The 69,517-nt window shown below is 44.0% G+C and overlaps 3 protein-coding genes and 3 long non-coding RNA genes across 6 annotated transcripts; 3 read left to right on the top strand and 3 right to left on the bottom strand.

Annotated features, from left to right (window-relative positions):
- Positions 1 to 4,322: 4,322 nt before the first annotated feature.
- LOC308473309 lies at positions 4,323 to 8,046 on the bottom strand. Its single transcript, XR_013984027.1, has 2 exons — positions 7,881 to 8,046; positions 4,323 to 4,586 (listed from the first exon to the last, which is right to left on the bottom strand). It is a non-coding gene; the product is annotated as an uncharacterized lncRNA (long non-coding RNA).
- An 8,624-nt stretch (positions 8,047 to 16,670) lies between these two features.
- Positions 16,671 to 18,397, top strand: LOC308474684. Its single transcript, XR_013984827.1, has 2 exons — positions 16,671 to 16,831; positions 18,135 to 18,397. It is a non-coding gene; the product is annotated as an uncharacterized lncRNA (long non-coding RNA).
- Positions 18,398 to 27,437: 9,040 nt separating this feature from the next.
- On the top strand, positions 27,438 to 31,216 carry LOC308473388 (uncharacterized protein). Its single transcript, XM_080998844.1, has 3 exons — positions 27,438 to 27,674; positions 29,508 to 29,633; positions 30,965 to 31,216. The coding sequence occupies exons 1-3, from the start codon at positions 27,518 to 27,520 to the stop codon at positions 31,093 to 31,095; spliced, it is 414 nt and encodes a 137-aa protein (XP_080854970.1). The 5' UTR covers positions 27,438 to 27,517; the 3' UTR covers positions 31,096 to 31,216.
- A 4,814-nt stretch (positions 31,217 to 36,030) lies between these two features.
- LOC308472583 (uncharacterized protein) lies at positions 36,031 to 38,529 on the bottom strand. Its single transcript, XM_080997554.1, has 3 exons — positions 38,245 to 38,529; positions 36,750 to 36,875; positions 36,031 to 36,221 (listed from the first exon to the last, which is right to left on the bottom strand). The coding sequence occupies exons 1-3, from the start codon at positions 38,489 to 38,491 to the stop codon at positions 36,214 to 36,216; spliced, it is 381 nt and encodes a 126-aa protein (XP_080853680.1). The 5' UTR covers positions 38,492 to 38,529; the 3' UTR covers positions 36,031 to 36,213.
- Positions 38,530 to 42,734: 4,205 nt separating this feature from the next.
- Positions 42,735 to 46,451, top strand: LOC308472572 (uncharacterized protein). The gene is made up of 3 exons (XM_080997551.1): positions 42,735 to 42,996; positions 44,986 to 45,111; positions 46,256 to 46,451. The coding sequence occupies exons 1-3, from the start codon at positions 42,750 to 42,752 to the stop codon at positions 46,261 to 46,263; spliced, it is 381 nt and encodes a 126-aa protein (XP_080853677.1). The 5' UTR covers positions 42,735 to 42,749; the 3' UTR covers positions 46,264 to 46,451.
- A 14,822-nt stretch (positions 46,452 to 61,273) lies between these two features.
- On the bottom strand, positions 61,274 to 68,561 carry LOC308474764. The gene is made up of 4 exons (XR_013984939.1): positions 68,287 to 68,561; positions 64,033 to 64,150; positions 63,825 to 63,934; positions 61,274 to 61,412 (listed from the first exon to the last, which is right to left on the bottom strand). It is a non-coding gene; the product is annotated as an uncharacterized lncRNA (long non-coding RNA).
- Between the last annotated feature and the right edge of the window lie 956 nt (positions 68,562 to 69,517).

Here is a 69,517-nt window from a genome sequence, read left to right as displayed (position 1 = left end):
GGTTAATTTGTCCCCCATCTTTCAATAAACAACCTCTTAACGGAGCACACAGCCTCCTCAAACTGTTTTTCTTTATGTTTCCAGTCCAGATCCCTGTATATGCAGCTACTGTGTTCCTTTCCCCCCAGTTTGTTGGTGTGCATGATAAAATTGCAGCACGCTGCGGTGAAAATGTGCTTCTTTCCTTGCATTAATCTGAACTTATGAGAAAGCCTCCTTGCCAATGCAGCTTGCCATCATTTGGCACCTTATAAGACTAATGTAGCCGCCCGAAGCTTTGCACAGATTTCCTGTTTCCCACTGAATGCCAAGGGTTTCCGAGAGAGTAACAGGCATGCATATTTGTGCATGTGCCTGCTTAATCCCTTCGTTTCCCTTTTCCCACATCACAATGAAACCAGACAAAATGCTCTCCTTGGAGGACTGGAGGCTGCAGAAAGCAAAGAAACTGATTCCTGTACTGCAGGGGGCTGGATTAGGTGACCCTGGGGTTCCTTCCAGCTCTAGGACTCTATGATTCTAGGAACAGAACCCTTGATTGATTCCTAGCAGGGAGGGAGGGTCCTTACCTCTCTCACCCTGACCTTTTGTCACCCCCCCCCCAGGCAAGACACTTGGGGCGGACCACACCCCCACACCCCTCTAGCGACGCTCCTGAGGGTATGGAGTTATCTGACTCTCAAGCTGTCTGAAGGGTTTTTTCAAATGTTTAATGTTTTATTACGCTTTTATATATGTTGGAAGCTGCCCAGAGTGGATGCACACTTCTTCAGATACCCTTCTTAAGATTCTGTTTCAGTGTATCTGAAGAAGTGTGTATGCACACGAAAGCTTATACCCAGAACAAACATAGCTGGTCTCTAAGGTGCTACTGGACAATTTTTTAATTTATTTCGACTGTGTCAGACCAACACGACTACCTACCTGATTCCTTATTGATGATTTTATTGTTTTATCTTTTTCATAAGCCACTTTGAATTCTTTAAGAAAAACAAAACAAAAAAAAAACAACAGCAATAGAGCAGTGAATAAATTTCATGAAATAAATTAATAAATGTTCTGGGTTATGTTCAGAATTTTATTTGTGTTCAAAGTTCTTTGTATGTTTCTACGGAGAAAAAGATTTATATGTATATTGCACACATGCATACACACAAACTGGGGCGGAAACTCCGGAATGTAAATATGAGTAGCCTTTATCGGGCCAAGTGTTAACAGGTGTTAAATTAGCACGGTGATAATAAAACAATATTCTCTGCAATAAAGCAGGTCTTATCTTGTGTGCTTTGGCTCAGCAGAGAAATGCTACACGTGTGTGTGTGTGTGTGTGTGTGTGTGTGTGCAATTTGTGATAGTTTAGCCCCACTGTTTGCATTTTATTCTATTTTTTAAAAGGACACAGAGTTTGTAATACACAGGTTCTATCTTAGATTAGGCAATTGTTTTAGAAAGGTGAGTGTGACATCGGAGGATAGAGGGAGGAATTCAGCACGACATCAAGGCAATCCTAAGCATTTGAGCTTGCCAGGTGGAATGGTTCCCCCCTCTCCTACCCCTGTGTGCCATTCTGGGAGTTCGCCCTTACCCACAAGCCATTGGGGGGGGCGTGGGGGTGTTTGAGGGAAGGAGGGGGTGTGAAGCCCCGTTGCACAAGCGGAAGTGCAAAGCTTATTTGCCAGGAATGGAAACTTGGCTGTGGGGCACAGAGGCAGAAGGGCTTGAATGCCCAGCATCTTTTGAGCAAAGCACCATTTGCAGAAGTAGCAAAAAGCACAGATCGGGCAGGAACAAGATGACTTCAGCAACCCCTCCCCAAAGGGGAATTGGAGAGCCCTGGTAAAATTCCTTCATGAGATTAGAAGCCGGATCTTTCAGTCACAAAAAAAGCTCCACCTTCCTTCACTTCTGTTAGAATTCCTGCTCCATGATTGCAGTCATGGGATTGTTGTCTATCACATGACGGTATATGTTTTGACTCCACAGAGTGGGAAGTGATGGAGACAGGATGTTTGTGTTACTGTGTTCCGTGAAGTGAGACTATTGTCCTTTGTTCTTTTTCTCTTTGCTGTCTGATGCTAGAGAGAGAGGGAGCCATGTTGCAGTGCTCCGTGTGTGTTTATATGTTAATAAAGTAGATTAGCCAAAATGCTGAGTTGCTGAGGTCTGTTAAGCAAACAGTGCAAACTCTGCGGATCCCTAAGTGTGCTGGTGTCTGTTGGCATCAGTCACTATGATGTTTGGGCTGAAGAAAGCTTTAGAAGCTCCCAAACGATTGACCAGGAGGGAGAGAACGTACCAGCCGGGCATGTGTCTCTGCCAGGGTTCTACTCGAGTGTAGGCCGAGCTCCTGACAACTTTCACCCCCACTACCTGGGTTTTATCCTTATAGAATCATAGAATCTAAAATCTAAAAAATATGTAGTATAAACACCAACAACTGGGAAACACTGGCCTGCGAGCGCTCCAGTTGGAGAACACCCGTTCCAAAAGGTGTCATGGGCTTTGAAGAAGCTCAAACTCAGGATGAAAGGGAGAAACGTGCTAAGAGGAAGCAAAACTTGGCAAACCTTCACCATGATCAGTTCCCACCTGGAAATCAATGTTCCCACTGTGGAAGGATGTGTGGTTCCAGAATTGGCCTCCACAGTCACTTATGGACTCATTGTTAAAACCGTGTTTATGGAAGACAATCTTACTTGGCTATGAGTGATCGCCAAATAAGTGCTGGCCCCCGCAGTGTGGCACCCAGTGCCAGCCGCAATTTGTTACGTTTGTTGACTGAACTAAAAGGTTTTGTGAGCCTGATTTTTTTTTTAAAAAAATTGTCATTTTGTCACCCCCCCCCACCTCGTGATTACGCTTGGGGCAGCCCGCACCCCCCCTTCCTCCACCAGTAGAGTGTCTGTTGTGCTGGTGTCTGTTGGCATTGTTCGCTGTGATGTTTGGGCTGAAGAAAGCTTTAGAAGCTCCCATACGATTGACCAGGAGGGAGAGAACTTACCAGTCAGGCATGTTTCTCTGCCAGGGTTCTACTCGAGTGTAGGCCGAGCTCCTGACAACTTTCACCCCCACAACCTGGGTTTTATCCTTATAGAATCATAGAATTGTAGAGTCAGAAGGGACCCCGAGGGTCAGCTAGTCCAACCCCCTGCAGTGCAGGAATCTCAGCTAAAGCAGCCATGACAGGTGGCCATCCAACCTCTGCTTGAAAACCTTAAAGGAAGGAGGGTCCACTGCCTCCCAAGGGAGACCGTTCCACTGTTGAACTGCTCTTGCTCTCAGAAATAATGCTTAGTCGAGTTCTCTTGTCTTGTGACTTGAAGGCATTGGGTTGAGTCCTACCATGTTTTATTTTATGATATAGTGGTATAGAAACACCTAAACAAACATTTTTAAAGATGTGTATTTTAATGAGCGGAATATTATGAGTCATGAGAGTTGAGAAGAGTGTATGAATTCAACAGTGCTTAGTTTATTTTTTCGTTGCTATTTTTTCCTCGTTGTTAAGATTGCTTTATTGGTTATGAATGCTGTAATACTTTGCGAATCTCATAATATAACTTCTGTTGCAATTGTGCTGCTTTGCTTTTTTTTTTTTTTTAGTTGCTTTGCTAATAGTGCTTTATAGCCTGCAGTTGTTTTACTGATGATTTGTTGAATGTTCTGTATGATTTAAGTGATATTTGTCACATTCCATTATCAGCTTGCAATATATTATTTCCCTGCACAGGGAAGTTTTTTAATGTTTGATGTATCACCATGTTTCAGTTTGTTGGAAGCTGCTCAGAGTGGCTGGGACAACCCAGTCAGACTGACAGTATATAAATAATAAATGTTATTGTTGTTGCTTATTTATTATCTTTTTATGATTCCTCTGAGTGAAAAGTGGCATAGAAATACAGTCATACCTCGCGTTGAATGTGCTTCGGGATGAGCGCGTTCGAGTTGCACTCTGTGGCAACCCAGAAGTAATGGAGCGCATTACTTCTGGGTTTCGCCGCTTGCGCATGCGCAGACGCTCAAAATGATGCCATGCGCAGAAGCGGCTAAAAGCGACGTGCACATGCGCAGACATGTCGTCGCTAGTTACATTTGCTTCTAGATGCAAACGGGGCTCCGGCACGTATCCCGTTCGCATCCAGAGGTACCACTGTATGATAAATCAAATCAAGAAATCAAGAAAATTGTGACTGTTTCAGATAATTGGGGGAACGGGGGGAGTTTGTAGTAGTAGTTACAACAACAATGGTAGTTTAGTGCTAGTGATAACTATAAGTGATCAAATGCTTTGAGGAAGAATAAAATACTAGATAGCCACTGAATTGGAAGCAAACTCAGTTTTAATCAAAAAAGAGAGGTTTAGCATTAATCCATCTTGATTGGGAGGTGGATTCTTCCTCTGTTCCGATCGTCCGCTGTTGGTGTTCCTTGCATCTCTCTTGAGCAGGCTCTCTACTGGAATCCCACACAGCAATACATACTTGCAAAGCATTTTCCAACAGGCTTCTCATTGGCATAGCATCCGGGGCGGCAATTTCCCCCCATAGCATTGCATACCATGGCATTTCTTGGGCGGGGAACATCTTCTGCAGGAAAGAAAAGAAAAGGCAAGGGACCTTAACATGCTTATCAGGTAGCTCTCCTCTCTTTGGCTTAGCTTAGTCCTATCTCACTTTAACACAGCGGACACTGCTTTTCTGTAAAGTTTTCCAAATTAGAGCATAATATATGTTCCCACCTTTTTTTTGTTAGCTTTGGTTCTCATTTTTATTGTTGTTTTTTTTTGAGGGGGGGGGGTTGGTTTTACTGTAAACCGCTCTTTGAGTTATGCGGTAAGAATAGTGTCTAACCAAAATAAAATTAATGATAACGATGATATAACAATGGACTTTCTCTCCTCTACACGGGTGCTGCTGGTTTTACTGTTGCAAACATCTGCACAGGTTTTGGTAAGGCTACTCTGAAGAATGGTCAGCGATCTTGTTTCTTTCTGAACAAGATATCAGCCTCGTTGCCAGCAAAGAACATTGGGTGAGTTGGTCAAATTCAGTTTCTCTGAAGTCCCCATTTTCCTCCACCACCCCCACAAAAAAACAAAGTTCCATTCACCATCTTTCCATACTAGTTTGCAGATTTTATTTTTAAAAAGTCCTCATGAAAATTCACCAGCTAATAAACCCATATTTTGCAAGCAAAGACAGACATTTTCCCAAAGCACTTTTACATAATATGGTACTTGTTGCATGCCATTTTCATTAATATGTGCGTGCCTATTTAGACATGCTTTACCCCAGTATTTTCTGTTATTCTCTTTTTCTTTGCCCCCTCTAGATTAATGTTTTCATTTTGACCAAAAAAAGAGAAGATATTTGACGATAATCTTTGCATTTTTCTTTATAAACCCTAATAAAAAATATTTAAAAACAAAATTGAGTAATGTGTCAATTTTGAAGGATGGCTGTGTTTCCATTTGTGTATTTTCCAGGAAAGTGTGAATTAGGGAGTTAAACCTTTAACTGCTAACCGAATGAAATTTCTCCATCATTCTTAGTCACTACCTGGAATCAGATCTGTTCTCTCACTGGCAGCCAATGCAGGATGTGTTCCTGTCCAATGGTGCCCCATTGCATCTGGGCTGCAGTATTCTGTGCCAGCCTCAACTTCTGGACCACTTTCAAGGTCAGATCCACACAGAGCTCATTAAAGTCTACATGGGAGACTGTCAGTGATTACTGGGCATAGGCACTCGTTGCCCATCTAAAATGAAGGAGCACCTCCAAGCAGCACACTTGCTCCTTCAGGAAGTCTGGTGCCCTATCCAGAATACGGTAACTGTCCTCCAAATTCTCATATCCAAGAAATAACTGTAAGGATGCAGCTTCTGTTTATTAACCCCCATCTTCCTCCAGACACTGGCCCAGCACCTGCACAGCTTCTCCTGATTCAGATAGAATGGAGGGAGAGAGCTGGGTATCCCGATCTCTGGATAACATCTCCCAGTGGTGTCACATAAATCTTAAACAGCAAGGGAGGCAATATGGAACATTGAGGGACCACACAGTGTCAATGCTATAGGTCTAAATGGTAGCATCCCGATTCTATTCCCTCTTGGTGGCCCTTAAGAGAGGAGTGGAGACACTGCAAAGTTGTGCCCCTAACCCTCTGTTCTCATGGTACTGAAAGCCACTGAGAAGTTAAGGAAAGTCAAGAAAGTAGACCAGGGTGTCCCAACCTTGGGTCTCCAGCTGTTTTGGGGCTACAACTCCCATCATCCCTAGCTAACAGAAACAGTGGCTTGGGAAGATGGGAATTGTAGTCCAAAAACAGCTGGAGACCCATGTTTGTGAAATTCTGGTTTCCGATAAAAGTCATCCGTCAGGGTAACCAAAGTCATGCCCAAACCTGAAGCCATATTGGAATGGGTCTATATGAAAGAAACTTGATCCAGCAGCCAGTGGCTGAGATGCAGAACTGGACTACTTTTGCTAATCTTCTCTGTATCGTTCCAATTTAGTATATGTGCTGCCGAAGGGAGAACTGGACCACTTTTGACAGATAGGTGATGCTGGCCAACTGTCCATCACCAAGCATTGGTGATTCAAATCAAAGGGAAGGATTGAAAGTACACTCAGAAGTGCTCTGGAGTCTTTGCTTCCTCTGCTTGAATTCAAGCCATGGTTACAGGTAAAGGTAAAGGACCCCTGGGCGGTTAAGTCCAGTCAAAGGCGACTATGGGGTGTGACCTTCATGTCACATTTCAGGCTGAGAGAGCTGGCATTTCTCTGCAGACAGCTTTCTAGATCATGTGGCCAGCATGATTAAAATGCTTCTGGCACAACGTGCCACAGCATACGGAAACACAGTTAACCTTCCTGCTGCAGTGGTACCTGTTTATCTACTTGTGCTGATATGCTTTTGAACTGCTAACTGGGACAGAGCAACAGGAGCTCACCCTGTCATGTGGATTCAAACCACCGACCTTCCGATTGGCAAGCCCAAGAGGCTCAGTGGTTTAAACCACAGCATCACCCGCGTCTCTTGCTCATGGCTACAAAGATTCCTGTTGAAAGCAGGCCAGAAAGCAAGCCCCTCCTTTCAGGCGTTCTCTTTACTTGGTGGCTCTCACCAGGAGCTCTCAAGTGAAACTAATCCTTATGGGGTTTGCATTTGGTGCAAAAACTAAAGGGTGCTGAAGTCCTCACTTGTAGAGATAAAATCAGGACCAGATTCCTAGTTGTTCCTTTGCCACTGCAGCTTTACATGCCCCACACCTAATGTTATATGAAGTCAGGTGTGGGGCAGGTGGCCGTGACTGGATGAAAACAGACTTTGGGGCCAAATTAGAATCCCTGATGGGTCTAATTTGACCCATGGGCCAGAGGCTCCCAAGACCCATTTTAGATAACACATGTCATCCTGTAACCTCTGCAGCTCTCTCAAAGGCTTTAGGGCTCATATCTGACATTCAGAATGTGGTTGCAAGGCACATCCTGGGTGTTTGGTGAGCGACTGAGAAGTTAGAAAGTGGCAGCATCTTTCCTTCAGAACCAATAGTGATGCTGATACTTCTAAACAAAAGTGGTGGCCAAATTGCTCTTGTGTATATACTGTGTCTTCTTGTGTGCAAATCAACTGACTTTTGGCTGGGTGAAGAGACAGGATTCTGGAAACAGCTAATGTAAGAATCTGTGGGACCTTGCATGATGCCCTTCAACTCTAGACCTAGTGGTAGAAGCCAGCAGATGCAGGAGATTGAGGGCATGAGAAAAGAAACAAATTGGAAAGGTGAAGGAACCACAATGATATGGACACACTATTGCAAGAAGAGGGGAAAGAAAGAGAAAGGGGGGAGGGATAAGTTTTTGCTTAATTCTACTCACCCACTGGCATTTGGGCATCATCTTCTGCTAAAACATCAGGATTTGGCTTAGCCGTTGCCTGGAAAACCAAGAAGGCCAAAGCGAAGAGCACGAAAGCAGTCTTCATGGTGCACAATTGGCTGGGATCTCAGAACTGCAGGAGAGAAGAGCAAGGCTGAAGAATGGTTGAAGGACGAGATTGCAGAAACCCTTTATTTATACAGAATTTTGTGGCAGTGGGCCAGAGAATTTATGATCAGTAAACTTCTCAGTTGTGGAATAAATAGCCGCAGGGCAAACATCCTGCAACATCTGTCAAAACCCCACCTGGAGAGTAAATCATGTGGGAGTATTTGCTGATTATTGGGCAATTATTGTCATGGTGATCCTTTGCAACACAGTGGAGGACCAAGAATAAATGCATCACCCCAAACATCTTAATCTGACGGCTTTATGCAGTTGTCAAATAGTATATGCAATAAGGTAGGAGTTGGGGGCATTTATTTAAATGGCTATGAACTGCACTGGGGTGGGGTAGGGAATTAAAAGCCCACAATCGTGCAACAATATCAGTGAAGCACCAAAGGGTAAAAGTGCCCTATCAGAAGATACCAGTGAGCGAAGTGGAACATTAGGAATCAGAAAGTCCAGAAGATAGTTTGGGCCCAAGAACCTTGAACATAGACTTCAAAGAATTGGAAGGGGCTCCCTCGGCCTGAAATGCAAAATGAGCGTTGCACCCCATAGTTGTCTTTGACTGGACAGCATAGACCTGAATAATGGCCTTGTCCAAGCAGGTGCATTCTGTGGCCCCTTGAGAGTGGTGAAAGCACTGAAACAGGACACGAGGTGTTGGGTCAAAACTGTCCAAAACTTCACAGACTATCAGACACAACAGGGTTAGCATGGCAGTAGGACAAGGATAAATTCCTCATTCCACTCAGCCTTCACTGATTGAATGGGACTCCGTTGTGGCTGGGAAATGCCCCAACTCCCTCATTGAGAACTACCCAGCATTGAACTCCGTCATGGGGCAAGTCAAGCTCTTCCTTGATGACTGGAGTGGGAGATTCCAGCCAGGCAGATGTTTCAACCTGATCTTTGGGGTGCCAAAGCTAATCCTTCCCATCAGGGTCACCTCATTACTATGCTGATTCTGCCCTGTGCCATTTTCGCCACAAGGAGTTACTGTAACACCGCAGCTCAACTACCACCATACTGTTAATACTGGGGTGTGGGACATGCCCAAGTGACTCACTTGGGTAGAAGTTGGGGGATCATCTTCCTCGGTTCCAGGGGGGTTAAGTTGGATTTTTATAAAGGTAACTCTATATAACCCTACCCTCAAGGGATGGGAACCTAAGTCCTGCACAGGACTTCTGCAATCATGGGCATATCTACCCCAGTCACATAGACATTTTCCTTGATTGTAGTTCCAACACACTACTGTGATGGGCTGACCCTCCAAGTGTCCCTATTTTCCAGGGATAGTCCCTGATTTAGAGAAGCCGTTTCAGTTTCTGATTTGATCGCGGAATGTCCCTCTTCTCCTTAAAGAAGGTAAAGGGACCCTGACCATTAGATCCAGTCATGGCCGACTCTGGGGTTGCGGTGCTCATCTCGCTTTACTGGCCAAGGGAGTCGGCGTACAGCTTCCAGGTCATGTGGTCAGCATGACTAAGCCGCTTCTGGTGAACCAGAGCAGAGCACGGAAATGCCGTTTACCTTCCCCCCTGAGCACTACCTATTTATCTACTTACACTTGGACGTGTTTTCGAACTGCTAGGTTGACAGGAGCAGGGACCGAGGAATGGGAGCTCACCCCGTTGTGAGGATTCGAACCGCTGACCTTCCGATCAGCAAGTCCTAGGCTCTGTGGTTTAACCCACAGCGCCAACCGCGTCCCCTCTTCTCCTTAGGACGTCCCTATTTTCATTAGAGAAATGTTGAAGGGTATGGAGTTATGTGACCCCCTGAGCCAAGGAGATAAGTAACTATACAAGCCAAGGAGATAAGTAACTATACAAATCTTTAGTTACAGGTAGGGAGCTGTGTTGGTCTGCCATAGTCGAAACAAAATAAAAAACATTCCTTCCAGTAGCACCTTAGAGACCAGCTAAGTTTGTTATTGGTATGAGCTTTCGTGTGCATGTGAAGTGTATCTGAAAAAGTGTGCATGCACATGAAAGCTCAAACCAATAACAAACTTCATTGGTCTCTAAGGTGCTACTGGAAGGAATTTTTTTATTTTGTTTCGTATACAAATCTTTAGAAGACATCTGAATGCAGCCCTGTATGGGGAAGTTTTTAAATGTTTAATGCTTTATTATGTTTTTATATGCATTGGAAGCTGCCAAGAGTGGCTGGGGCAGCCCAGTCAGATGGACATGGTATAAATAAGCATATTATTATTATTATTACTACTACTACTACTACTACTACTACTATTGAATAGGACATCCCTATTTTCATTTGTGAAAATATTGGAGGGGATGGGTGGGTCACAGTATGGGGGTCTAACATGGGCTGTCTTGCCTTTCTAAGACAGTCCAGGGGCCATATGGGGAAGAAGACTGCCACAGGCCAGAAACATTAAAGAGGGTGGGTGCCATCCACCTGCCTCCCCACTAGAGAAGGCCACGCCATGCCTTGCAGCTCTAGAAAGTGCTGCCAGGAGAAAGGTTTGTCCTGACTGCATCTTGCAAGATCCCTCAAGAGCCTAAGAAGGATACAGGATATGACCGCCGTACCACTTTCCAGACACTGTGTCCCTGGGGTGGGGGGAGCCATGATGCGCAGTCATGCACAGAACAACGCTTATGATATTGGCAGTTTTCTTTCCCACGGCTTCCCTGACAATCTCTAGCTCAGAATTAGTATTTTTCACAGACTGGGTCAACATCTTCCTTGAGCTATCTACCATGACCCCAAGGTCTCGTTCCTGGTCAGGCACCACCAATGGACCACCCTATGGCCATCTGTTTGAAAGTAATATCCACATGTGGGTGTCCTTGGAGCATCATATTGTGGAACTTTGGAGGCAGCTTTATCCAGAGTCAGACCGCTGATTCATCTAGCATAGGTTTGTCTGCGCTGAATGGCAGCATCTTTCCACTATTTCAGACAGGCATCCTTTTCCAGTAGATTAGCCAAAATGCTGAGTTGCTGAGATCTGTTAAGCAAACTGTGAAAATTCTGCGGATCCCTAAGTGTGCTGGTGTCTGTTGGCATCGGTCACTATGATGTTTGGGCTGAAGAAAGCTTTTGAAGCTCCCAAACGATCGACCAAGAGGGAGAGAACTTGCCAGTCGGGCATGTGTCCCTGCCAGGGTTCTACTCAAGCTCCTGACAACTTCCACCCCCACTACCTGGGTTTTATCCTTATAGAATCATAGAATTGTAGAGTCAGAAGGGACCCCTAGGGTCCACTAGTCCAACCCCCTGCAGTGCAGGAATCTCAGCTAAAGCATCCATGACAGGTGGCCATCCAACCTCTGCTTGAAAACCTCCAAGGTCGGAGAGTCCACCCAGCGATGGAGCTGGCCGCTCAGCTGCTGAGGGTGGTGTGCACATCCTGTAGTCAGGGGCAGGGCTTGCTGCGTGAAGCCTCTCTGCCACCCCCCCCCAGCTGTAGGATGACCAAGGGAGAGGTGGAGGGCAGGCACAAGTTCCATGCTGCTGTTTCAGGCAGTGTGGAGCCTGCAGGCGGCCAAGCCACCACGTCACTCCCAGGAGAGACGCGTGGCTCAGGCAAGCTGCAGGCTCTATGGTTATATGCTTGTGAAACATGGACCACTTATAAACGCCATCTCTAACTCCTTGAAAGATTCCATCAACAGTGTCTCCGAAAAATTTTGCACATCACTTGGGAAGACAGGCAAACTAAGACCAGTGTTCTGGAAGAAGCAAAGATCACCAGTGTGGAAGCTACGATTCTTCAACATCAACTTCATTGGACTGGTCATGTTGTGTGGATGGCTGATGATCGTCTTCCAAAGCAACTACTCTATTCCGAACTTAAAAATGGAAAGCGTAATGCTGGTGGTCAACAAAAGCCGTTTAAAGACTCTCTCAAGGCAAATCTAAAACAATGTAGTATAAACACTGACAACTGGGAAACATTGGCCTGCAAGTGCTCCAATTGGAGAACAGCCTTTCCCAAAGGTGTCATGGGCTTTGAAGGCGCTCAAACTCAGGATGAAAGGGAGAAACGTGCTAAGAAGAAGGCATGCTTGGCAAACCCTCACCGTGATCAATTCCAGCCCGGGAACCAATGTTCCCACTGTGGAAGGATGTGTGGGTCCAGAATTGGCCTCCACAGCAACTTACGGACTCATTGTTAAAACCGTGCCTATGGAAGACAATCTTACTCGGCTATGAGTGATCGCCAAAGAAGTTCCGGCCCCCACAGTGTGGCACCCAGTGCCAGCCGCAATTTGTTACATTTGTTGACTGAACTAAAAAGTTTCTTGAGTCCATTTTTAAAAAAATAAAACCCTCATATTTTTGTCATTTTGTCATTCCCCCTGTGATGACACTTGGGGTGGCCCGCACCCCCACTTCCTCCACCACTGAGTCCACCACCTCCTGAGGGACACCATACCACTGACAGACCTTACTGTCAGAGAGTTCTTCCTGAAGTTGGGTTGGTATCTCCTTTGTTGTAACGAAGCCATTGGTTTGAGTCCTGCCCTCTGGAGCAGGAGGAAACAAACTTGTCCTTGGGCTAGATCTCACTCCTATGTTGACCCAGAACAGCACACCCGCTCTCCAGCTGCAAAGACTATTTACCACTCATTTATAAATTGTTTGAATTGCCCCAATATTCGCTCCTTGAAATGGAAAGAACGAAGTTCAAATATCCTTTTTTATGACAGTTACAGGAAGAGTGGATGCAAAGGACATTATTTCCCGGATGACCTCCTGCACTGTGGCTGCCTGCTGCTGCAAGAAAAGCCTGCCAAGAGAAGGGCCTTTCCTCAAGGACAGAGCATATGCTTGGCATGCAGAAAGTTCATCTCTAGGTTTTACCGGAAAAGGATGCCTGTCTGAAATGGTGGAGAGATGCTGCCATTCAGTGCAGACAAACCTGAGCTAGATGAATCAGCAGTCTGACTCTGGATAAAGCCGTCTCCCATGTTCCACAATACGATGCTCCAAGGACACCCACACGTATAAATAAATAAATTATTATTATTATTATTATTATTATTATTATTATTATTATACTTACGGTGAAAGGCCTGGAAATGGATTGGGATATGGGGACGTTTGCACCAGCTGCCAGCAGTCAGGACAAAGGGGGATTGCGAAGAGCTCCAAAAGTACCTCTCCAAACTAAATGAATGGGTGACAAAATGGGAAAGTGAGCAAATGCAAAGTGGCAAAAGCATTTCAAACAGATGGCCATAGGGTGGTCCATTGGTGGTGCCTGACCAGGAACAAGACCTTGGGGTCATGGTAGATAGCTCAAGCAAGATGTTGACTCAGTCTGTGAAAAATGCAAATTCTGAGCTAGGGATTGTAGGGAAGCAGTGGGAAATAAAACTGCCAATATCATAAGCGTTGTTCTGTGCATAATAATAATAATAATAATAATAATAATAATAATAATAATATATTATTTATACCCCGCCCATCAGGCCACTCTGGGCGGCTTCCAACAGAACACCAAAATACAATAACCTATTAAACATTAAAAGCTTCCCTAAACAGGGCTGCCTTCAGATGTCTTCTAAAAGTCTGGTAGTTGTTTTTCTCTTTGACATCTGGTGGGAGGGCGTTCCACAGAGCTGGTGCCACTACCAAGAAGGCCCTCTGCCTGGTTCCCTGTAACTTGGCTTCTCGCAGCGAGGAAACCACCAGAAGGCCCTTGGCGCTGGACCTCGGTGTCCAGGCAGAACGATGGAGGTGGAGACGCTCCTTCAGGTGACTGCGTGTAATGCCTCCCCCCACCCTCGGGACACAGTGTCTGGAAAGTGGTGTGGCGGTCATATCCCATATCCTTCTTAGGCTCTTGAGGGATCTTGAAAGATGCAGTCGGGGCCAACCTTTCTCCTGGCAGCACTTTCTGGAGCTGTAAGGCATGGTATGGCCTTCTCTACTGGGGAGGCAGGTGGATGGCACCCACCCTCTTTAATGTTTCTGGCCTGTGGCAGTCTTCTTCCCCATATGGCCCACTGGACTGTCTGAGAAAGGCAAGACAGCCTATGTTAGACCCCCATACTGTGACCCACCCATACCCTCCAATATTTCACAAATGAAAACAGGGATGTCCGATTCAATAATAATAATAATAATAATAATAATAATAATAATAATGTCCATCTGACTGGGCTGCCCCAGCCACTCTGGGCAGCTTCCAACACATATAGAAACATAATAAAGCATTAAACAAGGGGACGCAGGTGGCACTGTGGGTTAAACCACAGAGCCTAGGACTTGCTGATCAGAAGGTCAGCGGTTCGAATCCCCGCGACGAGGTGAGCTCCTGTTGCTAGGTCCAAGCTCCTGTCAACCTAGCAGTTTGAAAGCATGTCAAAGTGCAAGTAGATAAATAGGTACCGCTCCGGCGGGAAGGTAAACAGCGTTTTCGTGTGCTGCTCTGGTTTGCCAGAAGTGGCTTAGTCATGCTGGCCACATGACCCGGAAGCTGTACGCCGGCTCCCTCGGCCTATAAAGTGAGATGAGCACCGCAACCCCCAAGTCGGTCACGACTGGACCTAATGGTCGGGGGTCCCTTTCCTTTTCCCTTTCCCTTTTAAAGCATTAAACATTTAAAAACGTCCCCATACAGGGCTGCCTTCAGATGTCTTCTAAAGATTTGTATATGAATATGCCTGAAGAAGTGTGCATGCACATGAAAGCTCATACCAATAACAAACTTAGTTGGTCTCTAAGGTGCTACTGGAAGGATTTTTAAAATTTTGTTTATTTTGTTTTATTTTGTTTATTTTGTTTCGACTACGGCAGACCAACACAGCTACCTACCTGTAACTAAAGATTTCTATAGTTACTTATCTCCTTGGCTGGTGGAGTCGCATAACTTCAAACCCTCCAACATTTCTCTAATGAAAATAGGGACGTCCTAAGGAGAAGAGGGGACACGGTTGGCGCTGTGGGTTAAACCACAGAGCCTAGGACTTGCTGATCGGAAGGTCGGCGATTCGAATCCCCGCAACGGGGTGAGCTCCCATTCCTCGGTCCCTGCTCCTGTCAACCTAGCAGTTCGAAAACACGTCCAAGTGTAAGTAGATAAATAGGTAGTGCTCAGGAGGGAAGGTAAACGGCATTTCCGTGCTCTGCTCTGGTTCGCCAGAAGCGGCTTAGTCATGCTGGCCACATGACCTGGAAGCTGTACGCCGGCTCCCTTGGCCAGTAAAGCGAGATGAGCACCGCAACCCCAGAGTCGGCCATGACTGGATCTAATGGTCAGGGTCCCTTTACCTTTTTTAAGGAGAAGAGGGACATTCCGGGATCAAATCAGAAACCAAAACAGCTTCTCTAAATCAGGGACTATCCCTGGAAAATAGGGACACTTGGAGGGTCAGCCCATCACAGTAGTGTGTTGGAACTACAATCAAGGAAAATGTCTATGTGACTGGTGTAGATATGCCCATGATTGCAGAAGTCCTGTGCGGGACTTAGGTTCCCATGCTTTCGGGGCAGGGTTATATAGAGTTCCCTCCATAAAAATCCAGCTTAACCCCCTGGAACCGAGGAAGATGATCCCCCAACTGCTACCCAAGTGAGTCACTTGGGCATGTCCCACACCTCAGTATTAACAGTATGGTGGTAGTTGAGCTGCGGTGTTACAGTAACTCCTTGTGGCGAAAATGGAACAGGGCAGAATCAGCATAGTAATGAGTGGACCCTGATGGGATGGATTAGCTTTGGCACACCCTAAGCTCAGGTTGAAACATCTGCCTGGCTGCAATCTCCCACTCCAGTCATCAAGCAATAGCCTGGATGCTTGGCTTGCCCCATGACAGAGTTCAATGCTGGGTGGTTCTCAACAAAGGAGTTGGGGCATTTCCCAGCCACAACGGAGTCCTATTCAATCAGTGAAGGCTGAGTGGAATGAGGAATTTATCCTTGTCCTACTGCCATGCTAACCCTGTTGTGTCTGATAGTCTGTGAAGTTTTGGACAGTTTTGACCCAACACCTCGTGTCCTGTTTCAGTGCTTTCACCACTCTCAAGGGGCCACAGAATTCACCTGCTTGGACAAGGCCATTATTCAGGTCTATGCTGTCCAGTCAAAGACAACTATGGGGTGCAACGCTCATTTTGCATTTCAGGCCGAGGGAGCCCCTTCCAATTCTTTGAAGTCTATGTTCAAGGTTCTTGGGCCCAAACTATCTTCTGGACTTTCTGATTCCTAATGTTCCACTTCGCTCACTGGTATCTTCTGATAGGGCACTTTTACCCTTTGGTGCTTCACTGATATTGTTGCACGATTGTGGGCTTTTAATTCCCTACCCCACCCCAGTGCAGTTCATAGCCATTTAAATAAATGCCCCCAACTCCTACCTTATTGCATATACTATTTGACAACTGCATAAAGCCGTCAGATTAAGATGTTTGGGGTGATGCATTTATTCTTGGTCCTCCACTGTGTTGCAAAGGATCACCATGACAATAATTGCCCAATAATCAGTAAATACTCCCACATGATTTACTCTCCAGGTGGGGTTTTGACAGATGTTGCAGGATGTTTGCCCTGAGAAGTTTACTGATCATAAATTCGCTGGCCCACTGCCATAAAATTCTGTATAAATAAAGGGTTTCTGCAATCTCGTCCTTCAACCATTCTTCAGCCTTGCTCTTCTCTCCTGCAATTCAGAGATCCCAGCCAATTGTGCACCATGAAGACTGCTTTCGTGCTCTTCACTTTGGCCTTCTTGGTTTTCCAGGCAACGGCTAAGCCAAATCCTGATGTTTTAGCAGAAGATGATGCCCAAATGCCAGCGGGTGAGTAGAATTAAGCAAAAACTTATCCCTCCCCCCTTTCTCTTTCTTTCCCCTCCTCTTGCAATAGTGTGTCCATATCATTGTGGTTCCTTCACCTTTCCAATTTGTTTCTTTTCTCATGCCCTCAATCTCCTGCATCTGCTGGCTTCTACCACTAGGTCTAGAGTTGAAGGGCATCATGCAAGGTCCCACAGATTCTTACATTAGCTGTTTCCAGAATCCTGTCTCTTCACCCAGCCAAAAGTCAGTTGATTTGCACACAAGAAGACACAGTATATACAGAAGACCAATTTGGCCACCACTTTTGTTTAGACGTATCAGCATCACTATTGGTTCTGAAGTAAAGATGCTGCCACTTTCTAACTTCTCAGTCGCTCACAAAAAAACCAGGATTTGCCTTGCAACCACATTCTGAATGTCAGATATGAGCCCTAAAGCCTTTGAGAGAGCTGCAGAGGTTACAGGATGACATGTGTTATCTAAAACGAGTCTTGGGAGCCTTTGTCCCATGGGTCAAATTAGACCCATCAGGGATTCTAATTTGGGCCCAAAGTCTGTTTTCATCAAGTCATGGCCACCTGCCCTACACCTGACTTCATATAACATTAGGTGTGGGGCAAGTCAAGCTGCAGTGGCAATTACCGCTCCCCGCTTAAAACGCTCCGTCTCGCTGTTCTGGCTTCGGGGACAGCCTTTGAAGCCTCCGCAGGGCAGCGGGGTGAAGGCACTGTGGAGGCTGTGCGCAGCTAACCCCGAAGCCTTTGGAGCACAGTGCGAGTTCCCGCTGCTCGCCAAAGGCTTCAGGGATAGCCACCCGAAGACTTTAGAGTGCAGCGGGAACTAGCACTATGCTCCAAAGGCTTCGGGTCCCTTTGCTGAAGCCAGTAGAGTCTTGCTGTGCTCCAAAGGCTTCAGGCGACTATCCCTGAAGCCTGGAGAGTGAGAGGGGTCAGTGCGCACCGACCCCTCTCGCTCTCCAGGCTTCATCGAAATTAACTCGTAGCCTCCGGAGCGCAGAGGGAGCGCTCCCTCTGAGCTTTGGAGGCTTCGCTTTGCTTTCGCTGAATCCAAGGAGCCTGCATTCGCTCCATAGGACGCACAAACATTTCCCCTTAATTTTTGGAGGGGAAAAAGTGTGTCGTATAAATCAAGAAATATGGTATATTATGCTCTAATTTGGAAAACCTTACAGAAAAGCAGTGCCCGCTGTGTTAAAGTGAGATAAGACTAAGCTAAGCCAAAGAACGGAGAGCTACCTGATAAGCATGTTAAGGTCTCTTGCCTTTTCTTTTTTTTCCTGCAGAAGGTGTTCCCCGCCCAAGAAATGCCATGGTATGCAATGCTATGGGAGGAAATTGCCGCCCCGGATGCTATGCCAATGAGAAGTCTGTTGGAAAATGCTTTGCAAATATGTGTTGCTGTGTGGGATTCCAGTAGAGAGCCTACTCAAGAGAGATGCAAGGAAGACCAACAGCGTACGATCGGAACAGAGGAAGAATCCACCTCCCAATCAAGAAGGATTAATGCTAAACCTCTCTTTTTTGATTAAAACTGAGTTGGCTTCCAGTTCAGTGGCTATCTGGTATTTCATTTTTCCTCAAAGCATTTGATCACTTATAGCTATCACTAGCACCGAACTACCATTGTTGCTGTAACTACTACTACAAACTCCCCCCGTGCCCCCAATTATCTGAAACAGTCACAATTTTCTTGATTTCTTGATTTGACTTATCATACAGTGGTACCTCTGGATGCGAACGGGATACGTGCCGGAGCCCCATTCGCATCGAGAAGCAAACGTAACTAGCGATGGCACGTCTGTGTGTGTGCGCGTCGCTTTTAGCCACTTCTGCGCATGACGTCATTTTGAGCGTCTGCACATGCGTGAGCGGCGAAACCCATTACTTCCAGGTTGCCGCAGAGCGCAACTTGAATGCGCTCATCCTGAAGCATATTCAACCCAAGGTATGATTGTATTTCTATGCCACTTTTCATTCAGAGGAATCACAAAAAGCTAATAAATAAGCAAATAACAACAACAACATTTATTATTTATATACTGTCAGTCTGACTGGGTTGTCCCAGCCACTCTGAGTGGCTTCCAATGAATTGAAACATAGTGAGACATTAAACATTAAAAACTTCCCTGTGCGGTGAAATAATATATTGCAAGCTGATAATGGAACATGACAAATATCACTTAAATCATATAGAACATTCAACAAATCATCAGTAAAACAATTACAGGTTAAAGAGCACTATTAGCAAAACAACTAAAAAAATAAGCAAAGCAGCACAATTACAACAAAAGTTATATTATGGGATTCACAAAGTGTTACAGCATTCATAACCAATAAACCAATCTTAACAACGAGGGAAAAATAGCAATCAAAAAATAAACTAAGCATTGTTGAATTCATACACTCTTCTCAACTCTCATGACTCATAATACTCCGCTCATTAAAATACACATCTTGAAAAATGTTTGTTTAGGTATTTCTATACCACTATGTCATAAAATAAATCATGGTAGGACTCAACCCAATGTCTTCAAGTTACAAGAACAGAGAACTTGACTAAGCATTATTTTTGAGAGCAAGAGCAGTTCAAAAGTGGAATGGTCTCCCTTGGGAGGTAGTGGACCCTCATTTCTTCAAGGTTTTTAAGCAGAGATTGGATGGCCAAACTTTCCAGTACAGTATTTATTCCTAGGAGATCCTTTCACAACCTGTTCCTTTGAAGTTGTGTGTACAGTTTGTGTAGAACAAAGTGAATCTATGTAAATCCAGAACAAGACATAGTACTCAAGTCGTGTAGAATGGAGTGAAACTATAACCATTCATGATTTGGATGCTATGCTTCTGTTACTGCAGCCTGAGATTAGACTATTTTATCCAGCAATCTCTGGCACCTGTTCAGCTAAGACAACTGGAAAATCTCACCTGAGCTGCTGCTGATTCAGGTTTCCCTGATCATGATCATGCATGTGTTTCTTTTTTCTTTTGTATGTTAAAAACAATCTTTTGCATTTCTAGCTTGATTTTGCACTTGTAGCAGCCCCTGTTGAAGCACCCAGTGCCAGTCTTTCCTCCCAGTCTTTTCCCGAGAGCCCAGAACCATCACAACAAATATTGTTTAGCAGATTATGGCAAGGACATGGGAGCCAACTCCTAGGGGCCAAGGGTTTTTTGGCACCCACAATAAAATATTTGAGGGGGCTGGGTCCCCCCAAGTTAAAGGGCATTTGTAATCAAATGGGGTGTGCGCGCTGTGCCATGTGATCAATTATACAGAGCAGGACTTATATACAATATACAATAGGTAATATATTATGTAAAACTGCTTTGACAAAAATGTTTGGCTTTTCTTGAAAATATGTGTTTATTAGTAGGAAGTTGATTAATTTTCATGAGGGCTTTTTAAAATTAAGATTTGCAAACGGAACTGTGGTCTAAACCACAGAGCCTAGTGCTTGCCGATGGGAACGTCAGCAGTTCGAATTCCCACGATGGGGTGAGCTCCCATTGCTCAGTCCCAGCTGCTGCCCACCTAGCAGTTCTAAAGCATGTCAAAGTGTGAGTAGATAAATAGGTACCACTCCAGCGGGAAGGTAAATGGCGCTTCCGTGCGCTGGTTTGGTTTGCCAGAAGTGGCTTAGTCATTGTCAGGACTGGTTGTTGTCCTCTTCAGATCACCACACAAACACTTCTTGTTTTTTTATAAAACTTTTTATTGCGTATTAACAAAACATTCTTATAAACGGTTCTTAACTATTATTCCTCAGAGTCACTTATTTCAGATACCTTCTGAGCTCTGCTTCTCCGTGACCAGCCACCCTCAAAATGGCGAAGGCGCCTTTCCCTTTGCTTTCCTGCTCTTTTTTCTAACCTCCTGGCTAGAGCTGGCCTGTATCTCCCCTCCTCCAAATCTGAGCTAGAACTTAACCCTTGCCTTTCCTGTGAACAGCCAGTCCCTCCCTGTTGTTCCTCTTGCTCCCTTCTATTAGATTCACTGCTCTCCTTCCCCCCTTGGGGAATGCTTTCTCCCTCTGAGAAACTGGAAACTTCTAACTCTTCCCTGACAGTCATGCTGGCCACATGGCCCGGAGGCTGTACGCCGGCTCCCTCACCCAATAAAGCGAGATGAGCGCCGCAACCCCAGTGTCATCCACAACTGGACCTAACGGTCAGGGGTCCTTTTACCTTTACCTTTTAATAACAGATTAATACGCAAGTAGGATTTAGACTGTAATCAGCAGTAAAACAATGTAGATATTAAGTAAGGATGAAGAAGGATGTTAGGTATAATATACAGCAGGATAAGGGGAAACAAGGAAACCATGGAGGGTTAGAGGGGAAGTCAGGGGTATCTTTACCTATATAAATGTGCTGAATGGAACTTCATTATTTGCAGGTGGGGCAGTGCAAGAGAAACTGAAATTGACAGAGTCATCCACTGCTCATTGTTGGCAATGGGGCTAATAGCATGTTCAGAGAGAAACAAGATCCCTAACTTCTCTGCAGAGTAGCCTTACCCAAACCTGTGTAGATTACTACAGTGGTGTAACCAGCAACACCTGTGTAGATGAGAGGAAGCTTTTGTTGTTATATCACCATCATTAATTTTATTTTTGTTAGAAACTTTTCTTACCTTACAGGGAGGTAGCCGTGTTGGTCTGTCATAGTCGAAACAAAATATATAAAAAAATCATTTCAGTAGCACCTTAGAGACCAACTAAGTTTGTTATTGGTATGAGCTTTTGTGTGCATGCACACTTCTTCAGATTTTTTTTATTTTCTCATAACTCAGAACAGTTTACAGTAAAGCCAACTTGAAAAAAACCCTATAAAAATGAAAACCAGAGTTAAGAAAAAAGAGAAAAAGCTAAACATATGGAGATGCTTTACTTTGGAAAACGTTTATTTATTTCAGAAAAGGAGTGTCCGCTATTTAACACTACGCTAAGCCCAAGAAACGAGTGATACCCAATAGGCATGTTAAAGTCTCTTGCTATTTTTTTTTCCTGCAGAAGATGTTCCCCGCCCCAAAAATCCCATCTATTGCATTACTCGGGGGGGGGGGGGAGATGCCGTCACAGGTGCGGTCAAAATGAGAAGCTTGTTGGACGATGCTTTTCAACTAGGTCCTGCTGTGTGCGTTTTCAGTAGAAAACGTACTTGAGAGAGATGCAAGAAAGACCAACAGCATTTGATCGGAACAGAGGAAGAAACCAATAAAGATGAATTGATGCTGAATCATTTCTTTTCAATTAAAATTGAGTTTGCATCCAATTCAGTGTATATATGGTGTTTCATTCTTCCTCAAAGCACTCAATCACTCATCGCTGTCACTTGCACTGAACTACCACTGCTGCTGTAACTACTTCTACAAATTCTCCCAATGCCCCAAATTATCCACAACAGTCTGTTTTCTTGATTTTTTATTATATTTCTAGGTAGCTTTTCATTCACACGAATCGCAAAGCAAATAACAACCACAACAACAATAATAATAAGGCCTTATTTAAATGCCGCCCATCTGACTGGATTGTCCCAGCCACTCTGGACAGCTTCCAACAAATTAAAGCACAGTAAGACATCAAACATTAAAAACTTCCTTATACCGGGAGCCTATATATTGCAAACGATAAATAACAATAGAACACCACAAATGCCACTTAAATCACATAGAACAATTAACAAATCATCAGTAAAACAATTAGTCTCTAAAACACAATTCACAAAACAACCAAAAAAATAAAATAAGCAAAGCTGCACAATTGCAACAAAAGTTATATTATGGGATTCACAAAGCAGGGGTCAGCAAGGTTTACTTTGCCTGGGCCGGTTCACTCCAGCGGAGATCCCTCTGTGGGCAGGATTGCACATGTGTGTGAGTGTGCGCGCCTGCAATTTCCGGCATCTGTGTCTGCGCAGACGGCATTTCCGGTGCCGCGGAAGCGATTCCCCATTCTGCGCTGCACAGGTTTAGCGCAGTGCGCGGGGACTTGCCGAGTGGGTGGCTTGGTTAGGGGGCACCTCATGGGCCGGTTAAATGACCCCCATAGGCCACATGTGGCCCATGGGCCTTAGGTTGCCTACCCCTGTACTACAGCATTCATAACCCATACAGCAATCTTAACAACACAAACAAAAATAGGAACCAAAAAATAAATTAAGCACTTTTGAATTCATGCACAAACGTTTCTCAGCCCCTATGACTCAAAATCTCCCACTCTGTTCAGCTCATTAAAATGCACATCCACATCATGCGCATGGTAGGAACTCCTTTCTGAAGGTTTATTGGGTGGGATGTGGGGCAGCACAGGTGAAACCAACCCCCCTCTGATGACAGACAAGCTGTCTCTCCCCCACACTTCTTTCTCTGGAAACCTTTCCCCTTACGAAGGCTCCAAAGGCTGGAGGGTGAGGCAAGGCAGGTGGGGAAAAATATTGCCTGATGGCCAGCACCAAGTTTCTCCCTCCTCACAGTACTTCCTCTTGTAATTATCCCAAGGAAAAGGTCACCCCAAATTCTCTTTTAGGGGTGTGTGTTTTTTGGGGGGAGCAGGAATAGCATCTTTTCAATTTTTAAAAAAAGGATTTCTGTACCACTGTATCATAAAATACAGGGTAGACTCAACCCAATGCCTTCAAAAGGAGAATCTGATGAAACATTTCTGACAGTAAGAGCTATTTGACAGTGGAACAGTCTCCCTCAGGAGGTAGTGGACTCTCCTTCCTTGCAGGTTTTCATGCAGAGGTTTGATGGCCATCAGTCATGGATGCTTTCGCATTGAAGGGGGTTGGGCTAGATGACCCTTGGGATCCCTTCCAACTCTACAATAATATGAAACCACCTGTTAGGAGTGCTTGCAGGAGCCAGGCCCTGTGACTGGTAGGGCCTCGCAGGATTGGGGGCTTCCTGAGTTTGGTCTGGAAGGGCACGGCGCTACTGCACAGGTGATGCTTGACAGGCCAGGAGGGGTATATAAGACCAGCATTTCCCTCTGGCTCTTTGCCATGGCAACATGCTACCTGCCTAACTGTGCTTTGGCTTCCTGACTCTTGGACCCTTGGCTTCCTGACTCCTGGTTTCTTGATTTGTGGACTCTTGGCCTCCTGAACCCTGGAGCGCTGACCCTGGACTGCTGTTTCCTGACCTCTACTCCGGTCCCGATGTACCAAGCCAGGACTCTGACTGCCCGTAACCCGGACTGTGATACCACCGCTCGGTCAAGATTGATAAAGGCTTAATTCTTCCTTTTCAATTTAAATGATGTTTGGATCCAATTCACTGGGTATCTCAGAGTTTGGTGCTGATAACACCAAGGTTGGAGGTTTGATCCCCTTCTGGGACAGCTGCCATATTCCTGCATTGCAGGGGGTTGGACTAAATGATCCTCAGGGTCCCTTCCAACTCTACAATTCTATGGTTCTAAGACTGTCCCCTTAGAAGTGCATCCCGTTCAGTTACATGGGACTTATTCCTAAGTAAATATTATTATTTCACTCTTCCTCAAAGCACTTCCTCAAAGCACTAATGAACTGGGTATCTATGGGGTGTTAGGGGTGGGGTGATACCTCTGTTGTGAGACACATCTTGCTCCTTCTATGGTAGTTTGTCCACCTTTGGTCCTCCTCAACCGTATTCAGCTCTCATCTGTGGATCCATGAAGCTGTCAATATGTGCCACCCTAGGATATGGCTTCGACTGGGTGGCCAAATAATAATAATAATAATAATAAATTTTATTTATATCCCGCCCTCCCCAGCCGAAGCCGGGCTCAGGGCGGCTAACAACAATCAAAAAATCAAAAAATCAAATAATCACACAATCTAAAAATATTTCATTATAAAAATTAATTAAATCAAATTGATGGCAACCAATTAAGCAAAGTTCTGTGCAGGTTGCCAGAGGAGGGAGTCAGGCTGCGCCCTGATCAAAGGCCTGGCGGAACAACTCTGTCTTGCAGGCCCTGCGGAAAGATGTCAAGTCCCGCAGGGCCCTAGTCTCTTGTGACAGAGCATTCCACCAGATTGGAGCCGCAGCCGAGAAGGCCCTGGCTCTAGTTGAGGCCAGCCTAACCTCTCTGAGGCCTGGGACCTTGAGGATGTTATTATTTGCAGACCGTAGGTTTCTCTGTGGGGCATACCAGGAGAGGCGGTCCCGTAGGTACGAGGGTCCTAGGCCGTATAGGGCTTTAAAGGTTAAAACCAGCACCTTAAACCTGATCCTGTACTCCACCGGGAGCCAGTGCAGCTGGTATAGTACCGGATGAATGTGATCTCGCAGCGAAGACCCCATAAGGAGTCTCGCCGCGGCATTCTGCACCCGCTGGAGTTTCTGGGTCAGTCTCAAGGGCAGCCCCACGTAGAGCGAGTTACAATAATCCAGTCTGGAGGTGACCGTCGCATGGATCACAGTGGCTAGGTCAGGGCGAGAGAGATAAGGGGCCAACTGCTTAGCTTGGCGGAGATGAAAAAATGCCGCCTTTGTTATAGCTGTAATCTGCGCCTCCATAGAAAGGGAGGTATCGAAGATTACACCCAAACTCTTAACGGACGGTGCTGGCACTAATTGCACCCCCGCAAGAGATGGGAGTTGCCCCCTCAATCCCATATCGTCCCGACCCAGCCAGAGGACCTCTGTCTTCGAAGGATTTAACTTCAACCGGCTCCCACGTAACCATCCAGCCACAGCTTCCAGACATCTGGTCAGTGTGTCTGGGGCCGAGTCAGGATGGCCATCCATCAACAGAAAGCAGTTGTCGGTGTATCCAATGGGTCTCAAACCATCGGTGGGATTGGGATTTCCCCTGAATGTGAAGACAGGCTCTGGAAGATTGAGTGGACAAGACCAATAGTGGGTCCAATGGTCAAGAAGGTGGTTTCTGCACGTGCTGTAGAGGGAAGTGAGGAGGGAGATGGGGCTCATCAACCTGGGAAGGCAGCCCATGTAGGAGAAGCAAAACTCTGATCCTAAATCTCCACTGCCTTGTAGGATATCTTTGGGAGAAGAAAGGGCTAGGGAGTAAACTCAACACAAATCCAAGTGAAGTCCCTAAGATGGTTGGATGGTGCCTTGTACGCCTCCTTCCAGCAACTCCTGCAGCCAAACAGGTACCAAACATATTGCTCAGCAAGGTCATAAAGATAATTAACAGCAGAATGAATTTATTCCTATATATAGGATTGTTAAGGGGCTGTGACGAATCCCATAGCAGTCAAACTGGTGCCCAACATATTGCTCAGCAAGGCAACCCAGCTAGATGGGCAGGGTATAACAACAACAACAACTTTATTATTTGTACCCTGCCTATCTGGCTGGGTTGCCCAAGCCACTCTTATTATTAAAAATAAAATATTCCTATGTACAGGATTTGTAATGGGCTGTGTTCCACTGGATTTGAATTTCCACCCTTGAAAAGAGTGCAATATGGTGTTTGAGATTACTTTATACTTAATGGCCGATTTATCTTTGACATTGCCTCCAAATATATTGGCCCTTTCATCAGAATTACAGCATTTATTTACCTTAACACCTTCCTTAAACAAACCCTGGCTCCCCATCCCTTGTCCTGTTTCCTCACCATCACATTGCAGACACACCCTGATCACAGTCTATTAGTTGTTATTTGGGTAACTGAAGAGATTTGCCTTGTCTCTGTTATCATGCCTTTTCCAGGTTAAACAGAATCCAGTCTTTCAAATAATTATTCTTAGGAGTTTTCCTCACCAACCTGGCCATAATACTCCAGACAGCCTCCTCCTTTTCAATGTAGTGCCCAGAACCAGACCCAGGACCCAGGTTGTGTAGGGAAAAAAGTGTAGAACAAAGTGAATCTATATAAATCATTCATGATTTGGATACTATGCTTCTGTTACTGCAGCCTAAGATTAGACTATTTTAGTCGGCAATTGCTGGCACCTATTTAGGTTCTAATGAGCTAAAACAATTAAAATTCTCCCCTGGGCTGCTGCTAATGCAAGTTTTCTGGATCTTGTCCCATCCCCCCACTTTGTACTTAAAAGCAGAATTTCAACGTTTCTCCTTGGCTGGATCTAGGCCATAGCTGTCAACGTTTTCCCTTTTTTAAGGGAAATTCGCTTATTCCAAATAGGATTCCTTGCAAGAAAAGGGAAAAGTTGACAGCTATGATCTAGGCATGTCAAAGAAGCATCTCAGTTAATCGAGTTGTAAGCTCTATAAAGTGAAATCACATTTTCACAGTGTTATAAAGCACCTTCTCTTTATGAATGTTGCTGAGTGCCTTGATTCTGCATGTGTTGCAGCTCCTGTTGAATATTGCTTTGCAGATTATCGCAAGGATGTGTCAGCTGACTGATGGAGAGATGAACAAACATATGGAGAGCAAAGGGGATTTTAGCAACAGCAACAGTGCAAATAGGAAGATTGCAACACTGAACAGATTGGCCAACAGGTTGGTGGCAACATCAAAGAGAACCGTGTTCCTAAGAATAAAGTAATCTCAAATGCCATGTTCACCCTTATCTCACACCCTTATTGAGAGAGCTACTTCAAAGACAATGAAACCTGTCCCATTAGGGTAGCCTTCTTGGCTTCCCACCTGCATATATAGGCACAAACTCTGTGAAGGCATCACCATTGCTAGTTCATCCTTGTGACTCTTTTCAGTGACACACAACAAGTCTTAGAAGAACCATGAAGTTCATCTGTCTTTTCTTTGCTGTGGTCTTCCTTGGCAGAGCCCAGGCTGATGAAGCCGATGTGGATCAAGGGGAAGAACAAGACTTGAGTGGTCCTCAGGACCAAAACCCAGCTTTGCCAGCTGGTTATGATGAAGCTTTGAAGAATGAAGGTAATTGTAGCATACATAGGAGACTGGAACATATATGGTGGGCAGGACTGCATTTCTTTGGGAGGTCTTCACTCTTACATTGGACTCAATTAGATCATGGCTGGATCATGCACTGATGGCAATGTTTTCAATGGTGATCAGTAGGCTGTACATGCTCTTAGGTGTGGTCATCTCACACATTACGTAAAGGTAAAGGGACCCCTGACCATTAGGTCCAGACGTGGCCGACTCTGGGGTTGCGGCACTCATCTCGCTTTATTGGCTGAGGGAGCCGGCATTCAGCTTCCGGGTCATGTGGTCAGCATGACTAAGCCGCTTCTGGCGAACCAGAGCAGCACACGTAAACACCATTTAACTTCCCTCCAGAGCGATACCTATTTATCTACTTGCACTTTGACGTGCTTTTGAACTGCTAGGTTGGCAGGAGCAGGGACCAAGCAACGGAAGCTCACCCTGACGCGGGGATTTGAACCACCGACCTTCTGATCAGCAAGTCCTAGGCTCTGTGGTTTAACCCACAGCACCACCAGCGTCTGGCGTTTCCAGTCTAGATCCCTGTATATGCAGCTACTCTGCTCCTTTCCCCCCCAGTTACATAGACCCCACAAATATGTTCCTGAAGAAATGCTGAGTTAGACCCAAGTAGTTTACCTCCTTTTCTCCAGTGTTGGAAATTTCTAGCTGGGCCTGCTAGGATCGGAGATGGACAGCCTGCTCCCTGATTTTGATTTGAGAGAAAGCAAAAAGTCCAAGAAGGAACTTAAGGTTTCAAATAAGAAGCCCAAACAACTAAACATGTAAGTAAGTCCTGATTCTGGTTGAGCTGATGGTGGCTTCTCAGCACAAGGAGGAAACAAGGGAACTGCTGAAGGAGCAGGCTGGTTTGCTCCTGAGCCTAGCCTAGTGCAGCCAAGAGATCTCCTGGTCTGCAGCTGCTCAAGTTGCCTTATCTCCTGCTTGGGAAGTGCTAAGCACAGGACTTTCAATGAGCATTCTGAAGCCTTCCTAAATGCCAGACAAATAGCTGTTGGATGCCTGTGAAGCCTTATGCAAGAGAATTTGACTTGATGCCATTATGGGCCCTGGAGTTGAGTCTTCCTTGCAAACAGAAAGCTCCCTGCTGCATGCATTATGCTGAACATGAATGATGGTAGCAGCAGGGCCAGGAAGTGCAGTATGACTTTGTGCTGTGGGTTTAAATACATGACTCCCACCTTACTTTTGACATGCCTTCCCCTCCACATGCAAGTGATGCAGACAGGCAGCATGCTGCAGTGGTCAGTGTGTTGGGTTCAAATCTTCTCTCACCCATGAAGCTCGCTGGCTGACCTTGGGCCAGTCACTCCCCACCCCCACCCCACTGTAGCCAAGGTTTGTTGTGAGTATAAAAGAGGGGGGACCATTTACGCTACCTTCAGCTCCTTGGATGAAAATGGGAGACAGAAATGCCATAGTGAATAATGAGGGGTGGTGTAAAGGGGCTTTCCACTGTTTGCTTCTCTCTTCCTCCACCTTCCATCCAACCAACCAACCAACCAACCAACCAACCAGGTACCTGCTGGCTATGGAGAAATGAAAACCAGAGAAATCAGAAAGGCAAAGTGTGATGAATGAGTAGATGGCTACTCAATGAGGACTGGTTATTACAGAGTCTGTTTGTTTCATGATGACTAGCAATGAGAAAGGGCTCCATTCATCAAAATTTCCCATTCATCCCCAAAACAGATGTTCGCAACCAGTGTTATGCATAAAGATAACATCATTTCATCTCTGCTTTGTGCTATACTTCCGTGTAACAGGTTCCATGCAATGGGACTGTTTTTCTCTGTACAGGAAACATGCAACGGAGGAATGGTACTGGTCAATGTAAGAGTGGTGGCCATAAATACTTTTTCGGCATCTGCCCTTGTGGATCTGTGCCCCCTGGAAAATGCAGTTCTTTCGAGAGCTGCTGTAAAGGTGAAGTCTGCGTTCCTCATTAAGACACCTCGTGCTTATTAGTAGATGCTTATTACTGCAAAAATGGGGTACATAGGTCACCTGCCTGCACACAGAATCATAGAACTGTAGAACTGGAAGGGACCCCAATGGTCCTTTAGTTCAAATCCTTGCAATTCAGGAATCTCAGCTAAAGCATTCCATTCAGAAGTTTAATGGATGGCAACCAGATATTTTGAGTTGTGCTTCCCAGTGGTGAATGGTGCCCATTAGAACTGGTAAGGAGGAAAGCAGAGAGACCTACAGTATCGTACTTTCCTCTAGTAGATGTAGCAGAAAGCACAGATCAGACAAGAACAAGAGGACTTCAAGAACCCTGCCCAAAAGGGGAACTGGAGAGTTCTGTAAAAAAAATTCATGTGGTCAGAAGCTGGACCTTTCAAGAGCTCTGTCTTGCTTCATTTCTGCCCCCACTTCCTGGGTATTATATGGGAAGTGTTAAGAGAAACACAACAAGTTTTGCATTGTCTACATAGTTTTGAAAACATGTTCATCTCTGAAGTTCCTTGAAGTGCTTCACTTTGGGGCAATCCTATGAGATCCCACTTTCATTCTGGGATGGAAGACTGGGGCAAGCGTAACCCAAGGAGTCTGCCCATAAGAACAGCTACACACATTTTAGGATAGTTCCATAGGAAACCACATGGGAGAAGGGGTGTGACAAATTTGCTCCCCCTGGAGGGGTGTATGGCATTGTTTTTTCTCGTGTGTGTGTGTGTGTGTGTGTGTGTGTGTTTGTGTGTGTGTGTGTGTGTTTGTATGGTTTAAAGAAAAATGCAAAGATGGTTGTCATTTTTTGTCAAAACAAAAATGTTATCGGTAATCTAGAGGCAAGAAAGAAAAAAAGTATTGCATAAAATACCTGGGCAACACTTGTCTAAATATGCATATATTAATGAAAGTGGCATGCAATAGGTACCATATTGTGTAAAACTGCTTTGAAAAAATGGTCTGTATTTGCTTGCAAATATGTTTTTATTAGGAGAAGGTTGATGGATTTTCATGAGGACTTTAAAAAAATAAAATTTGCAAACTAGTATAGAAATGTGGTGAATGGAACTTTAATTTTTGAAGGGGGGTGAAAAGTGAGGACAAGAGAGAAACTAAAAAAAAAAAAGAAGAAGCTAAATGCATGGAGATGAAATATATCATGCTTTAATTTGGAAAACGTTTATTTATTACAGAAAAGCAGTGTCTGCTATGTTAAAGTGAGCTTAACACTAAGCTAAGCCGAAAAAGGGTGAGATACCTGAAAAGCACGTTAAAGTCTCTTCCCTTTTTTCCCCCTGTAGAAGTTCCCCTCCCAAGTAATCCCATCGTATGCAATTCTATGGGGGGCAGATGCCGTCACAAGTGCGGTCGCTCTGAGAAGTCTGTTGGACGATGCTTTGCAACTATGTCCTGCTGTGTGCGTTTTCAGTAGAGAGCATGCGCGAGAGAGAGGCAAGAAACCAACAGCGTATGATCGGAACAGAGGAAGAAACCGATCGATATGAATTAATGCTAAATCATTCCTTTTCAATTAAAATTGAGTTTGCATCTAATTCATTCTTCCTCAAGGCACTCAATTACTCCTAGTTATCACTAGCACTGAACTACCGCTGCTACTACTGCTACAAACTCTCCCAGTGCCCCGAGTTATCCGGAAAAGTCTCAATTTTCTTGATTTCTTAATTTGATTTTATTTATTTTATTTCTATGCAACTTTACATCCACATGAGCTTCCAAAGAGCAAATAACAATAACAGAACAGAACATCACAAATCATATAGAATGATGAACAAATCAGTAAAACACTATTAACAAAACAACAACAAAAAGCAAAGCAGCATAATCACAACAGAAGTCATATTATGGGATTCACAAAGTACTACAGCATTCACAGTCTATGCAACAATCTTAACAGCATTAACTAAAATAGGAAACAAAAAAATAAACTAAGCCCTTTTGAATTCATACACAAACTCTTCTCAATCCTCATGACTTCAGCTCATTAAAATACACATCGACATCTTGCCTGTGGCAGGAACTCCTTTCTGAAGGTTTATTGGGTTGGATGTGGGGCAGCAGAGGGGAAACCAACCCGCCTCTCCTCCCTCCCAGTTCTTTCTCTGGGAACAGCTCCCTTATGAAGCCTCCTAGGAGTGGGTGCTGTTGACAGTTCCTGGCTATCTGCCCAGGAAATCAGAAATGCAGAGAGAAAGATCTTTTCAGTTCTTTTATTTGTCCACAGTAAGGCAATAAGACACAGGGGAAAAGACCTTACGATCAAGCCAGCATTGCTCGGAATAACGCGCCACCGGCCCCCTGGCTGTTACTTCCTAGCAATTAGACCCCTCCTGCTGCTTATGGTGGCTGCTAAGGGCAAACCACCTTTGGGCTCCTTGTTCTGAGACATGCAGAGTATGCCTAGTTCTTAGGGAAGGACGGGGACTCTGGCAAACTCTCCAGAGATGGCAAGTCACTTGGCTGCTGCACAGATCTGACTGCTGCCTCTGTGCACTGCTCCTGTCTTTCACCACCCATTATTTCCCAACTCCTTCCTCTCTCCTGGGGTGTGACCTGTCACAAACCACCAGTCCAAAACCTTATTCTCTCCCCCTTTGCCCTCACTGGAATGCTTCTGCAGTCTCCGCCTCTTCTCATCAGCAGTCCAGTCCCTGAAAGGTGGAGGATGAGGCAAGGCAGGTGGAGACAGATATTTCCTGACGGACAGCACCAAGTCTCCCCCCCCCTCACAGTACTTTCTCTTGTTATTATCCCAAGGAAAAAGGGCAAATTCTCTTCTAGGGGTGTTTTATTTTGGGGTGGGGAGGAATAGCATCTTTTCAGTTTTTAAAAAAGCATTTATCCCAAGGAAAAAGGGCAAATTCTCTTCTAGGGGTGTTTTATTTTGGGGTGGGGAGGAGTAGCATCTTTTCAGTTTTTAAAAAAGTATTTCTCTACCACTGTATCATAAGATACAGAGTAGGACTCAACCCAATGCCTTCAAAAGGATATTCTGACTGAACATCAGTAAGAGCTGTTTGACAGTGGAACGGTCTCTCTCAGGAGGTAGTGGACTCTCCTTCCTTGGGAGTTTTCATGCAGAGGTTGGATGGCTATCAGTCATGGATGCTTTCACATTGAAGTTACAGGGAACCAGGCAGAGGGCCTTCTCAGTAGTGACACCCACCCTATGGAACGCCTTCCCACCAGATGTCAAAGAGAACAACAACTACAGTCATACCTTGTGTTGCGTTTGTTTAGGTTGAGCATTTTCAGGTTGCGTCCCGCAGTGACCCGGAAGTACCGGAAAGGGTTACTTCTGGGTTTTGCCGCTCATGCATGCGCATGCGCAGATGCTCAAAATGACATCACGCACATACGCAGAAGTGGCAAATCACGACCCGCAGACGTGCAGACGTGGGTTGCGTTCTGCTCATGTTGCAAATGGGGCTCTGGAACGGATCCCATTCGCAACCAGAGGTACCACTGTACCAGTCTTTTAGAAGACATCTGAAGGCAGCCCTGTTTAGGGAAGTTTTTAATGTTTGATGCATTACTGTATTTTAATATTTTGTTGGAAGCTGCCCAGAGTGGCTGGGGAAGCCCAGCCAGATGGGCGGGGTATAAATAAATTATTATTATTATTATTATTATTATTTCAATATCTTAGACATAAATTGCCTTGAGACGGTGGTTTAGAAGGCAATTAGTAAGTCTAATATTAGTATGCTAGAATAAATCCCACTGGGGATTGCTCCCTGATAAATGGGTACAGGATTGAATGGCAGCCCTAAAAACCTATATTCCAAACTGGATATCTTGTATCTTTTTGGAAGAAAGGCACGCCGCGTTCAGCAGTGATTATTCCTGCTGGGTGCTGCAGTAAGAATGTAGGTAAGAGTGTAACCCACGTTGTTACCTTCATTAAGAGGGGTCTCTCTAATTTGCTTGCTGAAGCACACAAAGTGGGAGGAACTAAACGCCCTGGCCAGAGATGGGAAGCAACTCGGGCGGAGTGTGGAGCGCTGCGCAGCCGCCTTCCACCAGGCCGAGGAAAACGGGGCACATTAGGGCCATGCAGGAAAGCACCCCAAGCGGGGTCCCTCTGCTGGGCTTGTCTGGGTCTCACATACATACCCCGGCCATGCGCGCAGAGAGTGGCTGGCTGGCAGGCCGACAGGCAATGAGGATTGCGATAGCAGCAGCTCTCGCCTTCCCTCCCGTTACGCGCTGCGCCCAACCTCAACTTGCCCTCCTCGTCAGGCTGCCGAGAGGGCGGGGAGGGTGGGTTTCTACACACACACACACACACACACACACACACACACTCTTTCAGTGTGTCCTGGCGCTTGCACTCCTCCCACAGCCTCCTCCAGCTCCCTTTCCATTCCCAGCGGCTCTTTAACTGCTGCTGCTGCGCTGGGGCGATGGTGCGAGTCGAGTTCTCCGTTTAACTTGTGTCCGAGTAGAAGCGCCTCGGATGGGCGTCAGAGTGTGTGTGCAAAACAGAGCCACAACCTCCAGGGCGTGGGTTTTCCCTTGGGGATCTCTCAGCAGCGGCGTAGCGTGGGTTATCAGCACCCGGGGCAAGGCAAGTAATTTGCGCCCCCTAACCCGGGGCAAGGCAAATAATTTGCGCCCCCTAACCCGGGGCAAGGCAAGTACAGTAATTTACTCTCCCAAGCAGCAGCAGCATCAGCAGCAGCGAGGCTTCTCTTTCCCCCGCGCTCTCCTGGAGCTGCCTCTTTTCTTTCCTTTTTTCCCTTTCTCCAAGGCTTTTCGCTTTCTCTCCTTAATTGATTCCTCCTCCACACCGCAGCGTTTCCTAGCTGCTTCCCCCCCCTTCCCCTCTCTCTCCTCCTCGCTCTGCTTGCCTTGCCCTGCACCGGCAGCAGCAGGCGCAGCCAGACCCCCGCCAGCCAGCCCGCCCGCCCGCCCACCCGGCTTCCTCTCCTTTTTTTGCCCGCGGCAGAAGGCTTCGCTCTCCCCCTTCCACGACCTCCTCGCCAAGCCGAGCGAGCGCGGGCTCCCTAACCCGTGGATTTTAGTAGGGGCAGAGAGCTGCTAGTGCGAGCGCGCCCCCCGCCCATGTTGCGCCCGGTGCGGCCGGCCCCCCTGGCACCCCCCACGCTACGCCACTGTCTCTCAGCTGGGAAGAACAAAACCTCCACTTCTGAGAGATCCCTGCCCTGCTCCTGCTTGCATGCAAGTAGGAGCGGGATTGGGCAGCTCAGGGGAGGAGCGCCTGGCTGCCTTCAGGCCGTGCAGGGGCTCTCAGATGCAGCTTCAAGGCTGCCTCCACCTTCCCCAACGTCAGCAGCTATTCGGCCTGGCTGCCTTCATGGGGTTGCAGGGGATCTGATGCGATGGTGGGGGCTCCTTTAAACCTCTCACTTGAGGGGAGTGCAGCCACGAACCCCTAAACAGAAAGTGTGATGGAGCCTGCACCTCCCCAGCTGAGCAGCCCCGATCCAGCTCCTGTTCCCATGCAAGCAGCAACGCTGTCTAGCAGAGCAGCCCAATCCTACTTGCCTGCTCCAGAGCTGGAGGAGGGGGTGGTTGCTATTGTGGCTGCAGCGGCAGAGGGACCCAGTGCTGGAGGGCGGCAGGTGCCTGCTCGCTTTCTGCCCAGTCCGCCTTCCGTCGCTCTGAAAATGGAAGTGTGGCAATCAAAACGAAAGTTATACTAAGAACAGAGCACGCTCTGCTTCCGAAAAAAGTTCGAAAACCACAACACGCATTTCCGGGTTTGAAGTGTTCAGGTTCCAAGTAGTTCGAGAACAAAGCTGTTCAAAAACCGAGGTACCACCTTATTTCTCCACTCTCTCTCCACATGGATGCGCCAACCTCCCCTTCTAAACTAAAACCTTGGTATTCAGGATAAATTGCTGTGTTGGCACTTTGCAATAAATAAGTGGGTTTTGGGTTGCAGTTTGGGCACCTGGTCTGTAAAAGGTTTGCCATCACTGACCTAGGGAGTCCTAGGGGGTTGGACTAGATGACACTAGGGTTCCTTCATCCTCTACAATTTTATGATTCTAAGTGGGCCAGTCTCAAGGGGATTCAGCCAGGCTTAAATAGGCAGCTTCTTTCCAAAGCACTTTGAATTGCCATGATTTTACTCCTTCCTTCTGCCCATATTCAGTATGGGCTTTTTTAGTTGCCTGTTTCAAGGAGCTGAGCAATAATTTTGTGGGGAGCCAGGATTCTGATATTTTGCCAACATCATACTGTTGAGATTTCTTGTTCTGGAGTGGTGTTTTGATTGGTTAGTTGGCTTTTAGTCTGGCCAGAAGCATCCATAACTAGATCTCTTAGAATAATGAGGTTTTTTTTATGAAGGAATAAGAAAGCACATGTACTAAAAATGTTTGTGTTGATTGTTTATTGTAGTAGTAACAGCTGAAAGGAAGAGATTCTTGACTTATCAAGGATAGACTCGCACCATGCCAGATTCCTTGAAGCCCAAATTAACAGAGATGATTACTTGATATTAAATTTCTTCCACGGGTGATCAAACAATGGTCCAGCTTTGAAATCCCTCCCAGTTACTTCATTTTGCTAAAGAAAAGAGGAAGAAGAGGTGGTTTAGTCATGATCACACATGTTGAGAATACAGTCGTACCTCTACTTATGTATCCCTCTGGATACGGAATATTTGGGTTACGGCCACGGCCTGTATACTTCCGGATTTTGCAGCACGTGCATGAGCAGCATCACGCCTCTATTTACGTAATTTTTGGGGTGTGAACAGACCCCCGAATGAATTAAGTTTGTATCTGGAGGGTCCACTGTATATAGTGTTACATATATGTGCTGGATCAGTTCCAGCAGTCATGCTCATGGCAGGCGCATTGAAATCAATGGGTGTACACTGAATGACATGGGAGATCACCCTGTAATTAAATAGCTGCCCTTCACCCGATGGTCAAAGGGTGAGTTACGGCAACTAACACTCAGAGCTCATCCACACTTGCACTTGTCCCATGTCTAGGAAGAGTGGGTCTGAGATGTTTTCTGCTAAATGTGAGATATCTTAAAGGTTTTCTGCTAAACGTGAGATGTCTTAATGAGGAACACAGACTTCACCTTTACAGCAGAGATATGAAAAGGTGCATTTTCCAATGCGAGTAGTTCCACGAGGGCAGAGGGCTAAAAAGCATCTACCACCAGAACGCCAACATTGCCTTGTACGATCCTTCCGTTGCATGTTTCCTGCACAGAGAAAAACAGTCCTGTTACATGGAACCTGTTACACGGAAGTCTAGAAGCATTCACACAAAGCAGAAAGGATGTTATCTTTATGCATAACACTGGTGGTGAACATTCGTTTTAGGGATGAATGGGATTTTTTTGATGAATGGAAACCTTTCTTATTGCTAGTCAGCATGAAACAAATAGACTCTGTAATAACAAGTCCCCATTAAGTAGCCAGCTACTCATTCATCACACTTTGCCTTTCTGATTTCTCTAGCTTTTGTTTAGAAGATATCTGAAGGCAGCCCTGTTTAGGGAAGTTTTTAATGTCTGATGTTTTAATGTATTTTTAATCATTTTAATCATTTGTTGGAAGCAGCCCAGAAAACCCAACCAGATGGGAAGGGTAAAAATAAATTTAAAAAATTATTTATTTATTTATTTATTTATTTATTTATTTATTTATTTATTTATTATATGCTCCAACAACCTCTTTTCCATCAGATCTAAGAAAGAGCACCCCGTTCCATTGTAACAAGCACAAATGAAACTGATCCACTGCATATCCCCATCACACAATTCAAACTCTAAAGAAACAAAACCACTCAGGGAAGAACACACTAGGGGATATCCTATTTCAGACAATTATCTGAAATATAGCCTTGATAATCAGCTATCATCAGTGGCTTCAGCCATGTCTGAAGGCAGTACATCTTTGACGACCAGATGCAGGGGACAAGCTGGCCACCCCTGCTAGAAATTTCCAGTGCTGGAGAAAAGGAGGTAACTGTTGGAAAATTCCATTCCACCTTTAGTTACAGACACGAAACTGTTGCGTGTCACATGTCTGTTTACATTCCAGCACAGCCTGCTAGCAACTTCTGTTGTGTGTATAGCTTTTGCTTTTCTCTATCTCTCCGAGAAGACAAAGAGAGAGAGAACATGTTTCTTTGTCCTGATTTATGATTAATAAATCCGTAGTTGTAGTATGCTTCCAGAAGCCTCACACCTATTCTGTGTGTGCAGTTTGCTTTGCTGATAGTGTGCCCTGGCTTTGAAGCCTGGTTGCTCATTTACGTCTTTGCAGTGGGACGGGTCCAAGGACACAACCCAGCTGGGGCTAGCCAGCTGGCCTTGTGACCCTCTGCATGCCGACAACAACTACCTTGGTCTAACTCAGCATCCCTTCCAGAACATATTAGAGAGTTTCAATGTAATGTCCAAGAGGACCATGCCTAAGGGCATGTACAGCCTACTAATCACCATTGAAAATACTATCATTAGCTCATGATCCAGCCAAGGAGAAGTGTTTCTAACTGAGTTCAATGAAAGAGTGAACACCTCTGAAAGAAATGCAATACCCGCCCACCATGTACGTTACAATCACCTTCATCCTCCAAAGCTTCATCATAACCATCTGGGTTTTCATCCTGAGGACCACTCAGATCTTCCAAAGCCTCTGCCTCTTGCTTCTCTGCTTGGTCCAGATCTGCTTCATCAGACTGGACAATGCCAAGGAAGACCACAGCAAAGAAAAGACAGATGAACTTCATGGTTCTTCTAAGACCTGTTGTGTGCTGCTGAAAGGAGTCACAAGGATGAACTGGCAATGGTGATGCCTTCACAGAGTTCATGCCTATATATGCAGGTGGGATGCCAAGATGGCTGCCCTAATGGGACAGGTTTCATTGTCTTTGAAGTAGCTCTCTAGATAAGGGTGTGAAATAAACATGAATATGGCATTTGAGATTACTTCACACTTTGCAACACAATTCTCTTTGATGTTGCCCCCAATCTGTAGGCCTTTTGTTCAGTCTTGCCATCTTTGCATTTGCACTGTTGCTAATAACCCTCTCGCTCCCCATATGCTTGCCTATTCATCTCCCCACCAGGCAGCTGGCAAATCCTTGCCATAATCTATGAAACAATATTTATTGTGATGGTTCTGGGCTCTGAGAGAAAGAGGGGGGTGTTTCTGGACACCTTGCTGAAAAGAAAGCTATCCGGAGTAGGATGGCCAGGCTGGTGAGGGGATCTCCTAATGAGAAATATTGGAATTCACACCCCTGGTAAGAGTGCAATATAATACCACATATGGGATTAGAGATTGATGGCCGATTTATCATTGATGTTGCCTCCAGATATATTGGTCCTTTCATCAGGATTGCAGCACCTATTTACCTTAACCTCCTTCCTAATAACCCCATGCCTCCCCATCTGCTGATCTGTTTCCTCACCATCATACAGCTGAAACATCCTGATCGATCTATTAGTTCTTCAGGTATCTTCTTTGTCCTTTATCTTACCTTTTTCAGGTTAAACATAGTTCTATCTTTCCAATATTTTTTATTAGGAGATCCCTTCACCAACCTGGCCATCCTACTCCGGACAGCCTCCTTTTCAGCATGGTGTTCAGAACCACTTACAATACCCAAGCTGTGTAGATCGGAGTGAAACTATAACCAGTGCATTTTTCCCAGGGGATACTCAAAGGTACGCAGTACCAGACCTCTTTTTTGTTCTTACTCACTGTAACAACTTCATTGCAAGTTTGTTGTTTATTCCATTAGTCGTGTCCGACTCTTTGTGACCCCATGGACCAGAGCATGCCAGGCACTCTTCCACTGCCTCCCGCAATTTACCAAGGTTCATGGTTCTTACATTCCAGGTTCCTATGCAATATTTTTCTTTCTTCTTTTTTTTTTAAAAAAATAATATTTATTAAAGGTTTCAGAATTACAGAAAAAAAAGAAAAAAATTAAAAACAACACTACAATACATAAAAAGGAAGAAAAAAAAGCAAAACACAAAAACCAATGCAACAATACAGTAAAAAGATACAAAAAGAAAAGAAAAAAACCCCACAAATCCCATATTACATATCTTTAACTTCCATTTGCTTGTTTCATTGACCTCCTCACACCTCCCTTTTTGTATTCTAATTTGATTAGTTATTTCAGCAAATTCTTTCCATCTTTCTCAATTTTCATTATAATTTATCTTAACAATTTAACCTATTAATTAACTCAACAAATCCTTTCCATCTTTTCCCCATGTTCTGTTATTTGAATTACCTTAGTTTATTTAACCTTATCTTACCGTAAAATACTTTAGAGCTTAAAGCTTAATACTCGATTATACATAACTCCTGATATCATTTCTACTAGAGTCATATAGTTTCATTCCAACATTTTCCCTAATATTCATTAATTTTAGGCCAATTCCCTAGGGAAAAATTTTTTTTAAATCAATTTTCTTCCAGTCTTCATCCAACGTCTCTTCTTCCTGGTCTCGGGTCGTGTCAGTCCTTACTGTCCATTCCATCTAGTCCATCAACCTGGTAATCTTATGTCCGAGGCCCTTAAGTCTCTTCCATGTCCCTTCTGCAGATCTTCTTCTTCTTGTTTATACTTGCCCTTTTCCTTGTCTTTTGTTGGTCTCTTTCTTAATTTCTTTCCTTTCTCATTGAGGAGTAGGACTCTGGGGGATTCCAACCCAAAATTATCTCCATCTTCCTTCATCAAACCAGCCCATTCCCCACAGTCCCACTCCCCACAGTCATCAATGTAATCCAAAAAGTATTTAAAAGCATATTTCAAGGTCTCTCCAAAGTTAAGAACCTCCTCAGCTCCAGACTCCCCCTGGCCCACTCCAACTTCAATCTTCAATGACAGCGGCTTATGCTCCTGTAGGGCCTCGGGTCTCTCCATTTGTATTATTTGAGGTGCAACCGCATCCTCCTCCATTATCTTCTGCACTTGCCCAGTCAGTACAGGTTCATGAGTTGGTCCCTGAATGGTTTCTGTATCAATATTCCCTGTTTGTCCACAGTTATTAACCACAACAGTCATCAAGTCCATTTTCTCATTCATCAAATCCATCTTCTCATGCATCTGTTCCAGCAAGGCACTTGTCTTGCATAAAGCAAGCACCCAAACTTCTTCCCAGCTCATATTTAGTCAAGGTCAGAAAAGACTGGTCCCACGATCTTAATCTCACAGCTGTTGAGTCCTCAAGTAGACTGCAGCAACAATTTAACAAGCTCCCTCTAGAGGAGACAATTTCTATTTGTATCCATTTTTTTTAAGGCAAGTCCAGCAAGGGAAAACTACTTTCATTTTTCAAATATTTTGTTTCTTTAGAATGCAAAAGGCAACATTGGAATCAGTTTATTTCTCTTCTTTAGCTATCTGTCAAAGTATTCCATTCACAGTCAATGAACCTCTCCAACTATTTCTGTCTCTGACACCCCGTTCCCAGGTTAGAGACGGTGGAAACTTATCTTTCTTCACTCCCTCTCCTGCAGGGGTTAAACAAAGTCCCCCCCTTTTCTCCTGCTTCCAAGGGGGTTTCAGTAGTTATAAATGAAGGAAATTTAGACTTTTTTAACGACTTTCCAGACTTTAGCTTACATGGTTTTTGCTTTAGTCTATATACAAAAAGCGGAAGGCGGACTTCCTGTTTTGAACCATCCCGCTTCGATGCCAAATTAAGATATTTCTTGATCCAATTTTCCGTTTCTACTCACGGGTACTTGTTTTAAATCCAATTGTCCACAGGAAAAAGTCAGCGCTCTCCGGCAATGGCTATGCGGCTTCACTCCGTGAAAGTAACAATCAGTTCGCAGCACCGCGCCGCTCACCCCACTTCGCTCCGGCGCCCCAAAAAGGGGTTCCCGGTGAGTAGGGGGGCGCTCCTGGTGCCCTGCCGAACCCCACATTCCCAGGCTTCCTCCACCTGGGATTTCTAGCGGGTCCCCGCCTTTGCTGCGGCGGGAAGACCCAGTTTTCACGGAGCTAGTTCCTCCAGTCGGAGGAACTCCGCCATTCGCCGATGACACTAACCCAGAAGTCTTCCTATGCAATATTTTTCTTTACAGCATTGGACTTTCCTTTCGCTTCCAGGCATATCCGCAACTGAGCGACCTTTCGGCTTTGGCCCAGCCGCTTCATCAGCTCTGAAGCTACTTGTACTTGTCCTCCGCTCTTCCTCAGTAGCATGTTGGACGCCTTCCGACCTGAGGGGCTCATCTTCCAGCGTCATAACTTTTATATGCCTTTTGTCTTTGTCTATGGAGTTTTCTTGGCAGGGATACTGGAGTGGATTGCCGGTTCCTGCTCCAGGTGGATCATGTTTGGTCAAAACTCTCCACTATGACCTGTCCATCTTGGGTGGCCCTGCACGACATAGCTCATAGTTTCTCTGAGTTATTCAAGCCCCTTTGCCACGGCAAGGCAGTGATCCATGAAGGGGTCATTGCAAGTACCAAAATCTATTTTTATGGAGGGGGCGGGAGAACACTGACTATAATGATTCATTATTTCTTTGTTCCTGCAGCCTAAGATTAGACTATTTTAGCAGGCAGTTGAGGGCACCTGTTTAACTTATAATGAGCTGAGATAATGAGATAATCTCACCTGTGCTGCTGCTAATGCAAGTTTCCCCAATCTTGTATGTTTTTCTTTTTCTTTTGTACTTAAAAGCAGACTTTTACATTTCTAGCTTGATTTTGCCCTTGTTGCAGCTGCTGTTGACGCACCCAGTGTCAGACTTCCACCCCTCTCTTTCTCTCAGAGCCCAGAACCAATAGAATAAATATTGTTTCGTAGTTTATGGCAAGGATGTGCCAGCTGCCTGGTGGGGAGATGAATAGGCAAGCATATGGGGAGCGAGAGGGTTATTAGCAACAGTGCAAATACAAAGATGGCAACACTGAACAAAAGGCCTATAGATTGGGGGCAACATCAAAGAGAATTGTGTTGCAAAGTGTGAAGTAATCTCAAATGCCATATCCATCTTTATTTCACACCCTTATCTAGAGAGCTACTTCAAAGACAATGAAACCTGTCCCATTAGGGCAGCCATCTTGGCATCCCACCTGCATATATAGGCATGAACTCTGTGAAGGCATCACCATTGCCTGTTCACCCTTGTGACTCCTTTCAGCAGCACACAACAGGTCTTAGAAGAACCATGAAGTTCATCTGTCTTTTCTTTGCTGTGGTCTTCCTTGGCATTGTCCAGTCTGATGAAGCAGATCTGGACCAAGCAGAGAAGCAAGAGGCAGAGGCTTTGGAAGATCTGAGTGGTCCTCAGGATGAAAACCCAGCTGGTTACGATGAAGCTTTGGAGGATGAAGGTGATTGTAACATACATGGTGGGCGGGACTGCATTTCATTGGGAAGAGTTCACTCATTGAACTCAGTTAGAAATACTTCTCCTTGGCTGGATCATGAGCTAATGATAGTATTTTCAATGGTGATTAGTAGTCTGTACATGCTCTTAGGCATGGTCCTCTTGAACATTACACTGAAACTCTCTAATATGTTCTGGAAGGAATGCTGAGTTGGACCTAAGTAGCTACCTCCTTTTCTGCAGCACTGGAAATTTCTAGCAGGGCCTGCTAAGATGTGAGGTGGCCAGCTTGTCCCCTGCATGTGGTCATCAAAGATGTACTGCTTTCAAACATGGCTGAAGTCACTGATGAGTGGTCTTCCATGATATCTGATTATCAAGGTTATATTTAGTGGTACAGCATCTCACAGATAATTGTCAGAAATAGGATATCACCTAGTGCATTCTTCCCTGAGTGGTTTTGTTTCCTTAGAGTTTGAACTGTGTAAGGGGGATATGCAATGGATCAGACCCATCTGTGCTTGTTACAATGGAGTGGGTGCTCTTAGGTCTGAGGGAAGAGAGGTTTTTGGCCTATGTTGAATCTCACAGAGCTAAGCCCGCACTCAGAGAGCCATGTGCAACCAGAAAGTTGCCCTGGGCCCCCTGATGTTGATGTGACAGAAAGCAAAAAGTCCAAGAAGGAGCATAAGGTTTACAATAAGCAGCCGAAATAATGAAACATGCCATGTAAGTTCTGGTTTTGGTTGAGAGGGTGGTGGCATGGTGGCTTCTCAGCACAATGAGGAAACAAGGGAACTACTGAAGGAGCAGGCTGGTTCGCTCCTGAGCACAACCTAGCTCAGCAGAGAGATCTCCTGATCTGCATCTGCGTCTAATGATTGGTAACTGTTGAGAACAGGACTTGCAGTGCACATCCTGCAACATTCCTAAATGCCAGACAGACAGCTGGCGGATGCCTGGGAAGCCTTGTGCAAGAGAATTTTATCTGATGCCATTATGGGCCCTAGAGTTGGGTCTTCCATGCACACAGAAAACTCCCTGCTGCAAAAAAAGCCAGGAAGTGCAGTGTGACTTTGTGTTGTGCATTTAAATGCATGACTCCCACCTTACTTTTGACATGCCTTCCCCTCCACATGCAAGTGATGCAGACAGGCAGCATGGTGCAGTGGTCAGAGTGTTGGGTTCAAATCTTCACTCAGTCATGCATCTCGTTGGGTGACCTTGGGCCAGTCACTACAGTCATACCTCGAGTTGAATGCGCTTCGGGTTGAGTGCGTTTGAGTTGCACTCCGCGGCAACCCAGAAGTAACAGAGCGTGTTACTTCTGGGTTTCGCCGCTCACACATGCACAGAAGCTCAAAATGACGTCACACGCATGCACGGTAGCGGTGAAATGTGGCCCGCGCATGCGCAGACGCGCCGTCACGCCGTCGCGTCTTGCGTTCCATTTGGGATGCAAACGGGGCTCCAGAACGGATCCCGTTCACATCCCGAGCTACCACTGTATTTTCTTTTCACTGTAGCCAACCTCACAGGTTTGTTGTGAGGATAAAAGAGGGGGAACCATTTACGCTACCTTGAGCTCCTTGGATGAAAATGGGGGACAGAAATGCTATAGTGAATAATGGGGCTGGGGGGTTAAAGGTGCCTTTCCCCTGCTTGCTTCTGTCTTCCTCCACCTTCCTTCCATCCAGCCAACCAACCAGGCAACTGCTGGCTATGGAGAAATGAAAGCCAGAGAAATCAGAAAGGCAAAAATGATGAATGAATAGCTGGCTACTCAACGGGGGACTTGTTATTACAGATTCTGTTTGTTTCATGCTGACTAGCAATAAGAAAGGCTTCCATTCATCAAAATTTCCCATTCATCCCCAAAACAAATGTTCACCACCAGTGTAATGCATAAAGATAACATCATTTCTGCTTTGTGTGAATGCTTCTAGACTTCTGTGTAACAGGTTCTGTAACAGGACTGTTTTTCTGTGAGCAGGAAACATGAAATGGAGGAATGGTACCAATCTATGTGAGAGTGCCGGTGGTAAATGCTTTTTTGCCTTCTGCCCTCGTGGATCTATGCGCATTGGAAAATGCGGCCGATTCCGTCGCTGCTGTAAAGGTGAAGTCTGCGTTCCTCATTAAGACATCTCACGATTATTAGTAAATGTTTATTACAGCAAAAGCGGGATGCACAGGTCACCTGTCTGCACGTAGAATCATAGAAATGTAGAGCTTGAAGGGGCGCCAAGGGTCATCTAGTCCAGCCCCCTGCAATGCAGGATTCTCAGCTAAAGCATTTCATTCAAATATTAAATGGATGACACAAGGATACTTTGGGTATGGCTTCCCAGTCATGGACGGTGCCTATTGGGACTGGTAGGGAGGAAAGCAGAGAGACCTACAGCTGCTGGCACCAAAGCCAATGGCAGGCAGCCCCAGCTAATTCTCGTTTGGTCCCCATCTTCCTCCTCTCTTGCTTCTACTGGAGCAAAACTGAGCTGGAGGAGGAGAAGGAAGCTGACAGTCAGGGCCAACATCTGGACTGACTGCAAGGAAGGAGGTAGGGCAGCTGGCATGAAGGCTGCCTGAAATAGACTCTGGCTTTTGACACCTGAGATGTACCTTCTCTTTATTTTTGTGGTCATAAGTTGATTTATAATGCTTTCAACCCTGAGGGTTTATCAAACAGAGCAATTTGGGTTTTCTTCCGGTTGACGCTTGCTCTGATTGCACCAAAGAGCAGGTTTTCCCTGCGAATGGTGTGGGGCAAGGGGAAAACCACGTGGACCCATGGCTAGAAAGTGTGGGTCAAGCAGAGTGTGGGTCTTCCTAGGTATGGGACAAGTGCAAGTGTGGATGAGCTCTGAGTGTTAGTTGCTGTAACTCACCCTTTGACCATCGGGTGAAGGGCAGCTATTTAATTACAGGGTGATCTCCCATGTCATTCAGTGTACACCCATTGATTTCAATGGACCTGCCATGAGCATGACTGCTGGAACTGATCCAGCACATATATGTAATACTATATACAGTGGACCCTCCGGATACAGACTTAATTCGTTCTGAGGGTCCATTCGCACCCCAAAAATTACGTAAATAGAAGCGTGCTGCTGCTCATGCATGTGCTACAGAACCCAGAAGTATACAGGCCGTGGCCGTAACCCAAATATTCCGTATCCAGAGGGATACATAAGTAGAGGTATGACTGTATTCTCAATATGTGTGATCATGACTAAACCACCTCTTCTTCCTCTTTTCTTTAGCAAAATGAAGTAACTGGGAGGGATTTCAAAGCTGGACCATTGTTTGATCATCCGTGGAAGAAATTTAATATCAAGTAATCATCTCTGTTAATTTGGGCTCCAAGGAATCTGACATGGTGCGAGTCTATCCTTGCCAAGTCAAGAACCTCTTCCTTCCTTTCAGCTGTTACTACTACTAATAAACAATCAACAGAAACATTTTTGGCACATGTGCTTTCTTATTCCTTCATAAAAAAACAACTCATTACCCTAAGAGATCTCCCGCAGTTATGCATGCTTCTGGCCCGACTAAAAGCCAACTAACCAACCAAAACACCACTCCAGAACAAGAAATCTCAACAGTATGATGTTGGCAAAATATCAGAATCTCTGGGCCAGTTCCTGGTTCCCCACAAAATTAGTGCTCAGCTCCCTGAAACAGGCAACTCAAAAAGCCCATATTGCATATGGAGGGAGTAAAAACAGGGCGATTCAAAGTTCTTTGGAAAGAAGCTGTCTATTTAAGCGGGGCTGAATCCCCTTGGTTAATGGGCCTACTTAGAATCATTGAATTGTAGAGGAGGAAGGGACCCTGGGGTCATCTAGTCCAACCTAGCAAATACTATCTGGTTCTTCTTTCCAGGGGGGAGCTCAGGGCATAGCAAAGATGCCCCCATTAATTTGGTTGAGGAATAGCTAAACAAATAGAAACTGCTCTTCTTCTTTCATTTCAAAAAACGAATACAAGCTTTACACTGAGCAGCTTAGTTTCTGCTGGTTGCTTTTGTATTCAGGGAGGGAAATGCTTCAGTTTTACATTTCAAGGCAAATCTCCCTCTCTAATACACTCTGTGAACTTACAAACAGTTCTGGAATGCTTTTTAAAAAAAATTCAAACAAAGAAGGGGATTTTTAAAAAAATCCTTCACAGCTCTGGTTTAAGAAAAGAAAAATCACACGGCATTAAAGCAACCTCACTTCTGGAAAAGCTCTTGGACTAGAGGAGCAGAGAGGCTCAGACAAACACAGAGATACAGTGCACAGGGAAGTAGAGAGTGCGTAAAAATAGAGCAATGGAATGACATAAGACTTTGTGGGCCCCTGAGTTCAACTGCAAACACTTTATTAACATTGCAGTTGACTGAATTGGTCCAATTCTTCAGCCCCAGCACAGAACAATTGCACACCCTTTGTAAATTACCGTAATTTCAGAGATTAAATTTATCCACTTGGTGGCAGCAAGGAGGACCAAATAAGGAGAGCTAGCCTCTCATTTGCTTTTCACTTTTTCCTCTCATAGTGCAGACTACAACCAGTATTGGCACAGCTGTATCGGGTCCATTTATACTGGCCACATCTGGCACAAACGATGCAGGTTAAGGTGGCGGTGGGACAAAAGGCATTCAGAAAGTGCTTCAGTAAATATTTGTACATATTTTCTTGCAACCCCTGCCCTACGCTATTTGGTGATATCGGGAGATCTACAGAATAGCCCATAATTCAGTTGTTTTTATTTTCAGATGATCTTCTTCCATTTATTTCTTAACCTCATATTACTATTGCTGTGTTGATGCAAATGATAGATGCTTTCGGCAAAATATCAGGATACTTTATTAACTGGTCCAAATTGGAACTGATGCCAATAGGTGAAAATTTGCTTATCCATTCATTTAAGGAGTTTAAATTCCACATCTCCCCCCGAATCTGTTAAAACCAAGAGATTTAAATCCGTTAGTAACTTTTAATATAAAACAAATATACAGATAGGTTTCTTCAGACATCGATAGATGGGAGTCATTAGACCTTACCCTTTGTGGAAAGACGAACGCTCTCAAAATGATTATTATTCCTAGATTCTAAAAGGAATCCCAGTTCATATAACCGGAAAATATTTTCAGAAAATAAATTACTTGCTTAGAAAATGTGTTTGAGGTCCTTTGACTCTGATAATATCATTACAGAAAATGTGACAGGCATAATTTTGTCCTCCAAGCTGCGTTCCCACAAATACACATGAGATATATGAGGTCATTTGTTTCCCTTCCTTCCTGGCCTTCTGTCTTAACTTTATTTCCTTTGTTCTCAAAACCACCCTGGGAACTGTAGGACTGTGAGGGGAATAGTAGTCCCCTAACAACTTTCAGCACCCTTAACAAACTAGATTTCCCAAGATTTGTGATGGCAATGTAATTAAGAAGGCTTGGGTGAAGTGGAAATACATATTTTTTTAAAAAAACCCTCAAGCATAACGTCTAAAAGAAAAGAACAGTGGGTGCAAGCATTACAATAAACGGAGACTCACCTTTTACAGCAGCGATGTATTATGTTGCACGACCCAAAGCTCCAAGTTCCAGAAGGGCATTTCAGAAAGTGGCAACGCCCACCCTTTCTTCTACATAGACTGAACCTATAGTTGATCCTATGGCCTCCTGAACAAAGAACAACAGTCTATCCAGCGTGCCAACTCAAATAAAAAAATTTGGGTCCCCCATAACTGATCACATGTCATGGCACACACACACCTTTTGTGGGCAAAGGTGGACTGGGTGGAGGGCAACAAATTCTCTGCCCTCCCCCCTCCACCAAAAAAACCAACCCTTTTAAAATGGATTCTTCCTCCATCTCTAAATGTGAACGAAGAAAACATTTCTCCATTGCCTACAATCTTAAAATGTGGGGGCACACAATCAAATCAAGGGGCAGCTGTTTTGGACTGGCAGTAAAAAGCATTTCTTCAAAATAACAATATTAATTAATTTAGGGAATCCCGCCGCCCAGATTATGCCTTCTTTAGTTAGTGGCCAAAATGACTGTAAAGAGAGATTAGACATACTCATGGAGGGTAGATGTGTTATTGAGCTCCCTGCATGCATCTATGTGTGGCTATTAGCTATAATGGCAGAGAAGAGATACAATGCACTGAATAAAAAATGTAGGTGGGAGTGAAGATGGATATTATTATTATTATTATTATTATTATTATTATTATTTGAATTTATGTACTGCCCTATGGGACGCGGGTGGCACTGTGGGTTAAACCACAGAGCCTAGGACTTGCTGATCAGAAGGTCGGCGGGTCAAATCCCCACAATGGGGTGAGCTCCCGTTGCTCGGTCCCTGCTCCTGCCAACCTAGCAGTTCAAAAGCACGTCAAAGTGCAAGTAGATAAATAGGTACCGCTCCGGCGGGAAGGTAAACGGCGTTTTCGTGCGCTGCTCAAGGTTCATCAGAAGCTGCTTAGTCATGCTGGCCACATGACCCGGAAGCTGTACGCCGGCTCCCTCGGCCAATAAAACGAGATGAGCTTCACAACCCCAGAGTCGGTCACAACTGGACCTAATGGTCAGGGGTCCCTTTACCTTTATCTTTACTGCCCTATACCCAGGGATCTCAGGGTGGTTCACAGAATGAAATCAAGATATAAAACCACAAAATAAATAATAGAAATAGAAACAAGAACCCTCCACACAAAAACAACACATTTTAAAAGTGCATACGATATGGAATGCAACATAATGGATTGATTATTTGAAGCAGTCTCTCCTTCAAGCCCATCACTTTAAACACCTGTAACACGGCTGGCTAATGATTAGCCCTCTAGATTTTGTCCCGTCACCCCTGGTCGTTGACAATGGGGATGGGGATGATGAGAGTTGGAGTCCTCTAAGCTCTGGATGACCACCTCTTGACACACACACCCCATCCTATAAGTTATGTCTGAATGTGTCAAAAATGGATGGACGTCTTACCCAAAACCAAAATTTCAGAAACCAGGAACATTCCTGAAAAAACAGCAAGGAAAAGCCATTGAACCTTCATAGCTGACTCTCGAAAAGGATCTCGAGCCAGACTGCAATAATGGAAAAGAGCTCTGGGACCGTTCTGCAGTTTCTCAAATGCCAAGTCTCTGCTTATTGATAGGGCTCTGTGATATACTGACATGTCAGCCCTGTTCATTAATCTTCCTGTTGTGATGCAGGTGACAGAAGAAACTCTCAAGAGGACATGGTGTGCAAGAGACAGGAAGCTAACACACAGTGCATTAATCTGACTAGGCATTCCATATTCACTGGGCTGGAAATATTGTTTCGATGTGCCTTGTACCCCAATCAGGTGAAACATCGATGTAGGTTTGCTAAGTGATTCCATCCTTGAGGTGCCATGGAACCGCTCCCAGTCTGCAGCTGAGTGGTCTCCCTTCCCATCTCTGAAACTGCCCTAGGGGCTGGTCCTTCAGGACTGACACTAGGAACCCCCAGGGTAAAAAGGCAGTTTGCACTCTCTGTTTTAGAAAAAAAGGCTTTCCGTATGGTTTTCTCACTCTTTCAGGGTCCACACTCCTCATTTGGCAAGGAATCTGAAGTCAGTTTGGGGGATGGAAACCCTCATATGACAGAAGGTTTTGAAAGAGGTCAAGTAAGGCCGGGTCTTGGGTCCCTTTTCCTCCACATGTTCAACTTTCCAGGTGTGGTTTACCTTGGTACAGAGAATTGTAAACCCTTCTGTATCCTCCAGGAAGACAAGTGACATTATCAGTGTTTGAGGACACTTTCTGTTGGGAATCTGAATACGTGCAGCTTCACACAGAGTCAGTTAGGAGTTTGGCTGACAGCCAAGACAATGTAAAGGAGTAAATTCTGCCTGGAGATACAGAGGCCTGGAGACAGCTCCCTCATTGGTCAAGCTTACTCCCAGGAATAATGATTTATGGCCTACTGACTGGAATGTGTTAGTAGAGTGTTGAGAGTTAAGAGTTAGTGTGAGAGTCGTGTGGTGAGAGAGCTAGTTAAAGATCTGTGTTCTGTTCTGTTCCTGTAAATAGTAACTTGAAGTCCACTATATATAATAAACACCTATAAGTAACAAGTTACTGGTTCCTGCTTCGTCCATCCTGCCTGCAACAGATTGCTTTTGTGAACTCTGCGCATACTCTGCCAAGGTCTGGCTAAGGTCCTGCAACAGGTTAGAAAGTTGCAAAACACCAATACTTTCAAAGTCAGCAAAAGTCGACAATGAAGTCCAGACAGGGGTGTGAAGCTGCAGGGGGAAAGTTTCAACGTCATATAGAGAAGCCTGGATTTGGGGGGGGGGGGGGTGGTCATATCTGACATGTAGGCTTGAGGTTCCCTAATCCTTCTCTGAAAGGGGAGACGATACCGACAATCTTACAGAATGAAATGAAACTTATAATTTGATATTTATGAATGAATAACAAAGCACACATGATAAAAAAAATATGGATATGCTGTTGTTGTTTTTTATTAGTAGTAGCAGAAAGAGAGGAAGGGACAAGTGCATCCATCGTAGATTCTTTGACATCCAAGGTAACAGAGATTTTGACTACCATTATGTTTCTTCTACCAACGATCAGAAAGTGACATTTTATATTGTTTCCTTTTGGTAAAGAAAAAAAGAAGGGGAGGGAGAAACTGTTTTATTCATAGGGAGACATACTGAAAAAAAGTAGTGTCACTTTTATGTATTGTGTTAGCTTTTGAAATTAAGTGAGCCAGAGAAAGATCAGCAAGGACGTTTAACTGGATATAGCCTCATGCCTCAGGGTTCTAGTCTCTTTGTGTAGGTGTGTTGAGTTTCTTTTTTAAGAAATCAAAATTCTCAGCTTCTATGTTCACATCTGGTAATCCAGATGTGGTATGGATTCTATCCAACTCAGTGTAGCCCCACTGAAATCAATGGACTCCCATTGACTTCAGCGGCTCTACTGGAACTGTCTTTGAAATCAGGTCCATTGATTTCAGTGGGGCTACACTGAGTTGGATAGAATCCATACCACATCTGGATTACCAGATGTGAACATAGAAGCTGAGAATTTTGATTTCTTAAAAAAGAAACTCAACACACCTACACAAAGAGACACACTGACAGATTCATCCATTTGCTTTGGGAATAGCATAACGGCAAAAGTTTTTAGGCCTTTTCTTTTTGTGGCGGAGTAGGCGAGTATTCATATTGGTTTCTGTGCCAATTATTTTTTGTGCTATTGGAGGGCTGGTTCACACCCATTGTATTCCAGCTCTGATTTGGCTATCCTAAGTAAATCAGCGGAAAGATAACTAATTGTATCTGATATGCTTGTCAGCGGGGGATCTCAAAATGCCCTGCATGCAAAAAGTTCCCAAGTGGTCTCCCATCCAGACACTCAGGTCTGTCTCTGTGGATTCTATGATGGAACAATATTAGCCCAAGAAACAACATCAGTCAATGCACTTCCTAACTAGCCAACTAGCCAATTGCAGGTCCAAACGGAAAGACATTACAAGGTGGCAGGGTTGTGGATTGGATTTGACCAAAGCCTGTTTTGAATGGAGAGATCCAAGTTTTGGCTGAGTTGGATTGTGACAGCCATGGATTTCCATGGCTGGGTTGCACTACCCAGAATTGTCTGTGGTTGTCAAGGGCAGGGTTAGCATTTGGACAGACCCATTGACAGGAACCGATTTATTCTCAAATCTGTAGATTTCAGTTGGTCTGCTCTGAATGGTGATGAATATCACACTACCTATATATTTGAGATACAGTTGTATCAGCATACTGCCAGCTTGTGCCATCCCTTTGCTCAATCAAAATCTGCCCCATTTCTCTCTCTCTCTCTCTCTCTCTCTCTCTCTCTCTCTCTGCATTTTATGTCTGAAGAAGGGACCATCGTGCATTTTAAATATGTTCTCTTGCAAAGTATTCATTTCTGCCCCTATTTTATCCGAAAACAAGCATTTTCAAATGCGCTTTGCACTTTGCTACGATGAGCCAAGAACTGCATCACATCATTCAGAGTTTATTAAAAAGCTATCATTTCTCCATTAATCTGTGTTTTCTTTTTAAAAACAACAACTTCACTCCTAATTAATTCAATAAATTTTATTCATCTTAATTAAAAAATATTAAGAATATTTAAAATACTTGGTTGGAGTGGAAATATATCTTAAACAAACAAACAAACAAACAAAAACGTTTTAAAGAAAGGAACATGTATTTTAATATGGAATGAAGACCCACCTTCTACAGCAGACATAGATCCAGTTGCAGGCCTCAAATCTCACAGTTCCACAAGGGCAAAACAGAAAATGGCACTGACCATCATTTTCTATACATCCATGCTTGGTATTCCTGGTCTTAAACAGATCTGAACAAAGAACAACAGTCTTTCTTACTGCATGAAACCAGACACGTGAAATTCAAGTTGCAATCACACATGAAGTTATGAAGTTTATACATAATATTAGGGAACCCTTTCATTCTATTCATTACTTTGCCTGAAACAAAGAGAAGATATAGTACTAGCTAGTCCCCATTGAGCAGAGATATTACTAGTTAGCATAGACGCCAACTCCCTGAAGGGGGCTGAGGCACTTCCGCCCCCCCCCAATGTTTCTTTAGAGGGGACTGAGCCTCTTCAATAATTTGGCCACCTCATGAGAAGAGAAGACTCCCTGGAAAAGACCCTGATGTTGGGAAAGATGGAGGGCACAAGGAGAAGGGGACGACAGCGGATGAGATGGTGGGACAGTGTTCTCGAAGCTACCAGCATGAGTTTGACCAAGCTGCGGGAGGCAGTGGAAGACAGGAGTGCCTGGCGTGCTCTGGTCCATGGGGTCACAAAGAGTCGGACTTGACTAAATGACTAAACAACAGCAGCAGCAACAAGCCTTTTCAAATTTAGAAGACATTGCATGTGTGACATCAGGACGTCGTGCGATGTTGAGAAAGTGATATTGAGATGTCATGTAACATCATTCAAGGGCTTTTGTGAGATATCTCCAGAAATATCTTGGTCTCTTGGCTTTCAAGAAACCTTTTACCACAGTTTCCATAAGTTCTGCAATAATTGAATTATTTTGCTATGGAAATGAACAAAATTGTCAATTTGGGCTTCTCTCAGTTTCTCACGTTTGCAATCGTAAATTCAGTTATTCATATTCTTCTGGGATCTTCTTCTTCTTCTTCTTCAAAAAAAAAATAAAATCATCAGGATAATTCAACAGCATCTTAGTTTGAATTTAGCCTGATAAGCATTTTTTTTAAAAAATGTAATGTTGGGAAATGTGCATTTCTTTCAGTTATTTTTCCACATTATGATCCATCCAGTCTGTTAGTTTCACTGTGTTTGGGTACATTTCCCTTAATCCATGTTTTTGTTTTTTGTTTTGTTTTTAAAAACCTTTTTGGAGTTGAAAAAAATGGATTTAAAGATCTGAAAAGATCTGATGCAGTGCTGTTTTCATATGCAGATTGATCCAAGTAGGGCATCCAAACAGTTTCAAAGCTATCTTTCTCCCTTGTCCTTCTTCTGCTCTTTATTTAGTCGGGATCTGCTATGAATAAATAGTTGAATGAGTGGAATATCTTGAACCCGGGAAAAGTAAGGTGAAGTAGAAACAAGGAAGCTCTCTTCAGATATCAGAATAAGGACTGATACATTGTGATAATCAGGGTTCGTCAGCCACATGATGTTGAGAAAACAGACCAGCAGATGGGGAGCCAGGGGGTTATTAGGAAGACGACTGAGGTAAACAGAAATGTTGGATTGTACAAGAGCTGTGGGCACAACTTCAAAGCGAACTCAGCCATGGAGAATAAAGTAATCTGAGATGCCATATGTACAAATTATGTAGGCAAATCAATCAATTTTTATTTCTCCCGGTTTCTCACACCTTCAAAACTATGTTCTGTACTCCACATCTTTGCATGTATGGGCAACCTCTTCCAGAAGATATTTGTAATTTTGAGGAGTTTAGTGATCTAACTTGGTCATCTCTTCCTGCCTCTGCTCACTTCCCTTCTCTATCTCTTGTTAAAGTTCTTTGATGGCTGAGAACAGCCTTTTAATGTATAATCTGGTGGGAGGAAGAAGTGGTAATGCAGGGTATCTTCTGACCTTCTTTGATGTTAGAAATTGTTTGGAGGAATGTGCGGGTATTGGAAGAGGGTGCTAGCTAATGAATAATCTGCACATAGGCAGTTGGGCAAGCCATACAGGCTAGCGATCAATAATCTATAAATCAGATGGTTTGGGAGCATAGCTCAGAAGCTCATATACGAACTCATGGCTGGAGGGTTGTGCAACCTGAGGCTACCTAGGGGTCACTTTGCTACTTCTTGAGGGCTTCCCAGTGGCAGATCAAAGTGCTTGCTTGTTAATATATATATATTATATATATATATATATATATATATTGTTAACATATATATATATGATATTTATTAAAGTTTCAAAAATAATAAAAGAAGTTACAATAGTAATAATAAGAAAAAGGAAAAAAAGAAAAAAGGAATAAAGGAATAAAAAAGAAAGAAGAGAATACAAAATACAAAAAAGTAAAAACAATTAAAAACAAATCAATCTTTCCATATCTTGTCTTTCATTCACTTGTTTCCCTGACCTCCTCACACCTCCCCTTTTTTGTATTCCAGTTCAGTAAGTTAATTCAGCAAATCCTTTCCCTCTTTGTTTTTATCTTAGACCTTTGTCTTAATATGTAATAACTGTCAATTCTCATCTGTTAACTGTCCATTTTTACATACTCCTTGTAACATTGCTGCTAAAAACCCCTTAGCTTCATTCCAACATCATTCTAACATTCATTAATTTTACAGTATTTCTGTAGATAGTCTTTAAATTTCTTCCAATCTTCTTCCACCGACTCTTCTCCCTGGTCTCGGATTCTGCCAGTCATTTCCGCCAGTTCCATATAGTCCATCACCTTCATCTGCCATTCTTCCAGGGTGGGTAGATCTTGTGTCTTCCAGTACTTTGCAATAAGAATTCTTGCTGCTGTTGTGGCATACATAAAAAAATTCTATCCTTCTTTGGCACCAATTGGCCGACAATGCCAAGGAGAAAGGCCTCTGGTTTCTTCAGGAAAGTATATTTAAATACCTTTTTCATTTCGTTATAGATCATCTCCCAGAAAGCCTTAATCCTTGGGCACGTCCACCAAAGGTGAAAGAATGTACCTTCGGTTTCTTTGCATTTCCAACATTTATTATCGGGCAAATGATAAATTTTTGCAAGCTTGACTGGGGTCATGTACCACCTGTATATCATTTTCATAATATTCTCTCTTAAGGCATTACATGCCGTGAACTTCATACCTGTGGTCCATAACTGTTCCCAGTCAGCCATCATAATGTTATGTCCAACATCTTGTGCCCATTTAATCATAACAGATTTCACTGTTTCATCTTGAGTATTCCATTTCAATAGCAAGTTATACATTCTTGACAAATTCTTAACTTTAGGATCTAACAGTTCTGTTTCCAGTTTTGATTTTTCTACCTGGAAGCCAATTTTCTTGTCCAAATTGTATGCCTCCATTATTTGATAATAGCCAAGCCAATTTCGCACTTTATTTTTTAATTTTTCAAAGCTCTGCAATTTCAATTTATCTCCCTCTTGTTCCAGAATTTCCCAATATTTCGGCCATTTGGCCTCCATATTGAGCTTTTTCTGAGCCTTTGCTTCCATCGGTGACAGCCACCTTGGAGTTTTATTTTCAAGTAGATCCTTATATCTTGTCCAGACATTAAACAATGCTTTCCTGACAATATGGTTTTTAAATGCTTTATGTGCTTTGACCTTATCATACCACAAATATGCATGCCACCCAAATACATTGTTAAAACCTTCTAAATCCAAAATGTCTGTGTTTTCAAGAAGCAGCCATTCTCTCAGCCAACAAAATGCGGCTGATTCATAGTAAAGTTTAAGGTCTGGCAGGGCAAATCCACCTCTTTCCTTTGCATCCGTTAGTATTTTGAATTTTGTTCTGGGCTTCTTGCCCTGCCAGACAAATCTGGAAATATCTCTCTGCCACTTCTTGAAACAGTCCACTTTGTCCAAAATTTCCAGTGTTTGAAACAAAAACAACATTCTTGGCAATACATTCATCTTTATCACAGCGATACGGCCTAGCAGTGAAAGCTTCAAATTTGACCATATTTCTAAGTCTTTTTTCACTTCAGTCCAACATTTTTCATAGTTATCCTTAAATAAATTCACATTTTTAGCAGTCATGTTAACCCCCAAATATTTCACTTTCTTAACCAGTATTAATCCTGTCTCCTTCTGAAACCTCTCTCTCTCAATCTCTGTTAATTTTTTCTCTAAAACCTTAGTTTTTAACTTATTCAACTTAAATCCTGCAACCTGACCAAATTCTTGAATCAGTTCTATTACTCTTTTAGTACTAGATTCTGGCTCCTGTAATGTCAATACTTAGTTATCTGCAAATGCTTTCAATTTATACTGTTTAGCTCCGACTTGTATACCCTTAACCAATTGGTCCCTTCTAATCATATTTAAGAGAACCTCCAGGACCGATATAAAAAGCAATGGGGAAATTGGGCAACCTTGTCGTGTCCCTTTCTCTATCTTAAATTCCTCCGTCACCACATTGTTAACAATTAGTTTGGCCTTTTGTTCAGAATTATATTGCACTTATACCATTTCCAAAACCTTGACCAACCCCCATCCCCTGTAGGTTCTTCTTCATAAAACTCCAGGAAATGTTGTCAAAAGCTTTCTCCGCGTCCACAAATATCAAAACTGCCTTGGTATTAATGTTCAGCTTGTTAATATATATAATGCTTGCTGTTTAGAATAAACTCTTTAATCTTCTCACTTTCTTGTGTTTGTATTGCTTCTGAATACGCCTAGCATTTGGCAAGAAACCGCATAAGTTTTGTTATCCATCCATCCATCATCTATCTCTATCATCTATCTAAATCTATCTATCATCTATCTATCTATCTATCATCTATCTATCTATCTATCTATCTATCTATCTATCTATCTATCATCTCTAGGTAGTTTAGGAAAATCATGGAGGATACATCTGTTATTAAGCCCCCTGAATATCTATCTGTGTCTATTAGCTATAATGGCAAAGAGCAGCCGCCATTAACAGTTGCAATGCACTAAATATAAAATGTAGGGGCATGAGGTATATGAAATGCAGCATAATGGATTGATTGTGCCGAAACTGGTCTGCCTTTCAAGCCATTGTTTTAAAGATCTGTAGCATGGGTGGCTAATGATTAGCCCTCCAGATGTCATTGACAATGGAGATGGGGATAAGGGGAGTTGAAGTCCACTAAGCTCTCAAGGACCACCTCTTGACCACCCCATCCTAGAAGTTATGTCTAAATGTTTCAAAAATGGATGGACGTCTTACCAGAAAGCCACGTTGCAGAAACCAGGCACATTCCTGAAAAAAGTGCTAAGAAAAGCCATCGAACCCTCATAGCTAATGCTCAAAAAGGATCTCAGGTCAGACTATAATAATGGAAAATTGCTCTGTGACCGTTCTGCAGCTTTTGGAATGTCAAGTTTCTACTTGTTGATTGGGCTCTGTGATATACTGACATGTCAGCCCTCTTCATTAATCTTCCTGTTGTGATGCAGGTGACAGAAGAAACCCTCAAGAGGACATGGTGTGCAAGAGAGAGGAAGTTAACACACAGTGCATTAATCTGATTAGGCATTCCATATTCACTGGGCTGGAAATATTGTTTCGATGTGCCTTGTACCCCAATCAGATGAAACATCGATGTAGGTCTGCTAAGTGATTTCATCCTTAAAATGCCATGCAAAGATCTTCCAGTCTGCCAAGTGGCGAAGGAAGCCTCTCAGGCACCTGGGGCGAACAGCCCATAGTGGTGGGACACATGGCAGCCATAGGGACAGGATGGGGTGCACAGTGCCCATAGGGATGGGATGCGCCATGGGGCCTCAGCCACCCTACAGCTGGGGGGGGGAGGCAATGGGCAGACAGCGCGGAGCCTGTGGGCGCCAAGATGCATGGCTCGGGTGCACTGCAGGCCCTACAGAGAGTGATGTCCACAATTTTGTCACCCCCGTCAGGGTGACACCCAGAGCGGGCCACCCCCCAACCCTCTTCCTACACCCCTGAGTCTGCCACTGAGTCATCCAGAGGCTCATTAGTCACCTCTGACATCACCAGCTCTGGACCACATGAAGGAAGCAACTCTCATGGGCCAAAGTGGCAATGAAGTTGGCAATGAAGTTATTCTTGTTGCCTTCACTTCTGCTTGACAGATCCGGTCACCTAAGTTCAGTGAGTTCCCTCTCACTTGCAGACCTAGCATGTTTTTTTCTGTCTGCCTTTGCTTAGTAAAATAAATGGCAGTGTGCCCTTTACAGCACTTGAAAGACCCTCAGGAGAAGCTGCTTTGATTTTCTGCAAGACTTGGAAGGAGTGTCAAAAAGCAAAGCTTTAAAATTAAAAGCACCTTTCTCCCAAATCCCTTTAATTGGAGTGCCCTGGGAAAATAATTAAAGGTAAAGGTACCCCTGCCCGTACGGGCCAGTCTTGCCAGACTCTAGGGTTGTGCGCTCATCTCACTCTATAGGCCGGGAGCCAGCGCTGTCCGCAGACACTTCCGGGTCACGTGGCCAGCGAGACAAGCTGCATCTGGTGAGCCAGCGCAGCACACGGAACGCCGTTTACCTTCCTGCTATTAAGCGGTCCCTATTTATCTACTTGCACCCGGGGGTGCTTTCGAACTGCTAGGTTGGCAGGCGCTGTGATTAAAAGCCCGACTTGCCTTTCAAAGTTAAATATGCCCCCACCTCTATACCCAGTCCTATCTGAAAGAGTATTTTCCCCTCAGCCTGGTTTTGTTTCAAAGTAATGCATTTTTTATTTTATTTTTTTGGATAGCTGAAGCCACAGAGAAACTCAGATCTCAGAGCGGTAGCAGGGCCTGCTTTGTAAACAGTGAGAGCCAAATCAGGTACATGAGAACCCACCCCAAACCCACCTTGAGATTTGGGGTATACCTAAACATGAAGCACCCCCAAATAGTTCTGAAATGTCAAAGTGTTGCCTCTCTGTGAGGATCAGAACGTTCCTTTATGCAGCCCATAGGAGGATCACTGACATCACTATTTATTCCAGTAGTTCTCATTGGAATCCTTCTTGATTTCATTTTCCATTTGAAGAGCATTCTAGTATAGGTGAGCTAGAATACAGCCTCAGTACTAAATGAGTCCTACCAAACGGTCATTTCCAAATTCTGCCCCAACCAATTTATGATTCTCTGAGCATCACCAGTTTCCCTTTTTTTGACCTGTGCAGTCTGTTGTATATTATAGGGTAAATATGTTGGGGATCAGACCCATCCTTTGCCTTTTATTCCCTGTCTTTTCTCTGAGGCGCATTGGTTTGCCACCTCAACCAATTACTTGAAGACTGCATCCAGAAAGCTCTCTTGTTTTAGCTTCTCTAGCTCAGCTCTCTTTGCCCCAAAGGAGCAAATCTGTACTGTGAGAGCCAGGATCTCACAACTCCAAGCAAGCACCCATCCTTTAAGAAGGATGTTGACAAGGTGGGACATGTGCAGAGGAGGGCAGCCAAGATAATCAAGCCATATGAGGAACCGTTGAAGGAGCTGGGTATGTTTAGCTTTGAAAAGAGGAGACTGAGAGGAGATTTGATAGCCATTTTTTTAATATCTAAAGGGCTGCTACATGAAAGATAGAGCAAGCTTTTTCTCCTGCTCTGGAAGGTAGGACTTGAACCAATGGCTTGAAGTTACAAAAAAGGAGATTCTGACTAAACATCAGGAAGAACTTTCTGACTGTGAGAGCTGTTTGACAGTGGAATGGTCTCGCTCGGAAAGTTGTGGATTCTCCTTACTTTGAGGTTTTTAAGCAGAGGTTGGATGGCCATCTGTCATGGATGCTTTAGCTGAGATTCCTGCATTGCAGGGGGTTGGACTAGATGACCCTTGGATCCCTTCCCACTCTAATATTCTATGGTTCTATGATCCACAACTTAATTATCTACTAGCTTTTGAAATTCCCCCATCATCCAACCCAGTTCTTTGCTAAGATCGTGTATCCAAATGCATTTGGAGATGCATGTTTCCAAAGTGTGTACATTTAGAGATGCACATATAAATGCAGGAATGTCCTGTGGATTTTCACAATAAACAGACTGGGAGATTTCCATGACATATTGTGTTTATTCCAATCATTTTATTCATTCATTTTCAGAAGGAGGGCTTCATTAATCAGCGATCAGTGAGCTCACTTCTTCAGTTGCTTTTTCTGGAGGTCAAATAAGTGATTTTGTCACAAAAGATAATAAATGATGCTGAAGTTAATGAGAAGAGTCTTCTCCAATCAACTACAAATCTGCAGAAAGATAACAACAGAAAGATCATTAAATGTTTCATTTTCTTTCCCTGTTAAATCCCTTGTTGTTTGCTTTGAAGTCAGTATGGGAACATGATCTTGGGGAGGGAATTGAAATTCTTTCTGGGGTGCAGTGATGGGGGAAATTAGCACAGTTGTTGGCAAGTTAGTCCAGTTCTGTGCCACCTTTCCATATTTAAAGGCAATAACTCACCAGCTGCATCAAAAGCACTTGTCCTTTATATTGTCATGGCAGCCCACCCTACTAGAAAGAGGATTTAAATTCACCAACAGATAATTGACTCAAAAAGGCTATGCCATAGAAATATCTAAATTAGAGGAAAATTTTATTCAACTGAAAGGAAAGTATTTATTTAAGATGTATAATCTCCTCCTTGACTGGGAAGTCAAGGAGGAAGAGGTTAAATAAGTTATGGTCCATTGGGCAAAGGATTTTGGACATAACATCTATATGAATGAATGGCAACAGCTCTGGAGAGAAGATATAAAGTTTACCGCGTGTTATAACTTGAAAGAAAACGGGATGAAAATGTTTTGTTGATGGTACTTGACCTTGGCCAAATTGGCCAAAATGTATTTAAAAAATCTCAAACTTTTGTTGGAGATGTAAAAAAGGGGAGGGCACCTTAATGCACATGTGGTGGGACTGTGAGGGTTTGAGAATTTTGGGACATAATATACAACAAACTTAAAAAGATCTTTAAATTATCCTTTCAAAGAAGAAGAAGAAGAAGAAGAAGAAGAAGAAGAAGAAGAAGAAGAAGAAGCCTTTCTATTAGGCATTATGTTCATTGAAATAAAATAAAAAAACCCTTTAGGACCATCTTTATGTATGCAACCACAGCGGCCAGAATTCTGGTAGCAAAAAAGTGGAAAGGTGACTTAATTCCTATAAAGCTTGACTGGCAGGTGAAGATGATAGAATACCTGGAACTTGTGAAAATGACTGGGGGAATAACAGGAAACTCAAATCAGAAAGTGAGCAAAGAATGGACAATATTTAGAGAATATTTCAAACAACACTGTGAAAATGCAAATCTCCTGACAGGTATAGATTGTATCTTGAATATTAAAGAAAATTATAAACGTAAAAAAAAATATCCGTATGTAATAGATATAATAGGAAGTGTGTATAGGTTTAAAATATTTAGAAAGCACAATGAAGTGATTAGGAAGTCAAAAATATGTGTGATGTTAGATATGTGTATCTAACATTTAGTTGTCATTGTGGTATTATTTTTGTCTGTGTTGTATTTTTTTGCAATAAAGATAATAAATTTGGGGGGAAAGAAAAAAAGAAAAAGAGAGAGTCTTTGAACCTCTTTTGTTGACCACCAGCATTACATTTTCCATTTTTAAGTTTGGAATAGAGTAGTTGCTTTGGAAGACGATAATCAAGCATCTGCACAACATGACCAGTCCAACAAAGTTGATGTTGAAGAATCATTGCTTTGACACTGGTGATCTTTGATTCTTCCAGTACACTGGCATTAGTTTGTCTGTCTTCCCAGGGGATGTGTAAAAAAATTTGGAGACACCATTGATGGAAACTTTCAAGGAGTTGGAGACGGTGTTTATAAGTGGTCCATGTTTCACAAGCATACAATAAGGTTGGTAGTATGATAGCTTTGTAAACAAGCATTGTGGTTTCCCTGCTAAAGTCCCCGTCCTCAAACTCTGCATTTCAGTCGGGAGAAATCTGTATTCACATAGCTCAGGCAATGCTAGATTTCGGCATCAATGTCTGCCCTTGTCGAAAGATAACTGGTATACTAGAACCAGCACCTTGAACTTAGTCCGGTAACTTATGGGCAGCCAGTGCAATTTTTTTAACCCTAGCATAATATGATGGTGATATTCTGCCCAAGTGAGCAGTTGAGGCACTGTATTATGAACCAGCTGCAATGTCCGTGTCAACCACAAACAGAGCTCTGCATAGAGTCCATTGTGAAAGTTATCAGGGATGGCCGTAGTCAGGCTGTCCTAGTCCAGAAACCTTCATGTCAGTCCGTGCTGGTAAATGGCATTCCTAACTACTGGGCTGCTTCTGACAGAACTTGTGGGGTGCGTGTGTTCTTAAAGAAGACTTAACCTTACTTTAAGAACTAAGCTCACTCTCCCACAAGCTAGATATTCGTTGTATGGAACTATATTGAAATTTTCTTTTTACCCCTTTTCCAAAATGGGACTTTATTCCCCTTCAAGCTTGACTTCTAGGCTAATCCTGAACACTAGCTTTTCGAGAGACTTCACACCCCAGGAATTTAGCTCCTATGTACTTTCAGGATTTGACTCCTAGTGCACAATGACCTGCGGCCTTCTTAGTCTGTGCTGTTTTGATTAAATGATAGAATGCATGGCTGTTACTTACCCTCTCCCTGCTTAACTCACCTTGAGGCTTTGTCAGCTAGGACAGAGGCGCTTCAGCAGCTGGGGCTCCCTGAGCTTCTTGAAGAGAGGCAGACCTTTTTGCCTCACCATACACGGTTGGATTAGACACTCTGAAAGGAATTGGTTTAGGTCAGTGTGTTCCCATGAATGGAATTGTCTGAATGTATGCATCACTTGGGTGCCATGGAAGGAAAATAAGAAAGATTACCCAGTTGCCCTGCAGCAAATCAGACCTCCATCACATGTTCCAACCTTTACGGAATGGGCTCCACAAGTGCTTACACAATAAGAGTGAAAGGATTGACACGCCTCTGTAGTAGTAATATCTAAAAAGAAAAAAAAGTGGAGAATCACAACTGAAACCATTCTAATATACTGTATTTTTCCATGTATAAGACTATATTTTCTGCCATTTTACAAAAGTTTATAATTGGGGGTCGTCTTATACATGGAATATTTAAAATATTTATCTCTTAATTTTGGGCTTAAAAAATAGGGGTCATCATATACATGTGGGCGTCTTATACACAAAAAAGTACGGTATTTCATGCAACAGTATACACATATACACTCCATCTAAACTGATGCACATATTCTGCAAAACTATATGTCTATAATTTTACATATAAATTATTGAGCTATTTTTAACAGTAATGCATAAACGGCTTGAACATGAGCAGACGCTCGATGCAAGTGGGAGTCTGATAAGGGCAGAGGTTTCCAGATTGGAAACCGACAAATTCTCTGCAAAATAAGGCATTTTCAAATGAGTTTTTCCACTATCTCTAAATTTAAATAAAGGAAACATTTCTCTATTACCTATGATCTTAAAAATTGGGGACACTCAATTAAATCAGTGGACAGTGGTTTGGGGACTGGCAGGAAAAAGTAGACAAATTCATGGAGGATATAACAGTCATGGAGCCCTTGGCATAGAATCATAGAATTACAGTGGTATCTCGGGTTAAGTACTTAATTCGTTCCAGAGGTCCGTTCTTAACCTGAAACTGTTCTTAACCTGAAGAACCACTTTAGCTAATGGGGCCTCCTGTTGCCGCCGCGCCGCCGGAGCATGATTTCTGTTCTCATCCTGAAGCAAAGTTCTTAACCTGAAGCACTATTTCTGGGTTAGCGGAGTCTGTAACCTGAAGCGTATGTAACCTGAAGCATATGTAACCCGAGGTACCACTGTATAGAGTTGGAAGAGACCTTAATGGTCATCTAGCACAACTCTTTGCAATTCAGAAATCTCAAGTAAAGCAGCCATGACAGATAGCATCCAACGTCTGCTTAAAAACCTTAAATGAAGGAGAGTCTGCCACCTTCTGATGGAGTCCGTTCCACAGTCAAAACTCTTACTATCAGAAAGTTATTTCTGATGTTTAGTCAGAATCTCCTTTCTTGTAACTTGAATCTATTGTTTCATGTCCTACCCTCCAGACCCCTGATCATCTTGGTCGCTCTCCTCTGCACACATTCCAGCTTGTCAACATCCTTCTTAAATTGTGGCACCCAGAGCTGGACACAATATTCCTGGTGTGGTCTAAGCCAGGCAGAATAAAGGTAAAGGGACCCCTGACCATTAGGTCCAGTCATGACGGACTCTGGGGTTGTGCGCTCATCTCGCTCTATAGGCCAAGGGAGCCGGCGTTTGTCTGCAGACAGCTTCCGGGTCATGTGGCCAGCATGACTAAGCCGCTTCTGGCAAACCAGAGCAGCACACAGAAATGCCGTTTACCTTCCCACCAGAGCGATACCTATTTATCTACTTGCACTCTGACGTGCTTTTGAACTGCTAGGTTGGCAGGAACAGGGAACGAACAACGAGAGCTCACCCCGTCACGGGGATTCAAACCACCGACCTTCTTATCAGCAAGTCCTAGGCTCTGTGGTTTAACCCACAGCGCCACCTGCGTCCCTCCTATGCCTCTCTTCTACATCCATGTAATCAAGACGAATTATAAGAGTGAGGCTTAGGTCTCTCCCCCACACATGAGACGACTCTGGAAGTTAATTTATTAAGATTTATTGGTTCAACAAAAAGCCCCAGTTGGAGCTCCGCAAATTTCAATCTTCCTTCGATTCCACTGTTGCCAGGAATGAGCTCCGCCCCCTTCTCCCCCAACAGGAAAACCCCCACCTCCCCTTCCTGTACTTTTCACACTTCTCAGCTCATCTCATGAGTCTAACACCCATGAGTCATGGGTGATTCCCCCCTCCCTATTTCTGTGTCTGTGTCACTATCTGAGCCTTTCCTTCGACTAACTGCTTCCCCCCCCTCCTGTAGGAATCCTCCTCCTCCTTCCTCTGTGCCTGCTCTTTTGCAGGGTGATGAGTGGCATAGAGTGAAGGATAACAAATGGATCATGTCCAAATTGTGGATTTGTCCCTCCTTCAGGCCCGTTGTTTTAAACACCTGCAGCATGGTTAGCTAAAGTGTAGCCCTCTTGATTTTGCCCCATCATCCCTGTGCATTGTCAATGGTAGTGCGGATGACAGGAGTCCACTAAGCTCTGCAGGGCCACATCTTGACCATCCCAGTCAATATTTCATATCTAAATATTTCAGTTTGGTTATGTCTTACTTTTCTTCCCTGCAGAAAGCAGGAATACCCCTGAAAGGACCACAAGGGAAAGCCAACAAACATTCATAGCTGACACTTGACAAAGATCTCAAGTTAGACTGCCAGAAAGGAAAATGACAACAGAACTCTGTGACAGTTCTGTGTCTTCTGTAAGGCTAAAAGTCCTCTCATTTATTCAGCTCTCTTATAAATGATGCCTAAGCACTGCCTGTGGTGGAAGAATAGCTATCATATCTCCACTCAGTCTTCTTTACCAGGTTAAACATACCAAACTCCTTCAACCGTTCCTCATAAGGCTTGCTTTGCAGACCAGTGATCACCTTGGTCACCCTTCTCTGCACAGGTTCCAGCTTGTCAATATCCTTCTTAAACTGTGGCGACCAGAACTGGACATAGTACACCAGCTGGGGTCTGACCAAGTCAGAATAGAGCGGCACTCTTAGTTCCCTTGATCTGGACACTATACTTCTGTTAATGCAGCCTGGAATAACATTATGTTATACCGCTGCATCACACTACTGACTCATGTTTATCTTGTGGTCTACTAAGATCCCTAGATTCTTTCCGCATGTACTACTGACAAACCATGTGCCCCTCATCTGATATTGGTGCAGTTGATCATTCCTCCCTAACAGTAGAACCTTACACTTGTCCCAATCTGTTACGGCCATATTGAATCTTGATTCTGTCTTCTGCAGCATTAGTTATCCTCCCAGTTTGGTGTCAATTGCAAATTTGTTGAGCATCCCCTCAGTTCCTTCATCCAAATTGTTCACAAAGACATTGTACAATAACAGGCTCAGGAGAGAACCCTGCAGAACCTGACTTGTCACTTTCTTCTAGGACGATGGGGAACCTCATCTTACCAGCTTCTCCACAAGAATATCATGCAGAAAGCCATCAAAAGCCTTGCTGAAATCAAGATATACTATCACATAGCATTCCCCTGATCCACCAAGCATGAAACTCTCTATAGAAATAATATTAATCTGGCATGGCTTCTTTTTGAGAAACCCATGCTGTCTCTTAGTAATCAATCTATCAGGGGCTGTTAGCTATAATGGTAGAGAGAAGCCCCCACAGAGAGATGATATACATTGAATACTAAATGTAGCAGAATGAGGTATGGAACTCAACATAATGGATAGATTACTCCCCAAATGTGAACTTGTCACTCCTTCAAGCCCATTGCTTTAAACATCTGTATCATGGCTGGCTAAAAAGCAGAGACATTGTTGCCAACAAAGGTCCATATAGTTAAAGCTATGGTTTTCCCAGTAGTGATGTATGGAAGTGAGAGCTGGACCATAAAGAAGGCTGATCGCTGAAGAATCGATGCTTTTGAATTATGATGCTGGAGGAGACTCTTGAGAGTCCCATGGACTGCAAGAAGAACAAACCTCTCCATTCTGAAGGAAATCAGCCCTGAGTGCTGACTGGAAGGACAGATCCTGAAGCTGAGGCTCCAATACTTTGGCCACCTCATGAGAAGAGAAGGCTCCCTGGAAAAGACCCTGATGTTGGAAAAGATGGAGGGCACAAGGAGAAGGGGACAACAGAGGACGAGATGGTTGGATAGTGTTCTCAAAGCTACCAGCATGAGTTTGACCAAACTGCAGGAGGCAGTGGAAGACAGGAGAGCCTGGCCTGCTCTGGTCCATGGGGTCATGAAGAGTCAGATATGACTAAACAACTAAACAACAACAACATTGCTGGCTAATGATTAGCCCTCTACATTTTGTCCCATCATCCCTGGTCATTGACAGTGCTGATGGGGATGATGAGAGTTGAAGTCCTCTAAGCTCTGGAGGACCACCTCTTGACCACCCCATCCTATAAGTTATGTCTGAATGTTTCAAAAACAGATGTATGTCTTACCAGCAGAAACCAGGCATAGCCCTGAAAAGACAGCAAGGAAAAGCCATTGAACCTTCATAGCTGATGCTCAAAAGGGATCTCAGGTTAGACAGCAATAATGGAAAAGAGCTCTGTGACTGTTCTGCAGCTTCTCGAATGCCAAGTCTCTGCTTATTTATAGGGCTCTGTGATATACTGACATGTCAGCTCTGTTCATTAATCTTTCTGTTGTGATGCAGTTGGCAGAAGAAACTCTCAAGAGAACATGGTGTGTAAGAGAGAGGAAGTTAGCACACAGTACATTAATCTGACCAGGTATTCGAGGATTCACTGGGCTGGAAATATTGTTTCGATGTGCCTTGTACCCCAATCAGATGAAACATTGGTCATGGCTTGCTAAGTGATTTCATCCTTGAAGTGTCATGCAATGCACTCACAGTCTGCCACTGAGTACTCCAAAGACCTCTCCACCACCTTTGACATGACGAGCAGTATGCCAAATGAAACAACTCTATTGGGCAATATTGTCAGAAATCAGAATAATAGAATCACAGAGTTGGAAGGTACACCAAGGGTCATCTAGTCCAACCTCCTGCAATGCAGGAATCTCAGCTAACGCATCCATGACTGATGGCCATCGAACCTCCGCCCTGTAAGGAGAATCCACAACTTTCTGAGGGAGACCATTCCACTGTCCAACAGCTCTTACTGTCACAAAGTTCTTCCTGATGTTTAGTCAGAATCTCTTTTTTTGTAACTCGAAGCCATTGGTTCGAGTCCTATCTTCCAGAGCAGGAGAAAACAAGCTTGTTCCATCTTCCATGTGCAAGCCCCGGGGAGGGGCTTATGTGTGGACCATAAGCTTAACAGGAGTCAACTGTGTGATGCAACAGCAAAGAAACTAATGCTATTTTAGGCCTCATCAGAAGTATATCATCCACTCTATTCTGCCTTTGTCAGAGAAGGGTGACCAAGGTAATCAAGCGTCTGGGACAAAGCCTTACAATAACCGGTTGAAGGAGCTGTGTATGTTTAGGCTGGAAAAGAGGAAACTTAAAGGAGATATGATAGCCATCTTCAAATATATCAAGGGCTGTCATATGGAAGAGGGAACAAGCTTGTTTTCTCCTGCTCTGGAGAATTGTTCCCATTTTCTTCCCATGTAGCAAAACTTATGAGATTTCAACTTGTACCCATTGCATTCAGGGCATATAGCCCAATGGGTTTCTCTTAGTGTGAGAGGGGAGGTAAT

This window comes from Podarcis pityusensis, assembly GCF_964106645.2.
Source record: "Podarcis pityusensis genome assembly, chromosome: 3".
Taxonomy (NCBI): Eukaryota; Metazoa; Chordata; class Lepidosauria; order Squamata; family Lacertidae; genus Podarcis; species Podarcis pityusensis.
This window is presented reverse-complemented; position numbering and strand designations above follow the sequence as displayed.

Coding starts and splice junctions, on each gene's coding strand:
- LOC308472583 (XM_080997554.1), bottom strand. CDS start 38,491: ATGAACTCTGTGAAGGCATCACCATTGCCAGTTCATCCTTGTGACTCC. Junction 36,876..38,244: donor TGAAGCTTTGGAGGATGAAG/GTGATTGTAACG, acceptor TTCTCTGTGCAG/GAAACATGCAACGGAAGGAT.
- LOC308473388 (XM_080998844.1), top strand. CDS start 27,518: ATGAAGTTCATCTGTCTTTTCTTTGCTGTGGTCTTCCTTGGCAGAGCC. Junction 27,675..29,507: donor TGAAGCTTTGAAGAATGAAG/GTAATTGTAGCA, acceptor TTCTCTGTACAG/GAAACATGCAACGGAGGAAT. Junction 29,634..30,964: donor TTTCGAGAGCTGCTGTAAAG/GTGAAGTCTGCG, acceptor TTCCCCCTGTAG/AAGTTCCCCTCCCAAGTAAT.
- LOC308472572 (XM_080997551.1), top strand. CDS start 42,750: ATGAACTCTGTGAAGGCATCACCATTGCCTGTTCACCCTTGTGACTCC. Junction 42,997..44,985: donor TGAAGCTTTGGAGGATGAAG/GTGATTGTAACA, acceptor TTCTGTGAGCAG/GAAACATGAAATGGAGGAAT.